We start from the raw sequence: 72,089 nt of genomic DNA, 5'->3' as shown, positions 1-72,089 counted from the left end.
AAAGATTTGTTTGCGATGGTGAGACAGCTTGGTATTCCCACATGGTTTTGCTCCTTTTCCTCTGCCGATTTACGCTGGACGGAACTGATGACGGCAATCTTCAAACAAGATGGTATTGATGCACAAAGCGCCAAGCTACAGTGGTCAGAAAGATGTGCCCTGTTGAAGAATAATCCCGTGACGGCCGCTAGAATGTTTGATCATCGATTTCACTGCTTCCTGAAAGATGTGATCATGTCAGAAGCGCAACCCATCGGCAAAATAGTTGACTACTTCTACAGAGTAGAATTTCAGCAACGGGGATCACCTCACACTCACTGTTTGTTCTGGGTGGAAGATGCACCAAAGGTTGGTAAAGGTGAGGACGACGAAGTAGCAGCTTTCATTGATCGGTATGTGACATGTGAAATGCCCGAGGATGATGATGAAATGCATGAAATCGTATGTAGTGTACAGCAACATAGTAAGAGACACTCGAAAACATGCAAGAAAAAAGGGACAACTTGTAGATTTAATTTCCCACGTCCACCAAGTAACAGGACATTTCTGTCATCACACAAACTTGGAAATGCTGAGACTGATGGAAAACACCTCAAAAAAGAAGTAGCAGCGGCCATCATGAAGAAAGTGAAGCATGCTCTGCTGAACACTGAGGCCAACTATGACTCTGTTGATTCTTTGTTTGATGCAATTCATCTAAATCAAGAAGTATTTGAAGCCGCTTACTCGAGACTAACAAAGAACACTAGCATCGTTCTGAAGAGAAGACCATGTGAAGTCTGGGTGAACCAATATAACAGAGACCTTCTACGATGTTGGAATGCAAACATGGACATTCAGTTTGTGGTTGATGCATATTCATGTATTGTATACATCATCTCCTACATTTCCAAAGCTGAGAGAGAGATGGGACTGCTCCTGGCAAATGCTCAGAAAGAGGCCTCCCAGCAAGGCAACCTTGATGCGAAAGAAGCTCTTCGACGACTCGGCAGTGTGTTTCTGCATAATCGTGAAGTTTCAGCTCAGGAAAGTGTGTATCGTCTGACTAACATGAGGTTGAAAGAGGGATCACGCAAGGTTCAGTTCATCCCAACTGGAGATCATACGGTGAGAATGAGTCTTCCACTACATGTCATACGGAAGAAGGCAGAGTGTGAGGAGGAGGATGAGCAGAACATTTGGATGAACAGTATCACTGACAGATATAAAGGCAGACCAAAAACAGAAGACTTTTCAGAAATGTGCCTGGCGAGATTTGCTTCTGAATACAGAATTTTATCAAAATCTGAGAGCTCGTCTGCTGGCAGTATAGAGTTGGACAGGAAATTAGGATTCGTGAAGAAAAGGACACGCACAGATGCAGCTGTTGTTCGGTATGCTAGGTTTTCGCCCACAAAGGACCTAGAGAAATACCATCAAAGCATTTTGCAGCTGTTCCTACCACATTATTTTGATGGCCAACTAAAACCACCTCCTTTTGGCAGTTACCAGGACTTCTATGAGACTGGCTTTGTGAAGTTTTTCGGTAATGAATTACATTCGGTGAAACGGGTCGTCGACTCAAATATGGCAAGTTTTGAAAAGGAAGCGGATGTGATAGACAAAGCTGAGGAAGATCTACAGTTGCATGGTGTAATGGAAGATGCATGGGCACTGATCTGTCCAGAGACTGAAAGTGAACGGTTGGAGTGCCTCGCCAGCAAATCCAGTGTAACGCCAGAAATGAGCGAAGACCGTGATGAGATACCAGATTTGTTACCGAGACCGAGTCGCCATATGTTCCAGGACAATCCTTGTGGTATGTCAAGGCAGGAAGCGCTGGCTTTGCTTCGCTCACTGAACAAGAAGCAGTCTGAGATCTTTTACAAAATAAGAAGCTGGTGTTTACAGAAGACACGTGGTGAAAATCCAGAACCATTTCATGTATTTATATCTGGACCTGGAGGTGTGGGCAAGTCTGTCTTGATCAAAGCAGTACATTATGAGGCATCTCGTATCTTGTCAAAGTTGTCAGATAACCCGGATGAGAGGCATGTGTTGCTGACTGCTCCGACTGGGGTTAGTGCCTACAACATCAGTGCTGCGACGATACACGCCTGTTTCCACATTGCGACGGATGTGAAGCTGCCTTATCAACCACTTGGAGATGAGAAGATAAATTCATTGAGAGCTGAACTGGGAAACCTGCAGATATTGATTATAGATGAGATTTCAATGGTCGATCACAAACTGCTTTCATATATTCATGGCAGATTGAGACAAATCAAGCAAACTGGAGATTATTCTGCCTTTGGTAACGTCTCAATAGTTGCCGTTGGAGATTTCTACCAGCTTTGTCCCGTGAAAGGGAAACCTTTGTATACTGAGACTAAAGGTGTCAATCTATGGCAGAATCATTTTGCTTTAGTGGAGCTGACGGACATCATGAGACAGAAAGATTTGGATTTTGCACAGTTGCTGAATCGGCTAAGGAAACGCAAAAGGGGTGATGCAATGCTAGAGGAAGACATTGCTATGCTGAAACGACGGGTGACAGACCAAGGACAAGACAGTACTGCCCTTCATATCTATGCGACTAATTATGAAGCAGATCTGCATAACCATCGCATGCTGCAGAAGGTATGCTCAGATCCTGTCATCATTCACGCTCAGGACTTTGAAAGGGTCGCTGCAACTGGCCGACTGCAAAGGAAAGCTGGACATCACGCACAAGTTTACAAGACGTGTCTGTCAGAAACACTTCACGTAGGTGTTCATGCACGGGTAATGCTACTGAAAAACATCGACGTTTCAGACGGCCTGGTAAATGGTGCATTTGGTACGGTAAGTGAGGTGTGCTTTGGTACTGAGGACGATTTCCCATTCGAAATATACGTCACGTTTGACAATGAAGCAGCTGGTAAGTCACTCAGAGCAAAGAAGCCGTGCTTAATCAAAGGTTTGGACAGAGCGACACGAATCAAACCAGAGGAGGAGAGAGTGGGTAACAGCGGTGCAGCACGACGTCAGTTTCCATTGAGATTAGCATGGGCTTGCACAGTACACAAAGTACAAGGTCTGACTGTGGATAAGGCTGTTGTATCACTGAAGAAGATATTTGCAGCTGGACATGCATACGTAGCGTTAAGCCGTGTGACTTCTCTGGAAGGCCTCATAATAGAAGACTTCAAGGAAAGTGTTATATACGCAAAACAGGACATTGAGAGTGCAATGCAAAGCATGCCTGCTTTTATTGAACCTGTCACAGAAGTGCCATCATTATGCAGAATTCTCCTCCACAATGTTCAAGGACTCGCATGTCACCTGGATGACATAAAGCAAGACGGAAGGTATATGAAAGCCGATATCATCTGCTTGACAGAGACGTGGTTAAAGGAAGACACAGAAGAGATACACCTGAATGGATTTTCATTCTATGGGAAACGGAGACATCTCGCGTACGATGGTGATGATTCAATCTTTGCCGAACTGAAGAACCAACAGCATGGTGGTGTGGGTGTGTATTATAAAGAACATACCAACTGTAGCATTGTTGATTTGCAGTGTGTCAACATTGAGTGTCTCCAGTTCAATGTGGGCCTACTGAAAACAACAGTCTCGGTACTATACAGACCGCCCTCGTATACTGTGTCAATCTTTCAGAAGAATCTCATGTGGCTGATCGCTCGCATGGACAGCATGGATGGAGGGAAAATCATCATGGGAGATTTTAATGAAAATCTTTTCACGGGAAGTACAATCACCACTTTTATGGAGGAACATGGGTATGCTCAACTTGTGAAAGACGCGACCACTGGGAACGGCACTTTGATTGATCATGTGTATGCAAAGGACATTGTCAAAAACGGTATCTGTGTTTCTGTAATGCCAACATATTTTAGCCACCATGAATGTGTTGTCCTACATTGTCTGTGAAATTGTATGCAAACTGATAATAAAATTTGTGATGGACTGAGTTTTATGGAGAGGGTTCTACTGGGGCTGGGCCTAAGCTTGGGGTGGCTGGCACAGTGGTGAGGTTAGGGGGCTGGGTCTGGGGGGGCATCGTCATTTGTGTTAATCTTCTAGTGCAGGGGTGTCAAAGTCCAGTCCTGGAGGGCCGAAGCCCTGCACGTTTTTGAGTTTCCTCTCATTTAACACACCTGATTCAACTCCTTGTGCTAATTAACACGTCACTCTTTAACTCATTTCTGGTGGAACAGAAACAACTAAGCTAGACAGAGCTCCAGCCCTCCAGGACAAGAGTTTGACACCCCTCTCATAGTGCGTTCCATTTGCCATCGGACCACTGTTTCTGTGTCATTTTCTGAGGACTGAAGCTGGAAGTGACAACATGCACAACTTATCTGTGGGCTCTGTCACTTCTCAACTTATCTGTGGTCACTACAAAGTTTTATGTGTAAAGCAGCCTGACATTTCCAGTTCCGACCTCCAACATAAATGTAATGTAGCATTCCTCGTCCCCCCGATCCAGCCCCAGCCGCAACCATTTTTGTTCAAACCTTTTTTGTTTACTTGTAGTCTCTCTTCCTACTAATTACCCAAGACTACCAATGTACAATCATCATGTGGCACTCTGAGGATCAAGCTAAGGGACCTTGTGTGCACGTTTGCATACATGTTCCCTACCTATGTCCACCTCTGCCTGCCACCAGCCGTCTGTGTATGCTCCCCACCCTAAGCCAGATCACCCCCTGCACTTGTTATGGCATCAGATTGGGACAGTAATGCATCATACTGCCTGCAACCTGGCCAGAGTATGCTGGGCTGGACATGTGAGTTTGCCTCTTCCGAAGGTTTCTTCCTCTTTGAGGCACTTTTACTTGGCCACTGTTAATATTTGCCTGACATGCAAATTTCTGGTTTTTCTCTTTTTCCAGTGCCTGCTGTTTACATCACTCACCCCATGGCCACCACCTGAAGATTACCTTCACCCCTTGTGCTAATAAGGCAAACCTTGTCTGGAGCCCTCAAGGGCAAACGGCCACAGACATCTATAGGCCACGGTAAGCCCTTATAGTCATCTGTCTGTGTAGTGTCTTACAGAAAAGTTTCAGACTAATGGAAGGAAACATTGGATGTAGGTCTGCTTTTCCTGTATTGTCAAAGTATGTGATGCAGTCTCTAGGCTGGACTTCATTTTGTGTGTGGTTCTGTTCTACTACAGTTGATGATAAAGCTACAAGCAAGTAACATGGAATGCAGTCGTACATATGGATGTGCGAGGAAGAAACTGGAAAAGCTGGGCAGTTTGTCACCAACAATATTGATCTAGACGCAGTGGCTGTGCATGACCATGTGGGCATAGCAAAGGTGCATGATTCACAGTGTCTCCCTTACCGTCATTGTCTTAGATATTCCACCACAGTTCATGGTACAAAACCTGAGACATTAGCCAGCTGAACATTGTCAAAATCATCTGGTATGTCCTGGCGTTCCAGATGTTTAACCTGACGACTTGTATGAATCTCCTCAGGTCACTATTGCAAAATCATCATCTACCACCATGAATATCAACCCAAGGGACCTTTGTATAAATGTCGGTTTCATATCTCCATCTCTGCCTGCTGCCGATCGTCTGTCTATGCAGCCTATAGGCTACTGCATTATCCACTGTTCTTTCTGAGCCAGTTTCACTTCGCGTGCTACTGATGTTGCTGACTCCATGCTCACTACATGAAGTTCCCGTAACACATCGCACTCCCTGCTACCTGACCAGAAGATAGCTTGCCCTTGTGAGTTTTCCTCGTTCCAAGGCTGCTACTTCTCTGAAGTAGTCTGACTTTGCAACTGTCAGTCTCTTGTTCACTGACATGCATGTTTCCTGTTTGTTCCAGTGCCTGCTGTCGATGTCACTGACCCCATGGCCACTGCATCAAGTCTCCCTTCGCCCTTTCTGCCAATAAGCCAAGCCATGTGTGGAGGACTCAGGCCTAGTGTGCAGTGCGCACAAACCTCCTCAATTGAGCACTGATACCCATAGTGAACCCTGCCACACATAATCTCCAAACATTATAGAATGATGCCCAGGCTACCTTGATTATAATGCATCATTGCTCCTGTATGTTTCTTGCTATGGTGTGCCAGTTTTATTTCTTGTGCTTCTATTCTTCTGCCCTTCTGCCTGTGATGTCTTCCCCCTCTGCCCTGCTGCCATACTACTGTTTGCCCCACCATCTGGCACAGCTCCAGCACTTGCCTACCATCAACTGCCTGCCCTCTGCTTGCATCTCAAATGTGAAGACTGGGAAAATGTGAATTATGACTGACTTTCCCTGCCAGCCCCAGGAGCATGGGCTCCGCCTCTGAGTCTGGCTCCTCCTAAGGTTTCTTCCTTCTAGGGAGTTTTTCCTTGCTACTGTTGCCTCTGGCTTGCTCACTGTGGGCTTTGGGCAGGGATGCCGTAAAGCACTTTGAGACTATGAAATATTGCGAGACAATATTACAATTTCAATGTGTATTGTATCATTTGTAGTGTCATTTTTAAAATAATTTATCTATCAATGTTTCATATGTTAATGTTCCATCTATTTTATATCTGTTTCATTGTGTATTCATTTATTTATTTTCACTTTTACTCTGCAATACCAAAGCATTAGTCATGTCTCCTAAGATGTTTCTACTTCGGGACATATTGCAGAATTCCTGTGTTTACTTGCACTAACGTGTAGTAAGGTCGCTTGTATATTCGGAAGTACGTCACCATGTTGCAGAATGGCACAATTGCACTTTATTTGTAAACTGTTCATTTAGTAATGATTTTATCATCATACATGGAATATTATGTCAGCTGTGCTGCATCCACTGTTGTGACTATGATGTACCTCAGGAGACCCCACAAACAATAGCACAAGCATGAATTTGTAAGACTGATGTAGTCTCTTGAAATTTTCAGATGTTTATTATGTGTTATGTGGTTTGCCTTTCATAAAGAATAAGTATGATATTATTGTCATTCTTAAGCATGATGAGTACACCTACAGTATGAAACTGAGAATGCTTTTCAACTAGGGTAGGTCCAGTCTGGTTCCATTTCAACATGCATACATAGTAAGGTGATTCACATATGACAAGTATTTCAATGCTATGATCAACATTAAGAAAAAGACCCACTGGACTATAATGACATTTGATGGTAAGTAGCTGCAACTTATACTAGCCTGCAATATGCTTGCAGTCTGGCGTTTCAGGGTGACTAGTCCCATTAGCAAAAGTAGCCCAAGTATGCAGCAGTAGTCCTATGTTTAAAAATGCTAGCGGACACGGTGATGTAGTGTTAGACTACCAAGAGCCAAAACTATATCATTCAAACAAAATCCCAGGATTAATTGCACTGCCTGTACATCTTGAAGGACTTCATGGAAAAGATGGAACAGAGCACATGCATCTGAGTCACTTGTGATGCATCATGTTAAAAAACAAACCTACATTTATAGTAGAAAAAATCAAAAGGAAAGTCTATGACTATAGAATGGCATTTTTGAAAGCACAAAAAATGGATTGCTGACTACACGTCTGAGCCACTCGCCAATGTATGGAAAAGTCAAACAATACTATGCACTTCTGGGACAGAATGGAGATTAAGTCTAGGCGTATCTAGTCAGGAGATATAGGACCATATGTAGACATCTGTGGTGTCATGCAGTCCAACGGAATGTCTGGTTTGGGTCTGATGCTCTGACTAGTAGGTAGAAAACAGGATGGAGATTGTTGAGTCTTGGTCTAACAGGTCAGTAGAAGGTAGTAGGAAATAATGTAGAACTGTGTGGTGCAGTATCTGAGCCTGACTGAATGTCTGGTTTGGGTGTGATAGTCTGAGGAGTAGGTAGGAATGAGGATGGAGATTGTGTGGTGGAGTACCTGAGCCTAACTGAATGTTTGGTTTGGGTCTGATGGTCTGAGTAGTTGGTAGAAATAGGCGCCTTCATACCTGATGTGGAAAGTTTACTTACAAGTTAAAGTTTGCTTGTACTGACTGTGTGAACATAGGCTGTGTTGCATATTCTTAACAACAGTGCCAAGCTGGGAAACTGCTGCATGCAACAGTAATAATATCATACTTTGTTTTTTTTCTAGGCTGTTCATTTAGACATGAGAAGGCCTGAAAGTACTGAATGGCACTGGTTAATGGAGCACTGACTGCACCTGCTGGCCAATTTATTGAAACATTGAAATTGTTCTAGTCCACACAAGCTAAAGCATCATTGAAGTCTGATAAATTTCTAAGAGTGAAATGGCAGGATAATTACACTAAATTAAAAACCTGGAGGCAGATGTAGAGAAAGATAATTCTTTGAAGGTTTTATGAGAAATAAGGACATTTCAGCTGAATTAGCCAAGGCAGGTCTTAGACATATATAAACAGTGGCCGCAGCGCTCCCGTTTGACCGATTGACACAAAATTCGGATGGTCTCTCTGGGTTACAGCCGTACAATAGAACCACAAATTTGGTAATGATTGGCTGAAGCATGCCTGAGATATAGCTTTCTGATTGAAATGGACGTGGCACCAGTAGGGTCTTGGTGTGGCTTTTGGCTGTACCTTACCGAAAGTTTAAGTTTTTTTCTCTAAATCTTTAAAAGGACTGGCTCCTGATTTGAATGACACTAGATTTAAGTAGTTTAGGCGAAAATCCAATGAAGGTAACAAAATGTCCTTTAGTCAGACAAATATAAATCATGCAAAAACACAAAGATCGATAACCAAGTTATATATATTACTGGATTTGGCACGACAAAGTGAATTGAACTTTAAATAAAATTTAAGTGTAGGACAAGTAGGACAAGAGATATAGACCAAAACGTGTTGTGGGGCGCAACGGCGCCCCCCTTTGACTGACTGGGATGGGTCGGAGAGGCTGAGTAGTGGGTAGCAATAGGAATCTTACTGCCAAATTTGGTCGGCCTAGGACTTACGGTTTAGGCTGGGCATTCAGTTTTAGGGAAGAAAAATAATTACAATCAAACCCTCCAGAGTAGTGCATAAGCCTTTCTTAATGGCTGGGTTAATAACAAAAATAGAAGCTTCATTGACCTTCATGTGGAAAACGCCTTTACATCTCCACAGCTTGCTTTACGGAGAGCATGCTGTGCACATCGGGCTGCCTAGCTCAAGTACCCACCGAAGCTGGGTTCGAACTGGCGACCCTCTGATTACAGGCACACAAGTTTAGCCCACTGAGCCACCCGCTGCTGATGGTAAGATGGGCGAGATCGGTAGACACCCTCCTAACTGATCTGGTAACTCAGTTTAGCTGAATTAGCCTAGGTTGGTCTTAGACATATATAAGCAGTGGCCGCAGCGCTCCCGTTTGACCGATTGACACAAAATTTGGAGCGTCTCTCTGGGTAACAGCCGTACAATAGGACCACAAATTTGGTAATGATTGGTTGAAGCATGCCTGAGATATAGCTTTCTGATTGAAATGGACGTGGCACCAGTAGGGTCTTGGTGTGGCTTTTGGCTGTACCTTACCGAAAGTTTAAGTTTTTTTCTCTAAATCTTTAAAACGACTGTCTCCTGATTTGAATGACACCAGTTTTAAGTAGGTTTGGCGAAAATCCAACGAGGGTAACAAAATGTCCTTTAATCAGACAAATATAAATCATGCAAAAACACAAAGATGGAGAACCAAGCTATATATATTACTGGATTTGGCACGACAAAGTGAATTGAACTTGAAATAAAATTTAAGTGTAGGACAAGTAGGACAAGAGATATAGACCAAAACGTGTTGTGGGGTGTAACGGCGCCCCCCTCTGACTGATTGGGACGGGTCGGAGGGGCTGAGTAGTGGGTAGCCATAGGCATCTTACTGCCAAATTTTGTCAGCCTAGGACTTACAGTTTAGGCTGGGCATTCAGTTTTAGGGAAGAAAAATAATTATAATTGAACCCTCCGGAGGAGTGCCTGAGCCCGTCTGAATGGCAGGTTTAATAATAATAGAAGCTTCATTGACCTTCATGGGGAAAACGCCTTTATGTTTCCCCACTTGCTTTACGGAGAGCATGCTGCGCACATCGGGCTGTCTAGCTCAAGGACCCACCGAAGCAGGGTTCGAACCGGCGACCATCTGATTACAAGCATGCAAGTTTAGCCCACTGAGCCACCTGCTGCTGTTGGTAAAATGGGTGAGATCGCTGGACACCTTCCTTCCTGATCTGGTGACTCATTTTACATCAATTAGCCTAGGTGGGTCTTAGACATATATGGATAGTGGCTATAGCGCTTCTGTTTGACTGATCGATACAAAATTTGTACGGTCTCTCTGTGGTACAGCTGTACAATACTATGCCAAATTTGGTAAAGATTGGCTGAAGCATGCCTGAGATACAGCTTTCTGATTGAAATGGATGTGGCAACAGTACAGTCTTGGTGTGGCTTTTGGCCATACCTTATCAAAAGTTTAAGTTTTTTTCCCTAAATCATTAAAAGGATTGTCTCTAGATTTAAATGACAACAGACTTATGTAGGTGTGGTGAAAATCCTAGGAGATGAATGAAATGACCTGTTTTCAGAGAAATATAAATCATGTAAAAACACAAAGATGGAGAACCAAGTTCTATATGCAGTTAGATTCTTCAGGACATAGTAAATTGGACTGGCAATAAAATTTAAGTGTAGGCTTGGCAGTTCTGCAGAAATAGGCAGAAATGCAGATGGGGGTGCTGTCACGCCCCCATCTGGCCTAATGAGATGTCCTTTACAGGGTGGGCTGAGGGTCAGAGGACAAATGTACCAGCTAAATTTGATTTGGATTGGTCATCATTAAGCAAGTCAAATTGCAGCTTGATTTTGATTGGCCAATGGCGGCCACTGTTTCAGGACTCATGACAGTCATTGTAGGTGACTGACCTCAGGCTGGGACCTAGTACATATCTGCCAAATTTCAGTTGGATTGGCCAAGGCAGTCAGGAGATATTGGCAGTTTTTAGTCATAGCGCCCCCTATGGACGAAATGCGGCCCCCCTTGGACCGTGTCCCCAGAATGATGTCCGGAGGTAGAATTTCAAATTTGGTCGACGTAGGTCAAGGCAAGGGCAAGTCATAGCTGTTAGACCAAAATGGGCCAAATTTGGGAATTCTTTGGGCGTGGCTAATGGCCGTACAATACACAAAATGTCTCAATTTTTTTAGAAATTCTTGATGAGCTCACAGTTCTGATTCGTTTGACACCTCATTTGTCTGATTTGGTAGGACAAGCTAGGACTTTAAGAGATAAGTAGTATTTGCAAAATATGCAAATTAGCAAAAAATCTAAGTAGGCGGAGCTTCATGGTCCCATTGACTTTTCGGTAGGGCATGGCTGTCTGTATCAGCAGAAAAAAGAATTTCGGTTGTAGGACAAACAGGACAGGAGATATTGACTGAAACATGTTGGGGGGCGCTACAGCGCCCCCCTCTGGCTGAGTCGGACGGGTCGGACAACCTGAGTAGTGGGTAGGAATACCAATCATCCTACCAAATTTGGTCGGCCTAGGACTTACGGTTTAGGCTGGGCATTCAGTTTTAGGGAAGAAAAATAATAAAAAAAATAAAAAAAATAAAAAAAACTAGAAACTGCAAGCAGTTACTAAAGGGTCCAAAGCGTAGGACAATCGGACTGGTAGGACAGTAGAGGAATAAGGGCAGAGATCTGGCGGCCATGGTAGTAGAAAGTCAGACAGAATTAGTCAGCCATAAAATGATGGAAATTTTGGCATAGGTCTAATGCGATATGACTATATATGTTCCTGGATTTGGTACAAGATAGTAAATTTGACTGCCAATAAAATTTAAGTGTAGGACAAGTAGGACAGGAGATATCGACCAAAACGTGTTGTGGGGTGCAACGGTGCCCCCCTCTGACTGACTGGGATAGGTCAGAGAGGCTCAGTAGTGGATAGCAATAGGAATCTTACTGCCAAATTTGGACGGCCTAGGACTTACGGTTTAGGCTGGGCATTCAGTTTTAGGGAAGAAAAATAATTATAATCGAACCCGCCGGAGGAGTGCCTAAGCCCGTCTGAATGGCTGGGTTAATAACAAAAATAGAAGCTTCATTGACCATCATGGGGAAAATGCCTATATGTCTCCCCAGCTTGCTTTACAGAGAACATGCTGTGCACATCGGGCTGCCTAGCTCAAGTACCAACTGAAGCTGGGTTCGAACCGGTGACCCTCTGATTACAAGCACACAGGTTTAGCCCACTGAGCCACCCGCTTCTGATGGTAAGATCAGTGAGATCAGTAGGCACTTTCATAACTGATCTGGTAACTCAGTATAGCTGAATTGGCCTAGGTTGGTCTTAGTAAGATATAAACAGTGGCCGTAGCGCTCCCGTTTGACTGATCGACACAAAATTTGGAGGGTCGCTCGGTGGTATAGCACTACATTAGTGAGAGAAATTTGGTAATGATTGGCTGTAGCATGCCTGAGATATAGCTGTCGGATTGAATTGGGCATGGCACCTGTATGGTTTGTGTGTGGCTGGTGACTATACCTCATGCAAAGTTTATGATTTTTTTATGAATTATTTATTATGACTGTCTCCTGATTTAAATGATACCAGATTTGTGTAGGTTTGGTGAAAATCGTAGGAGGTTAACGAAATGTCTTGTTTTCAGACCAATATGAATTATGCAAAAACGCAAAGATGCAGAAGCAAGTTCTACATGTTGTTTGATTTGGCATGTCGTACTGAATTGACCTGGCAATAAATGTCGATTGTAGACTTCACCCTTCTCGAGAAATAGGCAGAAATGCAAAAGTTGTCACTGTAGCGCCCGCATCTGGCCGAGTGAGGTGTCCTTTGCATGGTGGGCTGCGGGTCAGAGGACAAATATACCACAAAAATTTGGTATAGATTGGTCATTTATAAGCCTGTCAAATGCCTGCTTGATTTTGATTGGCCGATGGCGGCCACTATTTAAGGAATGATGACTGTCATTGTATGTGACTGACCACAGGCTGGGTGCTAGTACATATCTGCCAAATTTCAGTTAGATTGGCAAAGGCAGTCAGGAGATATTGCCAGTTTTTAGTTGTAGCGCCCCCTATTGACGAAATGCGGCCCGCTTCGGACCGTGTCCCCAGAATGGTGTAGGGAGGAAGCATTTCAAATTTGGTCAAGGTAGGCCAAGGCACGGCCAAGTTATAGCCATCAGACCAAAATTGGCCAAATTTGGACATTGTTTGGGTGTGGCTAATGGCCATAGGATATAAAAATGTCTGGATTTTGTTGATGATTCTTGATCAGCTGAAAATTCTGATTCGTCTGACACCTCATTTGTCTGATTTGGTAGGACAAGCCAGGACTTTAAGAAAAAAGTATGATTTGCAGATTATGCAAATTAGCAAAAAATCTAAGTAGGCGGAGCTTCATGGTCCCATTGACTTTTTGGTAGGGCATGGCTGTCTGTATCAGGAGAAAAAAGAATTTTGAAGGTAGGACAAACAGGACAGGAGATATCGTCCAAAACGTGTTATGGGGCGCTACGGCGCCCCCCTCTGGCTGATTCGGACGGGTCAGAAAACCTGAGTAGTGGGTAGGAATTCCAATCATCGTACCAAATTTGGTAGGCCTAGGACTTACGGTTTAGGCTGGGCATTCAGTTTTAGGGCAGAAAAATAATAATAATAACTAGAAACTGCAAGCAGTTACGAAAGGGTCCAAAGCGTAGGACGATCGGACTGGTAGGACAGTAGAGGAATAACGGCAGAGAACCGGCGGCCAGGGTAGTAGAAAGTCAGACAAAATTAGACTGCCATAACAGGATGAAGATTTAGCGTAGCTCTAATGCGACAGGAGATGTAGGGCAAACCGTAGAGGAGGGTACTAACAAGTCAGACAGAACAACAGGTCAGCAGATGTCAGACAGAACAGAACTTGTTTTGGTCAGATGGTTTTAGTAGAAGGTAGAAATCAGGATGCAGATTGTTTAGTATCGGTCTAACAGGTCAGGAAATGTAAGACATAATGTAGAACCCTGTGGTGTAGTGCCTGAACCTGATTTAATGCATTGTTTTGGTCAGATGGTCTGAGTAGTAAGTAGAAATCATGATATAGATTAGTTAATATCGGCCTAACAGGTCAGCAAATGTAGGACAGAATGTAGAACCCTGTGGTGGAGTGCCTTAGCCTGACTGAATGCATGGTTTGGGTCAGATGGCCTGACTAGTTGGTAGATTTAGGCACCTTCATACCTGGTCTGGTAAGTCTAGATATTACACAGTTGCTTATTTATACTGCCTGTGTAAACATAGGCTGTGTTGCATATTCTTAACAAAGTGCTGAGTTGCGGCAGTGTGACATGTAACAGCAGTAATATCATGCTGTATCATATTGTAGGTTGTACATTTAGACAGGAGAAAGGCTAAAAGTATTGAAGGCATTATTGAAATGGAGCGCTGACTCCACCTGCTGGCCAATTTATTATAAAATTGTAATTGCTGCAGTGTACACAGCCTGAAGAAAGATTAAAGTTTGAAAGATTTGTAAAAGTCAAATGGCAGGAAAATATATGCAGATTAAAAATATGGACTTAGATGAAGGGAAAGGTGATTAATATTTTAATTTTTAAATAAACAATAAGCAGATTTCAGCTGCATTAACCAAGGTTGGTCTTAGACATATTAGAACAGCGGCTGTAGCACCCCAATTTGACCGATTGCCACCAAACTTGGAAGGTCTGTCTGTAGTACAGTGACACAGAAGCGAGTCAAATTTTGTAAGGATTTGATGAAGCATGCCAGAGATATAGCTGTTTGATTGAAATGGGTATGGAAATGGTGTGGCCAGCAGGTGGAGTCAGCGCTCCATTTTAGAAATTCCATTTAATACTTTCAGGCCTTCTTATGTGTAAATTAAGTCTGATAATGTTCTATGAGGCAAATCGATGAAAAATGAAAGTAAATAAAAAACATGGACTCAGGTGAAGGGAAAGGTAACAATTTTTTCAAGGTTTTATGAGAAATAAGGACATTTCAGCTGAATTTGCTAAGGTGGGTCTTAGACATATATGGACAGTGGCTGTAGCGCCCCCGTTTGACCGATCGGCACCAAAATTGGAGGGTCTGACTGAGGTCCCTTACTACATTAGGTTGTCAAATTTGATGAGGATTGGCTGAAGCACGGCTGAGATTTAGATGGTTGATTGAAATGAGCATGGATATGGTGCAGGTTTGTTGTAGCTGGTGGCCATAGCATACAGGTCAAGATATTTTTATGAATTATCCATAAGGGCAATGTCCTGATTGATGTACTACCAGAATGACCTACTTGGGCTGGACATTGTAGAAGTTACAGTAATATGTTATTTATTAAGTTTTTAAACATCACAAGTGAATGAAAATGACTATCTTTCGTCATTGCATATGTATTGATTTGGCATGACTCATAGAACTGGCAGTACAAAATATTTTAACCAGTAATATGTCACTATAACAGAAATGAGATAAATGTAAGTTGAACTGATTTTCAAGGTTTATACAGACATGTTAAATTGTTGTAACGCCCCCGTTTGACCGATCGGCACCAAAATTGGAGGGTCTGTCTGAGGTCCCTTACTACATTAGACCATCAAATTTGATGAGGATTGGCTGAAGCACGGCTGAGATTTAGATGGTTGATTGAAATGAGCATGGAAATGGTGCAGGTTGGATGTAGCTGGTGGCCGTAGCATACAGGTAGGTCAAGTAGCCACCGAAACTGGGTTTGAACCGGCAACTCTCTGATCACAAGCACGCAGGCTTAGCCCACTGTGCCACATGCTGCATTTGGTAAGATGGGGGAAATCGGTAGACTGCTTCCTACCTGACCTGGTAACTCATTTTAGCTGAATTAGCATAGGTTGGTCTTAGACATATATAAACAGTGGCCGTAGCGCTCCCGTCAGACCGATTGACATGAAATTTGGAACGTGTCTCTGTGGTACAGCCTTACATCAGAGGGAGAAATTTGGTAATGATTAGCCGAAGCATGCCTGAGATATAGCTGTCTGATTGAAATAGGCGAGGCACCAGCACAGTCAGGGTGTCCCTGGTGGCCATACCTTACCGAAAGTTTATGTTTTTTCTCTAAGTCTTTAAAAGGACTGTCTCCTGATTAGAATGACAACAGACTTATGTAGATTGGCCGAAAATCATAGGAGGATAATGAAAAAGCCTGTTTTTAGAAAAATACAAAATTGTGCAATAATGCGAAGATGCATATAATAGCTCTATATGTTGTTTGATTTGGCATGACATAGTGGATTAGAATGGCAAAAAATTTCAACTGTTGGCATGACAGTTCTGAAGATATAGGCAGAAATGTAAATTAGGGCACTGTAGCGCCCCCATGTGGCCGAGTGAGGTGTCCTTTGCATGGTGGGCTGCGGGTCGGAGGACAAATATAGCACCAAAATTTGGTCTAGATTGATCATTGATAAGCCTGTCAAATGGCTGCTTGATTTTGATTGGCTGATGGCGGCCACTCTTTAAGGAATAATGACTGCCATTGTATGTGGCTGATGTAAGGCTGGGCCCTAGAACATATCTGCCAAATTTCAGTAAGATTGGCAAAGGCAGTCAGGAGATATTGCCAGTTTTTAATTGTAGCGCCCCCTATGGGCGAAATGCGGCCCGCCTCGGACCGTGTCCCCAGAATGGTGTAGGGAGGTAGCATTTCAAATTTGGTCAAGGTAGGCCAAGGCACGGCCAAGTTACAGCCGTCAGACCAAAACGGGCCAAATTTGGACATTGTTAGGGCGTGGCTAATGGCCGTAGGATATAAAAATGTCTGAATTTTCTTAATGATTCTTGATCAGCTGAGAATTCTGATTCGTCTGACACCTCATTTGTCTGATTTGGTAGGACAAGCCAGGACTTTAAGGAAAAAGTATGATTTGCAAATTATGCAAATTAGCAAAAAATCTAAGTAGGCGGAGCTTCATGGTCCCATTGACTTTTTGGTAGGGCATGGCTGTCTGTATCAGGAGAAAAAAGAATTTTGAAGGTACAACAAACAGGACAGGAGATATCGTCCAAAACGTGTTATGGGGCGCTACGGCGCCCCCCTCTGGCTGAGTCGGACGGGTCGGAAAACCTGAGTAGTGGGTAGGAATTCCAATCATCCTACCAAATTTGGTAGGCCTAGGACTTACGGTTTAGGCTGGGCATTCAGTTTTAGGGCAGAAAAATAATAATAATAACTAGAAACTGCAAGCAGTTACGAAAGGGTCCAAAGCGTAGGACGATCGGACTGGTAGGACAGTAGAGGAATTAGGGCAGAGATCCGGCGGCCAGGGTAGTAGAAAGTCAGACAGAATTAGACTGCCATAACAGGATGTAGATTTAGCGTAGCTCTAATGCGACAGGAGATGTAGGGCAAACCGTAGAGGAGGATAATAACAAGTCAGGCAGAACTACAGGTCAGCAGATGTCAGACACAACAGAACTTGTTTAGGTCAGATGGTTTGAGTAGAAGGTAGAAATCAGGATGGAGATTGTTGAGTGTCGGTCTAACAGGTCAGGAAATGTAGGACATAATGTAGAACCCTGTGGTGTAGTGCCTGAACCTGACTGAATGCATTGTTTTGGTCAGATGGTCTCAGTAGTAGGTAGAAATCAGGATATAGATTAGTTAGTATCGGTCTAACAGGTCAGCAAATGTAGGACAGAATGTAGAACCGTGTGGTGGAGTGCCTTAGCCTGACTGAATGCATGGTTTGGGTCAGATGGCCTGACTAGTTGGTAGATTTTGGGACCTTCATACCTGGTCTGGTAAGTCTAGATATTACAGAGTTGCTTTTTTATACTGCCTGTGTAAACATAGGCTGTGTTGCATATTCTTAACAAAGTGCTGAGTTGCGTAGTGTGACATGTAACAGCAGTAATATCATGCTGTATTGTACTCTAGGTTGTACATTTAGACAGGAGAAAGGCTAAAAGTATTGAAGGCATTATTGAAATGGAGCGCTGACTCCACCTGCTGGCCAATTTATTATAAAATTGTAATTGCTGCAGTGTACACAGCCTGAAGAAAGATTGAAGTTTGAAAGATTTGTAAAAGTCAAATGGCAGGAAAATATAAGCAGATTAAAAATATGGACTTAGATGAAGGGAAACGTGATTAATATTTAAATTTTTAAATAAACAATAAGCAGATTTCAGCTGCATTAACCAAGGTTGGTCTTAGACATATTAGAACAGCGGCTGTAGCACCCCAATTTGACCGATTGCCACCAAACTTGGAAGGTCTGTCTGTAGTACAGTGACACAGAAGCAAGTCAAATTTTGTAAGGATTTGATGAAGCATGCCAGAGATATAGCTGTTTGATTGAAATGGGTATGGAAATGGTGTGGCCAGCAGGTGGAGTCAGCGCTCCATTTTAGAAATTCCATTTAATACTTTCAGGCCTTCTTATGTGTAAATTAAGTCTGATAATGTTCTATGAGGCAAATCGGTGAAAAATGAAAGTAAATAAAAACATGGACTCAGGTGAAGGGAAAGGTAACAATTTTTTCAAGGTTTTATGAGAAATAAGGACATTTCAGCTGAATTTGCTAAGGTGGGTCTTAGACATATATGGACAGTGGCTGTCGCGCCCCCGTTTGACCGATTGGCACCAAAATTGGAGGGTCTGTCTGAGGTCCCTTACTACATTAGGCCGTCAAATTTGATGAGGATTGGCTGAAGCATGGCTGAGATTTAGATGGTTGATTGAAATGAGCATGGATATGGTGCAGGTTTGTTGTAGCTGGTGGCCATAGCATACAGGTCAAGATATTTTTATGAATTATCCATAAGGGCAATGTCCTGATTGATGTACTACCAGAATGACCTACTTGGGCTGGACATTGTAGAAGTTACAGTAATATGTTATTTATTAAGTTTTTAAACATCACAAGTGAATGAAAATGACTATCATTCGGCATTGCATATGTATTGATTTGGCATGACTCATAGAACTGGCAGTACAAAATATTTTAACCAGTAATATGTCACTATAACAGAAATGAGATGAATGTAAGTTGAACTGATTTTCAAGGTTTATACAGACATGTTAAATTGTTGTAACGCCCCCGTTTGACCGATCGGCACCAAAATTGGAGGGTCTGTCTGAGGTCCCTTACTACATTAGGCCATCAAATTTGATGAGGATTGGCTGAAGCACGGCTGAGATTTAGATGGTTGATTGAAATGAGCATGGAAATGGTGCAGGTTGGATGTAGCTGGTGGCCGTAGCATACAGGTAGGTCAAGTAGCCACCGAAACTGGGTTTGAACCGGCAACTCTCTGATCACAAGCACGCAGGCTTAGCCCACTGTGCCACATGCTGCATTTGGTAAGATGGGGGAAATCGGTAGACTGCTTCCTACCTGACCTGGTAACTCATTTTAGCTGAATTAGCATAGGTTGGTCTTAGACATATATAAACAGTGGCCGTAGCGCTCCCGTCAGACCGATTGACATGAAATTTGGAACGTGTCTCTGTGGTACAGCCCTACATCAGAGAGAGAAATTTGGTAATGATTAGCCGAAGCATGCCTGAGATATAGCTGTCTGATTGAAATAGGCGAGGCACCAGCACAGTCAGGGTGTCCCTGGTGGCCATACCTTACCGAAAGTTTATGTTTTTTCTCTAAGTCTTTAAAAGGACTGTCTCCTGATTAGAATGACAACAGACTTATGTAGATTGGCCGAAAATCATAGGAGGATAATGAAAAAGCCTGTTTTTAGAAAAATACAAAATTGTGCAATAATGCGAAGATGCATATAATAGCTCTATATGTTGTTTGATTTGGCATGACATAGTGGATTAGAATGGCAAAAAATTTCAACTGTAGGCATGACAGTTCTGAAGATATAGGCAGAAATGTAAATTAGGGCACTGTAGCGCCCCCATGTGGCCGAGTGAGGTGTCCTTTGCATGGTGGGCTGCGGGTCGGAGGACAAATATAGCACCAAAATTTGGTCTAGATTGGTCATTGATAAGCCTGTCAAATGGCTGCTTGATTTGGATTGGCTGATGGCGGCCACTCTTTAAGGAATAATGACTGCCATTGTATGTGGCTGATGTAAGGCTGGGCCCTAGAACATATCTGCCAAATTTCAGTAAGATTGGCAAAGGCAGTCAGGAGATATTGCCAGTTTTTAATTGTAGCGCCCCCTATGGGCGAAATGCGGCCCGCCTCGGACCGTGTCCCCAGAATGGTGTAGGGAGGTAGCATTTCAAATTTGGTCAAGGTAGGCCAAGGCACAGCCAAGTTACAGCCGTCAGACCAAAACGGGCCAAATTTGGACATTGTTAGGGCGTGGCTAATGGCCGTAAGATATAAAAATGTCTGAATTTTCTTAATGATTCTTGATCAGCTGAGAATTCTGATTCGTCTGACACCTCATTTGTCTGATTTGGTAGGACAAGCCAGGACTTGAAGGAAAAAGTAGGATTTGCAAATTATGCAAATTAGCAAAAAATCTAAGTAGGCGGAGCTTCATGGTCCCATTGACTTTTTGGTAGGGCATGGCTGTCTGTATCAGGAGAAAAAAGAATTTCGAAGGTAGGACAAACTGGACAGGAGATATCGTCCAAAACGTGTTGGGGGGCGCTACGGCGCCCCCCTCTGGCTGAGTCGGACGCGTCGGACATGCTGAGTAGTGGGTAGGAATTCCAATCATCCTACCAAATTTGGTAGGCCTAGGACTTACGGTTTAGGCTGGGCATTCAGTTTTAGGGCAGAAAAATAATAATAATAATAACTAGAAACTGCAGGCAGTTACTGAAGGGTCCAAAGGGTATGACAAGTAGGACAGGTAGGACAGGTAGGACAAGTAATAGAGCAATAACGGCAGGGGACTGGTGACCAGGAAAGTAGAAAGTCATACAGAATTAGACTGCCATAACAGGATGGAGATTTAACGTAGCTCTAATGTGACAGGAGATGTAGAGCAAACCGTAGAGGAGGGTACTAACAAGTCAGACAGAAATACAGGTCAGCAGATGTCAGACAGAACAGAACTTGTTTGGGTCAGATGGTTTGAGTAGAAGGTAGAAATCAGGATGGAGATTGTTGAGTGTTGGTCTAACAGGTCAAGAAATGTAGGACAGAATGTAGAACCCTGTGGTGTAGTGCCTGAACCTGACTGAATGCATTGTTTTGGTCAGATGGTCTGAGTAGTAGGTAGAAATCAGGATATAGATTAGTTAGTATCGGTCTAACAGGTCAGCAAATGTAGGACAGAATGTAGAACCCTGTGGTGTAGTGCCTGAACCTGACTGAATGCATTGTTTTGGTCAGATGGTCTCGGTAGTAGGTAGAAATCAGGATATAGATTAGTTAGTATCGGTCTAACAGATCAGCAAATGTAGGACATAATGTAGAACCCTGTGGTGGAGTGCCTTAGCCTGACTGAATGCATTGTTTTGGTCAGATGGTCTCGGTAGTAGGTAGAAATCAGGATATAGATTAGTTAGTATCGGTCTAACAGGTCAGCAAATGTAGGACAGAATGTAGAACCCTGTGGTGGAGTGCCTGAACCTGACTGAATGCATTGTTTTGGTCAGATGGTCTCGGTAGTAGGTAGAAATCAGGATATAGATTAGTTAGTATCGGTCTAACAGGTCAGCAAATGTAGGACAGAATGTAGAACCCTGTGGTGGAGTGCCTTAGCCTGACTGAATGCATGGTTTGGGTCAGATGGCCTGACTAGTTGGTAGATTTAGGGACCTTCATACCTGGTCTGGTAAGTCTAGATATTACAGAGTTGCTTTTTTATACTGCCTGTGTAAACATAGGCTGTGTTGCATATTCTTAACAAAGTGCTGAGTTGCGTAGTGTCACATGTAACAGCAGTAATATCATGCTGTATCGTATTCTAGGTTATACATTTAGACAGGAGAAAGGCTAAAAGTATTGAAGGCATTATTGAAATGGAGCGCTGACTCCACCTGCTGGCCAATTTATTATAAAATTGTAATTGCTGCAGTGTACACAGCCTGAAGAAAGATTGAAGTTTGAAAGATTTGTAAAAGTCAAATGGCAGGAAAATATAAGCAGATTAAAAATATGGACTTAGATGAAGGGAAAGGTGATTAATATTTTAATTTTTAAATAAACAATAAGCAGATTTCAGCTGCATTAACAAAGGTTAGTCTTAGACAGATTAAGACAGTGGCTGTAGGGCCCCCGTTTGACCTATTGCCTCCAAACTTGGAAGGTCTTTCTGAAGTCTAGTAACACAGATGTGCGTCAAATTTTGTGAGGATTGGATGAAGCATGCCAGAGATATAGCTATTTGAATGAAATGGGCATGGAAATAGTGTGGCCAGCAGGTGGAGTCAGCGCTCCATTTTAGAAATTATATTGAATACTTTCAGGCCTTCTTATGTGTAAATTAAGTCTGATAATGTTCTATGAGGCAAATGGGTGAAAAATGAAAGTGAATAAAAAATATGGACTAAGGTGAAGGGAAAGGTAAGAATTCTTTCAAGGTTTTATGAGAAATAAGGACATTTCAGCTGAATTTGCTAAGGTGGGTCTTAGACATATATGGACAGTGGCTGTAGCGCCCCCGTTTGACCGATTGGCACCAAAATTGGAGGGTCTGTCTGAGGTCCCTTACTACATTAGCCGGTCAAATTTGATGAGGATTGGATGAAGAATGCCTCAGATTTAGCTGTTTGATTGAAATGAGCATGGAAATGCTGTAGGTTCAGTGTGGCTGGTGGCCATACTGTACAGGCAGGTGAAGTTATCTTTATAAATTATACATAAGGGCAGTGTCCTGATTGATCTACTACCAGAATGACCTACTTCGGCTGGACATTGCAGTAGTGATAGTAATATGTTATTTATTAAGTTTTTAAATATGACAAGGGAATGCAAATGACTATCATGCGACATTGCATATATCTTGATTTGGCATGAATCACTGAAATTGCTGGACAAATGATTTTAACCAGTGAAATGTCACTGGATCAACAATTAGATAAATGTAAGATGAACTGATTTTGCAGGTTTACACAGACATGTTATGTTGCTGTAGCGCCCCTGTTTGACCGATCGGCACAAAATTTGGAGGGCCCTTCCGCAGTAATGTCTTACATTATGGATTTAAGTTTGGTGATGATTTGGTGAGACATGCCTGAGATATAGCTGTCTGATTGAAATGGGCGAGGCACCAGTACAGTCAGGGTGTCCCTGGTGGCCATACCTTACCGAAAGTTTATGTTTTTTCTGTAAATCTTTAAAAGGACTGTCTCCTGATTATAATGACAACAGACTTATGTAGATTGGCCGAAAATCCTAGGAGATGAATGAAAAAGCCTGTTTTTATAAAAATATAAATTGTGCAAAAACGCAAAGATGAAGAGAAAAGCTCTATATGTTGTTTGATTTGTCATGACATAGTGGATTAGACTGGCAATAAATTTCAACTGTAGGCATGACAGTTCTGCAGATATAGGCAGAAATGTAAATCAGGGCACTGTAGCGCCCCCATGTGGCTCAGTGAGGTGTCCTTTGTATAGTGGGCTGCGGGTCGTAGGCCAAATATACCACCAAAAGTTGGTCTTGATTGGTCATTGATAAGCCTGTCAAATGGCTGCTCGATTTTGATTGGCTGATGGCGGCCACTCTTTAAGCAATAATGACTGCCATTGTATGTGACTGACCTCAGGCTGGGCCCTAGTACATATCTGCCAAATTTCAGTTTGATTGGCCAAGGCAGTCAGGAGATATTGCCAGTTTTTAGTTGTAGCGCCCCCTATGGACGAAATGCAGCCCGCCTTGGACCGTGTCCCCAGAATGGTGTAGGGAGGTAGCATTTCAAATTTGGTCAAGGTAGGCCAAGGCACGGCCAAGTTATAGCCGTTAGACCAAAACGGGCCAAATTTGGATATTGTTTGGGCATGGCTAATGGCCGTAGGATATAAAAATGTCTGAATTTTGTTAATGATTCTTGATCAGCTGAGAATTCTGATTCGTCTGACACCTCATTTGTCTGATTTGGTAGGACAAGCTTTGACTGTAAGGAAAAAGTATGATTTGCAAATTATGCAAATTAGCAAAAAATCTAAGTAGGCGGAGCTTCATGGTCCCATTGACTTTTTGGTAGGGCATGGCTGTCTGCATCAGTAGAAAAAAGAATTTCGAACGTAGGACAAACAGGACAGGAGATATCGTCCAAAACGCGTTGGGGGGCGCTACGGCGCCCCCCTTTGGCTGAGTCGGACGGGTCGGACACGCTGAGTAGTGGGTAGGAATTGCAATCATCCTTCCAAATTTGGTCGGCCTAGGACTTACGGTTTAGGCTGGGCATTCAGTTTTACGGCAGAAAAATAATAATAATAATAACTAGAAACTGCAGGCAGTTACGAACGGGTCCAAAGCTCGGACAAGTAGGACAGGTAGGAGAGGTACGACAAGTAATAGAGAAATAACGGCAGAAAACTGGAGGACTGTCACTGGCGGACAGCATAGTACAAAGTCAGACGTAACTATAATATTATAACAGGATGTAGATTAAGTGTAGTTCTAATGAGATTGTAGATGTAAGACAGAGCAGGAATGGTTTTGGTGAAATGGTCGTAGTATTAGGTAGAACTTTTGATGAGATGCTTTTAGTGTAGGTGTAACAGGTCAGTAGATGTTGGATAGAATGTTGAACCCTTTGGTGAAGTGCCTTTGCCTGTCTGAATTATAATAAAGAAGCTTCATTGCCTAAATAAACAGTACAGGCATAATTTGCAGAACATAATGTAAGACCTGGAGGACTGACTGTTACTGGTGACCACTGTAGTAATATGTCAGATAGTAGTAATCAGTGCTTGGACATGATATAGATTTTTCAGTCTAGGCCTAATGTCTGAGGAGATATAGGACAGAATGTAGAAACCTAGCAGCTCCCTCGCTTTGGATGTCTGATTTGGTTGAGATAGTCTGAGTAGCTCAGTAGTACAGTAGGTAGAAATAGTCAGCTTCTTACCTATTCTGGTAGGTGTAGATCATACAGGTTAATCTTTGTTTGTGCTGCTGTGTAAGCTTAGACTTTCTTGCATATTCTGCACAGCATTGCTCTGTTGGGACATGGCCCATATAATAGCAGTATGATCATACTTTGTCCTTTGTACAAACTGTTCATCTAGACATGAGATGGCCTTAAAGTACTTAATGGCATTCATGAAATGTAGCACTGACTCTGTCTGCTAGCCAATTCACTTACAAGTGTTATATGTCCAACATATTAAACAGTCAGACAGTAGTATTCCGAAATTGACAACTTCCTACCTAATTTGGTAGGTGTAGATGTTACAGGTTAAGCTTGATTTATGGTGGCTGTGTAAACTTAGTCATGCAAATTTACAGCAATATTGCTGACCTGGGGCGTTGGTCAATATAACAGAACTACAGTAATGCTTTGTCGTTTTTGTAGGCTCTTCATTTAGATGTGATTTTAGCCTCATATATGCAGTAGTATGTTAGTTGTGCTGCTACCAGTATTGTGACTATGAAATCCTTTATCAGCTGCCTCAGACAGTAACATAAGCATAGTAGCTTGTTTCAGACAACTGTAGTCTATTTTAATTTTACAATGTGTGTAATATGTTTTCCATTATGTCTATAATTAATAATAATACATTTTTATAATCATTAATAAAGTCATCATTCTTAAGCATGTTAAATAAACATGTAAATGTCACAATAAATTTCAATTAAACAGGCAGTAAAGGAAATACACATACAGAAAGTATTACAATGTCCTGAGCAACATTTAAAGAAAAACACACTACACTATAATGACATTATATTGTAAATGGCCATAATGTATAAAATTAGCCTGCTGTATGCATGCAGTCCCTTGTGTGGCAGTTTGACTACTGCCATTTGCAGAAGCAGCCTTAGTACACCAATATAGGATATAATATAGAACCCTTTGGTGAAGTGCCTTAGCCCAAAATAATGTGTGGTTTGTGTCAGATGGTCTAAGTAGTCGGTAGAAATAGGCACCTGCATACCTAATATTTTAAGTCTCAATCATAAAAGTTAAGCTTACTTTATAATACCTCAATAAACACATGCTGTCTTCTATATTTAAAACAACAGTGGCTTACTGCATTTGTAAAGTTTTCATTTAGACATGAGAAGCCCTGAAATAATTAAATGGCATTAATGAAATAGAGGACAAACTCCACCTGCTGGCGAATCCATAAAAAATAATCCAAAAAAGTGCAACATAAATAGAGCACCATCTCCACCTACTGGCCAATTTAATACAAAAATGCGAAAAATCTGCAATATATTCTGCCTGGCTTATAAATGAAATCTGATAAGTTTCTATAAGTCAAATAGCAGAAAAATTAAAGGAAATTAAAAATATGGACTGAGGTGAAGAGAATGTTAAGTCTTTGAAAGTATTATGAAGGATATTTCAGCTGAATTAGCCAAGGTAGGTATTAGACATACTAGGACAATAGCTGAACCACTCCCGTTTGACTGATCGCCACCAAACTTGGAAGGTCTGTCTGAAGTCCAGTGATACCGAAGTGAATCAAATTTTGTATGGATTGGATGAAGCATGCCTGAGATTTAGCTGTTTGAATGAAATGGGAATGGAAATGGTGTGGCCAGCAGGTGGAGTCAGCGCTCCATTTTAGAAATGCTATTAAATGCTTTCAGACCTTCTCATTTGAAATGAAGTCTGATAATGCTGTATAAGGCAAATTGGTGAAAAATTTAAGGAAATTAAAAATATGGACTAAGGTGAAGGGAACGATAACAATTCTTTGAAGGTTTTATGAGGAATAAGGACATTTCAGGTGAATCTGCTAAGGTGGGTCTTAGACATATATGGACAGTGGCTGTCGTGCCCCCAATTGACTGATCGGCACCAAACTTGGATGGTCTGTCTGGGGTCCCCTGCTACATTAGCTGGTCAAATTTGATGAGGATTTGATGAAGAATGCCTAAGAATTAGCTGTTTGATTGAAATGAGCATGGAAATGCTGTAGGTTCAGTGTGGCTGGTGGCCATACTGTACAGGCAGGTGAAGTTATCTTTATAAATTATACATAAGGGCAGTGTCCTGATTGATCTACTACCAGAATGACCTACTTGGGCTGGACATTGCAGTAGTGATAGTAATATGTTATTTATTATGTTTTTAAATATGACAAGGGAATGCAAATGACTATCATGGGACATTGCATACATCTTGATTTGGCATGACTCACACAACTTGCAGGACAAAAGATTTTAACCAGTAATATGTCACTTGATCAAAAATGACAACAATGTAAGTTGAACTGATTTTGCAGGTTTACAAAGACATGTTATATTGCTGTTGCGCCCCCATTTGACCGATCGGCACCAAAGTTGGAGGGTCTGTCTGGGGTCCACTGCTACATTAGCCGGTCAAATTTGATGAGGATTGGATGAAGAATGCCTCAGATTTAGCTGTTTGATTTAAATAAGCATGGAAATGCTGTAGATTCAATGTGGCTGGTGGCCATACTGTACAGGCAGGTGAAGTTATCTTTATAAATTATACATAAGGGCAGTGTCCTGATTGATCTACTACCAGAATGACCTACTTGGGCTGGACATTGCAGTAGTGATAGTAATATGTTACTTATTAAGTTTATAAATATGACAAGGGAATGCAAATGACTATCATGCGACATTGCATATATCTTGATTTGGCATGAATCACTGAAATTGCTGGACAAATGATTTTAACCAGTAATATGTCACTGGATCAACAATTAGATAAATGTAAGATGAACTGATTTTGCAGGTTTACACAGACATGTTATGTTGCTGTAGCGCCCCTGTTTGACCGATCGGCACAAAATTTGGAGGGCCCTTCCGCAGTAATGTCTTACATTATAGATTTAAGTTTGGTGATGATTTGGTGAGACATGCCTGAGATATAGCTGTCTGATTGAAATGGGCGAGGCACCAGCACAGTCAGGGTGTCCCTGGTGGCCATACCTTACCGAAAGTTTATGTTTTTTCTCTAAGTCTTTAAAAGGACTGTCTCCTGATTAGAATGACACCAGACTTATGTAGATTGGCCGAAAATCATAGGAGGATAATGAAAAAGCCTGTTTTTAGAAAAATACAAAATTGTGCAATAATGCAAAGATGCATATAATTGCTCTATATATTGTTTGATTTGGCATGACATAGTGGATTAGAATGGCAAAAAATTTCAACTGTAGGCATGACAGTTCTGAAGATATAGGCAGAAATGTATATTAGGGCACTGTAGCGCCCCCATGTGGCTGAGTGAGGTGTCCTTTGCATGGTGGGCTGCGGGTCGGAGGACAAATATAGCACCCAAATTTGGTCTAGATTGGTCATTGATAAGCCTGTCAAATGGCTGCTTGATTTTGATTGGCTGATGGCGGCCACTCTTTAAGGAATAATGACTGCCATTGTATGTGGCTGATGTAAGGCTGGGCCCTAGAACATATCTGCCAAATTTCAGTAAGGTTGGCAAAGGCAGTCAGGAGATATTGCCAGTTTTTAATTGTAGCGCCCCCTATGGGCGAAATGCGGCCCGCCTCGGACCGTGTCCCCAGAATGGTGTAGGGAGGTAGCATTTCAAATTTGGTCAAGGTAGGCCAAGGCACGGCCAAGTTATAGCCGTCAGACCAAAACGGGCCAAATTTGAACATTGTTTGGGCGTGGCTAATGGCCGTAGGATATAAAAATGTCTTAATTTTCTTAATGATTCTTGATCAGCTGAGAATTCTGATTCGTCTGACACCTCATTTGTCTGATTTGGTAGGACAAGCCAGGACTTGAAGGAAAAAGTAGGATTTGCAAATTATGCAAATTAGCAAAAAATCTAAGTAGGCGGAGCTTCATGGTCCCATTGACTTTTTGGTAGGGCATGGCTGTCTGTATCAGGAGAAAAAAGAATTTTGAAGGTAGGACAAACTGGACAGGAGATATCGTCCAAAACGTGTTGGGGGGCGCTACGGCGCCCCCCTCTGGCTGAGTCGGACGCGTCGGACACGCTGAGTAGTGGGTAGGAATTGCAATCATCCTACCAAATTTGGTCGGCCTAAGACTTACGGTTTAGGCTGGGCATTCAGTTTTACGGCAGAAAAATAATAATAATAATAATAAAAGAGAAAAATCCTAAGAAAAACAATAATGGTCCATAAGGACTTCGTCCTTTGGACCCTTAATAAAAGAGAAAAATCCTAAGAAAAACAATAATGGTCCATAAGGACTTCGTCCTTTGGACCCTTAATAATAATAATAATCCTAAGAAAAACAATAATGGTCCATAAGGACTTCGTCCTTTGGACCCTTAATAATCCTAAGAAAAACAATAAGGTTCCATAGCATTTCATGCTTTGGACCCTTAATAATCCTAAGAAAAACAATAAGGTTCCATAGCATTTCATGCTTTGGACCCTTAATAATAATAATCCTAACAAAAACAATAAGGTTCCATAGCACTACGTGCTTTGGACCCTTAATAAAAAAAATAATAATAATCCTAACAAAAACAATAAGGTTCCATAGCACTACGTGCTTTGGACCCTTAACTAGTAACTGCAGGCAGTGACGGAAGGGTCCAAAGCGTAGGACTATTGGACAGGTAGGACAGGTAGGACAAGTAATAGAGGAAAAATGGCGGAGAACCGGTGGCCAGGGTAGTAGAAAGTCAGACAGAATCAGACTGACATAAGAGGATGGAGATTGAGCGTAGGTCTAACGGGATAGGAGATGTAGGACAGAGCAGGACTGGTTTCGGTGAGATGGTCTGAGTAGCCTAGTAGGTAGAAATTAGGATGGAGATGGTTTTAGTAACTGAGGGAATAATTCTATAAGGCTGAAATAGAGAGAATGATTCTATAAGGCCATACTTAATTAAAACAAGGACTGACTGGGCCGGCAGGGCAGGGTGATTGAAGGCATGGCGGCGGCGCGTGTAGACGCAGTGGCTCGGCGCTCTCGGTACATAAGCAGCGTTCTAGTACTTTCTTGTTTTTTATGTCTTTTTACTCAACATATTCGCGCTTATATAGTCTACGAACATGCAGAACTACTGAAGTTTAACAGATTTCACACGGAACAGGCATATGATGCATCGAACTTCATATTACCAGACACCCCACTGGAGATCCTGCGTTCAACAGGTGAAGTTGGACCCACTATCCCACTAAAGAGGCGGCGCAGGCGGCGCAGGGAGAGGAAGCAAAAGCGGGGAAAGAGAGCAGGCCTACGAGCTAGGCTAACGGCGACCCCCCACAAACCGGACCTTCCAAGTCTCTTTATTTCAAATGCTCGATCATTGATCAACAAGATGGATGATATCAGACTCAGGATTACGTCGCGTAACAGAAACAGCTGTGGGATTATTATTACGGAGTCCTGGTTAGACAGCACAGTTCCCGACGATGCTGTGCAGCTGTCTGGCTACTCTGTCTTTCAAGTGGACAGAACGGCTGAATCGGGTAAGAGGAAGGGCGGGGGTGTGTGCAGTTTTGTTCATAATGCTTATTGTACATCAGTAAAAATCATGGAGAAGCACTATTTGCAAGACGTAGAGTTTCTCATTTTGAAATGCAGACCTTTCTTTTTACCGAGGGAGTTTAAAAGCAGCTTACATTATGTCCAGAAGGAGCTGTTGTTGTGGCTGGCGATTTTAATCATACAGATCTAAGGAAAGTTCTGCCTAAATTTCACAAAAACGTGCACTTTCCCATGAGAGAGAAAAAGACTTTGGACCAGGTGTACACAAATGTTCCAGATGCCTACAAGGCTAAACCAGCCCCACATTTAGGACTTTCAGACCATGTCTCTCTGGTTTTAATACCATCATACAAACCACTTATCGGCAGAACAAAGCCAACTGTTAAGATAGTTCAGGTATGGTTTGAGGAAAGCATATCAAAACTGCAAGACTGTTTTGAAGATACAGACTGGGACATATCTGCTCAGGATACAGATTTAGAGAATTACACCATGTCTGTACTAGACTATATCAATTTCTGCACTGAGTCTGTCCTAGAACAGAAAACAATAAGAGTGTTTCCAAATCAGAAACCACGGATGGATAACAATGTACGTTTACTTTTAAGTGAACGTGACATGGCTTTCAGAGCAGGAGACACACAGGCCTACAGCATTGCACGGAGAAACCTCAAGGCTGGCATTAAAAATGCCAAGCAGAAATACAAACAGTATATTGAGCAGCACTTTAATGGCAACAACTACCGTAGCATGTGGAAAGGCATCAAGACCCTGATGGATTATAAAAATAATATCTCACAGATTAGTGATGACACTACCCTTCCTGATACATTGAACCAGTTCTTCGCCCGCTTTGACGAGCAAAGTAGTGATGCCAGAGCAAGTGTCCTGGTTGAGTTTGAGATAAACCACGAGGCGAATCAGGAGGGAGACCAGATACTGGTTCTACAGTACCACCAGGTGAAATCTACACTGTTCAGGATAAATTCTAAGAAGGCTACAGGACCAGATGGTGTCTCCGGTTGTGTACTTAAAGAATGTGCTGACCAGCTGGCAAAGGTCTTCACAAGTATATTCAACCTTTCATTGCAGCTATCTATTGTCCCCCACTGTCTTAAATCTACCACCATTGTGCTGGTGCCTAAGAAATCAACAGTGAATGAGCTCAATGACTACAGACCGGTAGCCCTTACCCCAGTAGTCATGAAGTGTTTTGAAAGACTCATTCTGTCTCATGTCAAGTCAATCATCCCCCCCAGTCTGGATCAATACCAGTTTGCTTACCGTGCCAACAGGTCGACAGAGGATGTGGTATCGATCGCACTACACACTGCCCTCACACATGTGGACAAACCAAATACATGTCAGGATGTTATTTGTCCATTTCAGCTCGGCATTTAACACAATTGTCCCACATAAACTGGTCTGCAAGCTTGGGAAGTTAGGACTAGGACACTCACTATGTACCTGGATAACAAATTTTTTATCAAACAGACCTCAGAATGTGAAAATAGGACATCTTATTTCCTCTACCGTAACTTTGAACACTGGAGCACCACAGGGCTGTGTTTTAAGCCCAATTCTTTTCACCCTCTTTACCAACGACTGCCAACCAATACACACCACCAATACTATAATTAAATTTGCGGATGATACCACCGTAATTGGACTTATATTGGGAAATGAGGAAACTGCCTACAGGGAGGAGGTGCAACATCTGGTGGAGTGGTGCACAGAAAACAACTTGATCCTGAACACCAATAAAACAAAATAAGTAATTGTTGACTTCAGAAAGACAAAGAAGGCTAACCATCCCGCATTGCTCATCAACGATGAGGAGGTTGGAAATGTGAAGAGCATAAAATTTCTAGAAGTCTACATTACAAAAGATTTGTCCTGGGCTCTTAACACCTCCTACCTAGTGAAAAAAGCTCAACAAAGGCTCTTTTTCCTGAGGAAATTAAAACATGCTCAATTGCCCAACAAACTGTTGATAAACTTTTACCGCTCTACCATAGAGAGTATTCTGTCCTACTGTATTACAGTGTGGTATTCCAGCTGCACTGTAGAGGACCGAAGGGATCTACAGAGAGTGGTGAAGGCAGCTCAACGGGTTATTGGGTCTGAACTTCCAGAGCTGGACTCCATCTATGCTAGTCAGCTGAGACAGAAAGCTAACGGCATTATTGTGGACATGCATCATCCTGGACACAGTCTATTTGTTGCTTTGCCATCAGGCAAACGTTTCAGGACAATTAAAGTGCACACAAACCGACTGAAGAACAGCTTCTTTCCCAGAGCTGTAGTCTCAGTTGTCCCATCACAACCCCACCCCCCCACACTTAGACCATAGTAAACCTGGTTCCATGTAGACTTTTTAATTACTGCTCATACTTTACCATAACTACCTCATTTGCACTACAGCAATTGTTTATTGTTTATCATCCTAACTGTATATGCAATTGAAGGGAAGAACTCACTGTGTTTACACTTTTTGCTCTCTTTTTATTTGATTGGGTATTCCTTTATTGCAATTATTTCTCTACTGTGTAGATTATTATTACTATTATTATTATTACTACAACTTTTAATCACAGTTTTTGCTTTTTTTGTATTTTCTTATATTTATATTGTATATCGCTGCTGCTTAAATGAGAGTTGCCAACTGAATTTCGTTGTTAATTCAAATTACAATGACAATAAAGTGTTTTCTATTCTATTTCTATTGAGACAGATAGAGGGAGCAGACAGAGAACGCAAGCGGCCTTCACTTATCTTTAGCCTTCCAGAAGGATAAGTACTAACCAGTTAACTAGAGCAAATGTCAAACATGTGGTTGACACGTAGTCAGAAGGTACCGAGAGGGGGGGGGGAAGGCCCAAACGAGCTATAAAGGAATCAAGCTGATACATATGGTTGAGCTTCTTACTGTACATGCTGAACGTATGTCAGATGGTCGCTACCTGATTGCAATCTGTCAGAGAATAAACTTGGAACTGCAACTTCTCCACGTCTCGCCTGTGAATCTCTGCCGATCAACGGACCCGGTGGAGACGGCGTACTCCAACATAACACGTCAGTAGATGTCGGACACAATGTAAAATTATCCGGTGCAGTATCTGAGCCCGTCTGAATTAATAATAATTGAAGCTTCATTGATCCTCGTGGGGAAAACGCCTTTACGTCTCCCCCAACTTGCTTTACGAAGAGGGCGCTGTGCACAACTGGATACCTTTCTTAACCCTCTGGAGCCTAGTATGTCATCGACGACATAGAGTACTTTTCGCGTCTGTTTCAGTTTATATCTCGCTGAAATCTTAATGTACAATCATGAAAAAAAACGATGGCTAAATCCGTAATCTGTCTTCTTTTCAAAACGTCCATTGTTGGAAGTATTAAAGCTTTTTAAATTAGGTTAAATCGGCAAAAAAGTAAACCATGTCATCTTACTTTGTTTTACCTGCATTGGGGCGTGTAGTACCGCTCTCACCCGAAGATCGCTATTCACATTCTAAATAGCCGCATTAGCGCGTATTCAGATCGCATTCGCATGGTAATTTGATTAACAGCGCAGCGGTGAAACGTGATCCAGATACGTCCCCATCAGCGCCATAAAAGGAGAAGCCTCTGGCTGCAGCCTGCGGGAGGGCAGGGCCACATCCAACCCAGCCTATCCTACGTCAACCCACGAGCCCGTCAATCATGCTGTTCATTCGTCCTTCGTTTACGCAAATCACGCTGATGTTCTGAAGAAGCATTTTACGGCGCCTGGTTTACGCTTTAAACCAGCAGTTTGTTTTACAGTAACCTTTTTTTCTTTTTAGTAAGTGGAAAGAGTACGCTCTAAAAATATATAAACTACAGTATAGTAAACACATAAACCAGTAACATAACTGTTTATTATCAATTACAGTATTATTACGAATTATGATTTTTTATAATTGTATAGGAGCACCTTCATGTATGCGGTCCGAAACGTCGCTATGCGGCACATGACGGTGCTTCATTCATGGTCATAACGGTCATATGGTGGGCACATCAGGACAGTATTTAAACGTTTTAGGACTATTTACCCTTGTTTATGTCGCTGTAGGATGTCCATAATATAATTTCAATCCAATATCAATCTAATGCTTGTCTGTGTTGATTGGTTAATATATTGATTGGTGTATTAGTATAGCCGGAGAGTAATAAAACCCATTGCAATCAAGTATACAGTGCCTTATAAAAGTATTCAGTTTTTTACTCAATTACAAAGGATAGTTAAACGTTTTCCAAATGAGCATTTTATTGCATTTCCAAAGGCACTGCAAGTTATTTCTGTGCCAACATTAACATTAAATAAACTTATAATTTAATGTCGATATAGATGACAAATTATTCAATAATGATACAGAGAACAAAAAAAATATATTTTATATGATTTATTCAAATTACATTTCAGTCTTTTCTGAATCTAAGGGCAATTCTTAAGGGCATTTCAAGCAAAAATGGAGCACTCATAGTGATAAAATAATGACTTGAATTACACTATGATAATTATCAATATCGTTTGATATGATCATGATAAAAATATTTTGCTATATTGCACAGCCCTAATGCATGCTACCACAGTGGCTTTGCTAACTAGCTAATGACTAGTAACCCATAGGAAGCATGCTGAACAGTCGTTTGAGCAGACAGTAATATCTGATGACGCATAAAGTCTTTAAGTGTTAAATCTTGTTAACTACACGGAAGCTATATTATCAGCAAGAAGGTCTTTACCTAGTTACCATAGTTTTGGTAGTGAGTCGGCTAGATAGTCAGCTAACCGATGGAAACGTTTAACCAGCAGCAAAACAACCACAAACAACCATGCGGGTCCCACAGTAAAATCTTTGTGCAGTAATTGACAGTCAATAGTGTGTCTAGCAGAAACATTAACAAACAAAATAATAAATAATAGATAGCACTGTTATTACACTGGAACACTAAAGATTTTTAACTTAATGACATAACAGGTACTACAACGATTCCGTTCTGCGAGTTCGCTTTGGCTTCCGCTTTAATTAAGACGTGTTGGACGAGGGCGTGGCTTTCGCGGTACGAATGGGCCGGGTTGGATGTGGGCGGGTTTGGCGCTTTGGCTTCTGCTTTAATTAAAATGTATTGGACAAGGGCGTGGCTTTCACGGTACGAATGGGCCGGGTTGGATGTGGGAGGGGTTGGATGTCCAACCCCGCCCTCCTGCAGGCTGCAGCCAGACATACTTGCATAAAAGGGGGATAGGGAGGTGGCCAGGTGAAAATGGCTCATTCAGACACATGAAAGTTGCTACATATTCAACGAAAGGAGCCAGAAATAGTTACATGAGTTAGGTTTTTCTTATTTATTTATCCAAATGAATGTCACAACTACACCATTTAGTCATCTTCATGTAGCTAAGACTTTGCTGATTAGATATCTGGGATCAAAACAAACTGACAGCATTGCTTACTATGTACTTTTATAATGCTTCTGCAAGTGTTCCAAACTGCATTTTGCAATGTCTATACTTTGATGTCAAATTACAAACTTAAGAAAAATCTGACATATTTACAATATACATTAAAATAAACATGAGTGTAATGGCAAAACAAGTATATAAAAAATAATTGATTTGCCATGAATTTAAGTTCATGATATTTGAAGAAATGCGTGATCATGCCCCAGTCAGTGAAAGCATATTTTCTGGGTTCCAGAGGGTTAAGTACCGACCCGAAGCCGGGTTCGAACCAGTGACCCTCTGATTACAGGAACACAGGCTTAGACTACTGAGTCACCCGCTGCTGTGGGTGAAAGGGGTGAGATCGGTAGACACCTTCCTACCTGATGTGGTAACTCAATGATCCTAGGTTGGTCTTAGACACATATAGACAGTGGCCGTCTATATGACACGAAATTTGGAGGGTATCTCTGTGGTTCAGCCCTACATTTGCGAGAGAAATTTGGTAATGATTGGCTGAAGCATGCCTGAGATATAGCTGTCTGATTTAAATGGGCGAGGCACCAGTACAGTCAGGGAGTGGCTGGTGGCCGTACCTTATGGAAAACCTGGAAAAGTTTTCGATTTTTGAAATAATTTTTCCAGGCCCTGGATAAGTTTTGGAATTCTTGGATAGAGAGGAAAAGTGATGGAAAAGTTTTGGAAACTAGCCTTGTTCATTTTTGTTTACCGCTAATAGAAATGTAGGAGTGGAAGTCAATAGTTAAATACCTTGGTAAACATTCGTTTCTGCGCAGATTTCGCGCATTTGAGATCGCTGTTTTTTTGCTCGCTATTCCAGTTTTTATAGTTTTATTTTTTTTGCACGTATTTGAATTTTATTGATCATAGTTTCCCGTTTTTGACTACGTTTTCCTCTACCAATCGTAAGGTACGTCTCATTTTAATATTGCGATTAATTGTCTTAATACTTGAACGCTATTTGTATATTAGGTAAGCAGATTGGCTATTATCGTACCAAAAATTGTAGTATTACTCTATGCGGGACGCTGAGCGGAGACAGACGAGCGGCAGTCAGGAAATCGGGGTACACAGATTTTTTATTAATTTTTTTTAAAGGGCAGGCAAGAAAACACACAGTTATATTACAATGACTGGAATGGGGAAACAAACTGAAACGCTGACTAATTACAGAGGACAAATGACAACAACCAGAAATAGCTGATCACACGGGGATTCCACGCTAGGTTAACGAGGGGGAGTCAAATCTGTGTCAAATAGTTGGACAAGGGGAGGGGAAAGGTGTGTCTGAGGAGTATAAATGTTGGCATGTTTTACGTGTTGTCCTAATTGCTTTTTTTTGTTCGTGATGGAGAGTCCGGCCAAGAAGCAAAAGATCGACACAGACACGGTGACTGGTTATATCCACTCAGTGTCGGCAGTAAAATTTACCAACAAAAACAAAGGATTTTTCAATGCCGTCTTACAGACTGGCCGAGAAAATTTCCACGATATAATTATGTTCAGTACAAGAAAGCGTCAAATGTTCACGCAAGCTGCGGAGTGTGGCACTCCCGTGAGGCTTACCAATATTCGAAAGGCTTTGAGTGAGTATCGCTTTACGGGGTTCAGTTGTATGGGATTTGTTTGTTACTGTGTATGTTGATGTGTTACATTTTTTTGGTAGGTTTTAAAGGTACGTCTGACTTTGACGTTGTCGGTAACCAGTCAACGGAGATGTCCGTCGTTAAAGTGACATTTCCTTTGCGGAAGCCTGCGGCCCCAGCCAGACAGATGCTGCTGGATGTGGCAGCTTTGCCGGCAGGGAGGAAGGTGCGTTCATGAATGTTTTATGATGGTAATGTAGGACTTTTGTAAAACTTCGAAATTTGTGGATGAGCAGTTTGGTAAAGCAATTACTTTTATTTCCTATAGGTTCACTTGGTGAAGGTGAAAGTCCTGGCAGCATCGTTAGAGAAACTTGTACCTGTAAGAGGGACGAAGAAGGAGGTAAAGCGGTACACTGTCTCTGATGGTACTGCGCAAATGACTCTCTGTGTTTGGGAGAGGCAAATCAATGCCGTGGAGGTGGAGTCGTCGTACTCATTTACGGACGTTTCAACGCGGGTGTTTGAGGGAACAGTTGAATTAACGACAACCACCGAGACCACTATAGAGAAAATTTGTGATCTGGACATTGGAGAGGCAGAAGCTGCAGCGGAGGAGTCGGTGTTGACGGTTCAGGCTTCCATCGTCGGCGTTGAAATCAAAGCCGGCATTAAATGTCGGCTTTGTGGTAGCCGACAGGACGGCTGGGACAACAAAACACGGTTTGTCAGATGCCAGGGTTGTAGAATGCTGCAAAAGTCGGGGTTGTTTGGAAAAGCGCTACATGGGACGCTAAGAGTTGTGAATAACGAAGGGACGTATTATACTCTAAATGTTGGGCATTGTGTATTAGTTGACTTCTTAAAATTGCGAAACATACAGACTGATAGATAATGAAGAAGCTGTGGAAGAACATCTTCTTTCCGAGGACGTTCTTGAGTTTGCCTTTGATGATGATTGCAACGTCTGGCATATTAGAGATGTTGGCGATAATGCAGTAGCTAGCTGCAGCAACGCGGCAGGGAGCATGTCTTAGTTTCACCGTTTTTCCCTGTAAAGTTTTTGTTGTTTATTTGACCCTTCATTGTCTGTTATGTGAAGCTAATTTGGATGTTTCTGTTTTGTGTAATAAAAGAGAACCACGACATATTGACTGCATTTTTTTTCTCCAAGTGGTTTGGTTTACAGGCTACCAAGTACACTAACTATGGGAGGTATTTTCTGCAAAAAATAAAATGAAAATAAGTACAATCTACACTTTGCCATTTAGTTTCCAAAGTCTGTGCGCTAAAATTTAAATGAAATAGCACCATTTGCTTTTTGATTTTCCACTTGTGTCATGTGAAATTAATAAAATTAAACCCAATTGGCTATTTTCGATTTCCAATTGGCTATTTTCGATTTCCAATTGGCTATTTTCGATTTCCAATTGGCTATTTTCGATTTCCAATTAGCTATTTTCGATTTCCAATTAGCTATTTTCGATTTCCAATTAGCTATTTTCGATTTCCAATTAGCTATTTTCGATTTCCAATTAGCTATTTTCGATTTCCAAGTCTGTCTCTTGACCATGGTCAACCTTGTCGCCTAAACTAATGGCAAAGTTACACTTAAGTTGGCGACTTATTTGCAACTTCCGATTCGTTTAGCTTTTCATTCGTAGCGTTTTATTTCGGTGCTTAAGTTAGCTTCTTATTCGCAGCACCGCTAGAAGGGAATGTTGCATGATGCAGTTTCCACGACATTTTGGAAATTCAAATTAATGTATTAATAAAAGGTTTGAGCTATAGTACGTACATTTATTTCATATCAAAGTCTTCCTGTATTGAAAATGGTGGAATTACCGGGGCATAATGTGATTTTTCATTTGTAACAGTAAACTGGTTACACATTTGAATAAGAAGCAATATTTCCAAATGGAATGCGAAGGTCTTATTCATTTTGGGTAAGGCAAATATGAAATGCATAGTACACAGCAGGCATGCTACTCTAATGATACTGAAATAAGCCTAAGCCAGATAGCTACCTAGCTGAAAACATGGCAGTCTGACCCAGGCTAATTTCAGTGTTTCCTTACAATGGTATACCTGCCATTATATCGCACTACATATCTTATTACGTATTTTAAAAATGTCTTGGCTAAAAACTGTACAGCATGTGCAGCTGCGAACACTCCCCTATAAAGAAGCTGCAAGTAACTTAAGCCGTGAAATAAGTCGCCACGAATAAGAAGATAAACGAATCGTTAGTTGCAGATAAGTAGCTAACTTAAGACGCGTGTGAATTTGCCATTAGTTTGGGCGACACCATGGCAAGAAGGGGCGCAAAGGATTACTGTAATACTAATTGGTCAGTGTCACAGTAGTAATTCACTACTTTGCATTTTAAGAGTTTGGTTATGTTCTTTGTCAGTGAAATTTGTTTTTGTATATTGAAGGTTTGCTGCTATATGTTTGAAGAGTTAGGTGTGTATAATTTAGCGTAAAGAAATAACTTCATAAAGTGGCAAGCTGATTAAGCATTAATTCAGAATAGCCGTAAAGAGGCGTTGTAGCGGCAGCCATTTTGTTTCTTGGTTTCGCTGAGGTAGGTTGACAAAGAGGCCGGGAGCTGTTTTTACGGTTTTGATTGGCTGACGTACGTGACCACTCCCAGGTCTCAGTCATAGGAAGGCTCCTGCCTTGCATTTCACTTCTGGCCTTGCAACAGGTAAGATGCTACATATGTATAATGGTATGGTTTTATTCGTCTGTTGACGCTTTGCTGTTTTTTTAAATTGTAGGTGGTTTATTTTGGGGTAAGGTTTTTTAAAAAATATTTTTAGTTCAGTTTTGGGCAATAGTGTTTGAGCACTAACGTAAGCGTTTGTTTCTGTGGTGTTAAATGCGCCACGTAGAGCTGTGGCGGCCATTTTAGGTGTCTTGTTTTTGCTAAGCATGTTCACAAATACAGAATAAAAACAGAATGGGATTAAATTAAATAGGTCTTAAAGTAAAATATACTTTTATTCAGCTTAATTTTATTTGTATAGCGCACTGTCAGAATATTAAATTGTCTGAAGGCGCTTTACATTATCCCCGTTCATATAGGCCTATGTAATTTTATAATGCAGCCTATAAGGATTTGGCAGCAGTAAATCACATGCAAGTGGTCAAAATTAATTTTGGTGCAGAAGCGCAGAGTGTATTTTAAACGCTGTGTGTCTGTGGCATATCCTAGTTTTATGTTTTAACATTTATAATTACGGTAGACTTATCTGTTTAAAGTTAGGCGTATATGTAATCCGACGTTATCGGGGTAAGGAAAAAAATAATGTATTTTGAAAGAGGTAGCTGATGCTCGAAATGCTTCTGTTATTAAAATTTGATAAATGTTTTTTATAATCACAAATTTAAAGCATAACTGTGCGCAAGGCATTACTGTTATAGTGGTTAGTCAGTGTCGCAGTAGTAATTTACTAATTTTGTGTCTTAAAGAGTTGGGTTATGTTGTCAGCCAAATCTGCTTTTACCTGTTGATGGTTTGCTGCTGTGTTTGGGGTGAGGGTAAAATGCAGACCGTTTACAAACAGCGGAATTCATGTTTATAAACAGACGTGTCGCAAATGACGCACGCCGCGTACACAGATCACGTGACATAGAAAGAAACCCATCCGACGTTACCTAATCACGGGGTCCGTTCGAGATGTGTCTGCAGCTGACGTGAGGTGGAGCGCGATCAGCCGGCGGCTGCAAGGGTGGAGTATACGCTGAGCTCCTCCAATGCCCCTTTGTTTACGTCCGGCGGAATCCGCATTTTACCCTCACCCGTGTGTTTGTAGAAAGTTTGTAGAATTTAGCGTAAACAACTAACTTCATTAGTTCTAAGGAGAGGGACTGTTTTTACTCGGAAGTGACCACGCCCTGGCCTGTGCACTAGGGAGGCTAATCCTCTGCATTTTACTACTGGTCAAGCCAGTAAGCCTGCGTATGAATATAATGGTCTATCTATTACTAGTTTGTTGGTGGTATTGTGTATTCTGCTTTTAGGTTACTTTGTTGTAAGTTGTTTATCTTTTTGAGTTCGGTGGTAGATTTATAAATGCGATAGTTGCTGAGGTGCGTAGGCGACTACCGTTGGGAAATACCTGTTAGATACGCGTTCTTATTACAAATTGTTTGTTGGTTTGTGACCGACAGTTTTATGTGTATGGTGTATTTTTATTTTAAGAGAAAGCAGTACTGGATGTGGACGTGTCTACATTAGCCTGCTTTGAAATATCTATTTTTATTGAAGTGCATAAAGACTTGCGTATAGACACGAGTGGAAATAGACTGTTTTTCAGACAATGGCAGTTTCATTAACTTCTCGTTCGGCATTTGAGACTAAGGAGAGTTTTGTTTGTTGTTCTGCAATAATGTTTTCCAAAGTCAACATATGTAAAATTTAAGTGTGTGGAACAATGGTCCCTTGTAGATCATAATAGTTAAGTTTGTATGTTTAAGTTTTGTTTGTTATTGGTCATTCCATGTCAGATCATCAGTTTTGGACCTCCTCATCACGGATTTCAATGAAATTTGGCATGCTGGTTTGGTCAGATGAGTGACTCGTGAAATTGAAATTGGGAGTGTCTTGGATCACTATTGAGACGTTTTAAATAGTTTTAACTTTTTTCGGGGGGGGGGGGTGGAGAATGAGTTTGAATGTAAATTTTCCTTAATGTAAGCTACACAGAAATGGTACTCATCGTTTTAAAGCTAATGTCCAGCTCTATAAATTGAGCAAATTTATATGCCATCCCCATATAACTGATTAAAATATTAGGCATTCAATACCAAAAAAGACCTATTTCAAAATTGATGATTTTTTTGACTGCAGTTAGCTCATAATGTCATGAACATCTCCAGAAAATTTGATTTTGAGTTGTTGCTGAGATACGGTTACTTATCTGAAATGTGTATCAAAACCACAATTCCTCACAATGCTGTTAGCTTTTTTTTTGGGGGGGGCAGACGGACACCAACAGGATTCATGGTGTTCATGGACAGCAGTCAATATAACAACTGAACTAATCACCAGAACGTTTATTTTATGAGATGTTTGTCTGCTTTTCAGGTGGTTGATACAACATATTTCCCGATGTGCGCTTTCTGTCCACTGGTGGGAATGTGCTCGCGTATGTGTGCATGCATCGGAGCAGCACTCCACCATGCACGATACAGAGAGCAGAGAGCAAAGTTAAAACTTTAAGTGTGCCTTAATATTAATCCAAGACATGCCCAATTTCAGTTTCATGACTTGATTATCTGACCAAATCACCATGCCAAGTGTCTTGAAATCCATGACGACAAGGTCCAAAAGTGTTATTTGACATGGAATGACCATTATGTTCACTGTGGCTATAAAAAGGTTTAATTGGACATTAAAATGTTCTGTTTGATCTATTTCATCACTCATGTTAACTTGTATATGCAATAAGCTTCCTTAGTTTAATGCTCATGCTTTGTTTAGTACTGATTATGTTATTACCATTATATTTGGGCAAAATCAGCTCAATCTTTTAATAATGGTTAGTCATACCAAAAGAGCTGTTGAACTAATTAGGTTTTTGCCCACTATTGCCCAAAACTGAACTAAAAATATTTTTAAAAAAACCTTACCCCGCAATATACATCGCAGAAAGAATAAATATTGTGTGTGTCCCCCTTCAATATCATGCAACCCTAACCAGCGTGAAACAAATCTGTGTGGCTGCATAACGTCCCAGCCATGTTTGTTCACTGCTCTTTTGTCAATTTGACTGCTGTGGCTAGATGTTAGTGAGAACCTAATTTGTCCTTTTTTAAAACTTTTATTACTAGTTACGCATGTTGATAAAGTTCATACCAACCACACTGCTATGATTGGTACAGTGGAAAATGTTTCTGTATCTGTATGGGAAGTTTATCACACTGCTGCATATACTAATGAAATGCTTGTACAATAAATGCACGTCAGTCATTAACTGATGCATGTTTTCTTTGTAGACTTTGAAGAGCTGTCGCATCAATGGTGAATATTTTTAAGCCGATGTCTTTATCACCAATTATGTTTTAGCTTAGGTCAGTCAGCTTGAATGACCTTAAAAGGCATATCAAGTTTACATGTTTTCAATAAAGATGACTGGTTTGAAATGTTGACGCAAAGAAACTTGCTTGTCTTTTTTCTCTGCAGATTTCTGGTGGACTTACACACTCGAAGACAGTGATAAGAGGTATGCTTTGTGCACTTGAACCCTGCATTGCTTGTTCATGTCATACTATTTTACTGCATATATTTGTTATAGCAGTAGAATCGTAGTATTCCAATGGTAATTATCTTACTGCTTAACATGAAACAGCTGTGCCATTGTGTGTTGCATAGACATTGGATGTGTAGTGACAGAGAAGCTGTCACACAATATGAGAAATGGCCACGATACTAATGTTAAGCAGCCAAAGTGTATTTGTATCGATGGGATTAGCAATCTGTAGGTCTTTCAATAAATTCTATTAGATTGACGGGACAAATTGGTATACATGTGAAACATTTAGGTCACTGGGTGTTGAGGCAAAACTTGCTGATGTGTGTGATATGGATGTTTGGCAGTGTGACTTACCTGTTGTAGTGTTTTCTGTCTCTGTTTTAAAAAAATCAAGTCATGTGAGACAGATGTATTATAGGTTAAGGAGTGTAAACAGGGCAGAACGTTGTTGGTGTACAGTCTCACAGAAGACCACCATTGGAACCACTCCTGACAAAACACATCCATGTATATGCATTTGACATTATGACTGCAAAGTAAAGTTGGAAGGAGGTGTGTCTTGTATTTTTTTTTTCTCCCACCTGTTCATCTGTAGATGCCTCGCACCAAGGCATCCCGCCGTTCAGCAGCAGCGAAGAAGAGGCTAATGGATAGGCGTCTAGCTACTTGTAGCAATGTTGTGGCTGAGACTGTTGACGGGGTATGCCCTTTTCCCCGACCCAAAATGGAGTTGACCGTGACTAATCTGACGAGCCACAACCAACAGCCTGCTGCTGCCATCCATGTCGTGGCTAGGACTGATGACGGGGTTAACCCATTTCCCCCCTACCGGAATACCAAAATGGTGATGACTGCGACTCGGCGGACGAGCCACGACCAACAACCTGACCAGGCCGCACAGTCGCGGCCTGTGTCTGTCATGGCTGTGACTGATGACGGGGTTAACCCATTTCCCCCCTCTCGGAATACCAAAATGGTGATGACTGCGACTTTGCCGACTAGCCATGACCACCGGGTTCCCGCCCTGGGTGCCATTTATACGACAGTTGACGAGTTTTGTAGGTCTTCTCCTTCCCCTGGTGAAGGAAAGGCACCGACGGACGAGGTACCGCAGCCCCCTCACAAAAGAAAGGCTGTTCTTGTGACGGACCCCCTTGATTTGAAACTTGATTTGAAACTTGATTTGAAACTTGATGTGAAACTTGATGTGAAACTTGGTTGCCTACCCAGTTGCCTACCCGGTTGCAAACTTGAGATGAAAAGTACCCCGGCAGGGCCAAACGATTACCCAACCCTGGATCAGCAACAGCATGTGAACCCTGTAACTATCAGTGTATCTCCTCATTTTCCTCAGGCACCTACAGTTAGAGGCTCATTCCATCAAGGAGACCGACGATTTGGAATCAACGGTAACAAACAGTGTGTGGCTAATAGTTTGATGGCTATACTGATGTGTAAAATAAAGAATGTCTTAAGCTGGTCGGTCACAGACCTTGATCAAGTGCTGCTGAACGGAGACGACCTCTACAGTACCATCAGAGACGCTGGGAGAATTCGAGATGCTTCTGGGTATCTGTTTGTCAGAGATCTACCAACAGAGTACACATTGAATGGTGTTACTTTTGAAATAAAGTACCACGATGACATGTTTGTTGGATTGTTTGGTGTGAGTGAGTATGGAGGTATGCGTGATGTTCTTATGTCTGCTGATGAAGCGGTAAGAAGAGTATTCTCACAGTTTGATGCATGTCTTTTTACCATAAAAGTCAATACCTGTGCTCTCATTAAGCAAGGGTCATGGTATGTGGTGATCGACTCGCATTCCCGACGGGAAGATGGCACAAGCGAAGCGTTGGGCAGAAGCATACTGGCTTACCACTGTAGCCTAGACTCTTTGTTGAACCACATTGCTATCCTGGGCCTGTCTTTAGATGCAACGGGGGAGCAGTTTGAGATTACAGCTGTGAGTGTATCCACCGAAAGCATCCTGCAGCAGCATTCAGAAGGTAACTCCTCATCAGTCACCAGACTCGACCAGTTGACCAGCACACCAGAGACTGGATATGGTATGGTAAGGCTGAATGTGACAGATGATGAAGCGCGTGAGGATGATGTGTATGCTGGTAATGAAGGTGATGTGGTCTTTATTGGTGAGCTGCACAGTGAGCAGTTTTCCTTCAGTCCTTTGACGACGCAGCAGCAAAGACGCCTGTCCTGTAAACTAGGTGTGGTGTACGTCGAGCATGGTCATGTAGACGTGACTGCAGAGTTTCCAATGGGTGATCCTTGCAGAACGATGCCTATCACTGGTGATGGTAACTGCTTTTTCAGGTCTTTGGCTTTTGCTATAACTGGAAGCGAGAGAGAACACAGGAAAATCAGGTGTGCTATTGTTGCCCACATACTTAGAAATGAATCCAGGTATGCCGCTTGTCTGAGAGAAGGTCACTCTTCCGTCACTCAGTATGTCGCCACATCACGGATGAAGTACGTTGGTACTTGGGCATCTGAGGTAGAGATTCAAGCTGCCGCCGATCTGCTTGGTGTGCATATTTTCACATACTCTGATGACAGATGGTTAAAGTACTCCACGTGTCTTGGTTGTGGTAGTGGTCAGATGGGTATATACCTGAAACATTGTAATGAGTCACATTATGAGGCTGTAACTTGTGTGAAAAGGCATGATGCTGATGGTTGTGCTGCGACCTGCTCTCAGATTGCCACTTCTGATGTGCCTTCATCGTGTCGTCGGAGACTGGAACGACAGAAAAGACGGTATGAAGTAAGTAAGGTGTACAAGGAGGAACAACTTGAGAGGAGCACAAAGCGCTACCGTGAGAATGAAGTGTACAGAGATCATGTGAAGCAGTCGAGCATCTGTAAGTATGCCACAGACACTGAGCATAGACAATGTGTGAAGCAGTCGAGCATCTGTAGGTATGCCATAGACGCTGAGCATAGACAATGTGTGAGACAGTCGAGTGTCAATAAATATGCTGCAGACATTGAACACCGGGAGTGTGTCAAGCAGTCGAGTGTGAGTAAATATGCCACAGACATTGAACACAGGGAGCGTGTCAAGCAGTCGAGTGTGAGTAAATATGCTGTAGACATTGAACACAGGGAACGTGTCAAGCAGTCGAGTGTGAGTAAATATGCTGTAGACACTGAACACAGGGAACGTGTCAAGCAGTCGAGTGTGAGTAAATATGCTGTAGACATTGAACACAGGGAATGTGTTAAGCAGTCGAGTGTGAGTAAATATGCTGTAGACATTGAACACAGGGAACGTGTCAAGCAGTCGAGTGTTAGTAAATATGCTGTAGACATTGAACACAGGGAACGTGTCAAGAAGTCGAGTGTGAGTAAATATGCTGTAGACATTGAACACAGGGAATGTGTCAAGCAGTCGAGTGTGAGTAAATATGCTGTAGACATTGAACACAGGGAACGTGTCAAGCAGTCGAGTGTGAGTAAATATGCTGTAGACATTGAACACAGGGAACGTGTCAAGCAGTCAAGTATTGATAAATACAAAACGAACACCAATTTTGCTACTGCAGTAAAAAGCAGAAATATTGAAAAACGGGTGAAAGAGAAGGACAAGAGAAAAGATATTGGGTATGTGATTGAACAGTTTAGAGAGAAAATTAATAGAGGACCTGTGCACATTTGTTCAGTGTGTCATCGAATGCTGTTTAAACATCAAGTTGTTATATGCAGGAAAGATGAGTACTTGAGAAAATCAGAAGGGGTTGCTTTAGTGGCCTTACGTTGTATCACAGATACATACTTGCACAAATGTGTAGATGCCTGTTCTGAAAATTGTAGTGATCTGAGGGGCCCTGCAGGTTCATTGTGGATTTGCTACACGTGTCACAGAAAGATTCTTCATGGGAGAATTCCAGCTGAGAGTGTCACAAACAACCTAGCCCTACAACCAGTCCCTACTGAGTTGCAATGTTTAAATTCACTGGAACAGCATCTGATTGGTATGCATATTCCTTTCATGAGGATTGTGTCTTTGCCAAAAGGTGGACAAAATGGTGTTCATGGTCCGGTGACTTGCGTCCCATCTAGCGTTCCAAATGTAGCCCAAGCTTTACCGAGAGTGAACAACGATGATCTTATGATTCGCGTGAAGCTGAAGAGGAAGCTAACTTACAAAGGACACTACAAATATGAATTTGTGCACCCAGAAAAGATAAAGAAGGCCTTGGTGTATCTTAGAGAGCATAACAAATTTTACAGTGATGTACAGTTTAACAATGATTGGATTAATCCACTGCAGAGAACTGAAGAAGTCCCTGCTGATTTAAGTGACATACATGATGAAGAGCCTGCTGAAAATAATGAAGATGAGGACATGGATGAAACTTTGCATGATAGACAACAACATGGCATGTATATGGATACGTGCCTTCAACCTGTTGACATAGCACAAGAGATCCTGGATCAGCACTTTGACGGAATAATGTCTGTGGCACCTGCAGAAGGAAACAATCCAGTGAGGCTTTTAACTGATGAGTCTAATGAGGCTAAATGTTTTCCAGTTCTATTCCCAAAAGGCACAGGCACTTTTCACGAGAGGAGGAATGAGAAACTGACATTGTCTAGATATTTAAATACAAAGATCCTTAATGCAGATGGACGTTTTGCAAAAAACTTGGACTATATTTTTTATGGGCAGTATTTGTCTGAGCTTCAGCAAGTTGTGTCAAATGTGTCCATTGCTGTGAGAAAAGGGTATGATGTCTGGGACAAAAGCACCATCACGTCAGAAACTTTGACAAACGCGGAGTCTCTACGAAGGATGTTGAATTTTGATGAAGGCTACAAATTTCTGAGACCCATCAGAGGCACCCCTGTTTTTTGGCAAAGTGTTCAGAAAGATTTGTTTGCGATGGTGAGACAGCTTGGTATTCCCACATGGTTTTGCTCCTTTTCCTCTGCCGATTTACGCTGGATGGAACTGATGACGGCAATCTTCAAACAAGATGGTATTGATGCACAAAGCGCCGAGCTAGAGTGGTCAGAAAGATGTGCCCTGTTGAAGAATAATCCCGTAACGGCCGCTAGAATGTTTGATCATCGATTTCACTGCTTCCTGAAAGATGTGATCATGTCAGAAGCGCAACCCATCGGCAAAATAGTTGACTACTTCTACAGAGTAGAATTTCAGCAACGGGGATCACCTCACACTCACTGTTTGTTCTGGGTGGAAGATGCACCAAAGGTTGGTAAAGGTGAGGACGACGAAGTAGCAGCTTTCATTGATCGGTATGTGACATGTGAAATGCCCGAGGATGATGATGAAATGCATGAAATCGTATGTAGTGTACAGCAACATAGTAAGAGACACTCGAAAACATGCAAGAAAAAAGGGACAACTTGTAGATTTAATTTCCCACGTCCACCAAGTAACAGGACATTTCTGTCATCACACAAACTTGGAAATGCTGAGTCAGATGGAAAACACCTCAAAAAAGAAGTAGCAGCGGCCATCATGAAGAAAGTGAAGCATGCTCTGCTGAACACTGAGGCCAACTATGACTCTGTTGATTCTTTGTTTGATGCAATTAATCTAAATCAAGAAGTATTTGAAGCTGCTTACTCGAGACTAACAAAGAACACTAGCATCGTTCTGAAGAGAAGACCATGTGAAGTCTGGGTGAACCAATATAACAGAGACCTCCTACGATGTTGGAATGCAAACATGGACATTCAGTTTGTGGTTGATGCATATTCATGTATTGTATACATCATCTCCTACATTTCCAAAGCTGAGAGAGAGATGGGACTGCTCCTGGCAAATGCTCAGAAAGAGGCCTCCCAGCAAGGCAACCTTGATGCGAAAGAAGCTCTTCGACAACTGGGCAGTGTGTTTCTGCATAATCGTGAAGTTTCAGCTCAGGAAAGTGTGTATCGTCTGACTAACATGAGGTTGAAAGAGGGATCACGCAAAGTGCAGTTTATCCCAACTGGAGAGCATACGGTGAGAATGAGTCTTCCACTACATGTCATACGGAAGAAAGCAGAGTGTGAGGAGGAGGATGAGCAGAACATTTGGATGAACAGTATCACTGACAGATATAAAGGCAGACCAAAAACAGAAGACTTTTCAGAAATGTGCCTGGCGAGATTTGCTTCTGAATACAGAATTTTATCAAAATCTGAGAGCTCGTCTGCTGGCAGTATAGAGTTGGACAGGAAATTAGGATTCGTGAAGAAAAGGACACGCACAGATGCAGCTGTTGTTCGGTATGCTAGGTTTTCGCCCACAAAGGACCTAGAGAAATACCATCAAAGCATTTTGCAGCTGTTCCTACCACATTATTTTGATGGCCAACTAAAACCACCTCCTTTTGGCAGTTACCAGGACTTCTACGAGACTGGCTTTGTGAAGTTTTTCGGTAATGAATTACATTCGGTGAAACGGGTCGTCGACTCCAATATGGCAAGTTTTGAAAAGGAAGCGGATGTGATAGACAAAGCTGAGGAAGATCTACAGTTGCATGGTGTAATGGAGGATGCATGGGCACTGATCTGTCCAGAGACTGAACGTGAACGGTTGGAGTGCCTCGCCAGCAAATCCAGTGTAACACCAGAAATGAGCGAAGACCGTGATGAGATACCAGATTTGTTACCGAGACCGGGTCGCCATATGTTCCAGGACAATCCTTGTGGTATGTCAAGGCAGGAAGCTCTGGCTTTGCTTCGCTCACTGAACAAGAAGCAGTCTGAGATCTTTTACAAAATAAGAAGCTGGTGTTTACAGAAGACACGTGGTGAAAATCCAGAACCATTTCATGTATTTATATCTGGACCCGGAGGTGTGGGCAAGTCTGTCTTGATCAAAGCAGTACATTATGAGGCATCTTGTATCTTGTCAAAGTTGTCAGATAACCCGGATGAGAGGCATGTGTTGCTGACTGCTCCGACTGGGGTTAGTGCCTACAACATCAGTGCTGCGACGATACATGCCTGTTTCCACATTGCAACGGATGTGAAATTGCCTTATCAACCACTTGGAGATGAGAAGATAAATTCATTGAGAGCTGAACTGGGAAACCTGCAGATATTGATTATAGATGAGATTTCAATGGTAGATCACAAACTGCTTTCGTATATTCATGGCAGATTGAGGCAAATCAAGCAAACTGGAGATTATTCTGCTTTTGGTAACGTCTCAATAGTTGCCGTTGGAGATTTCTACCAGCTTTGTCCCGTGAAAGGGAAACCTTTGTATGCTGAGACTAAAGGTGTCAATCTATGGCAGAATCATTTTGCTTCAGTGGAGCTGACGGACATCATGAGACAGAAAGATATGGATTTTGCAGAGTTGCTGAATCGGCTAAGGAAACGCAAAAGGGGTGATGCAATGCTAGAGGAAGACATTGCTATGCTGAAACGACGTGTGACAGGCCAAGGAAAAGACAGTACTGCCCTTCATATCTATGCGACTAATAATGAAGCCGATCTGCATAACCATCTCATGCTGCAGAAGGTATGCTCAGACCCTGTCATCATTCACGCTCAGGACTTTGAAAGGGTCGCTGCAACTGGCCGACTGCAAAAGAAAGCTGGACATCACGCACAAGTTTACAAGACGTGTCTGTCAGAAACACTTCACGTAGGTGTTAACGCACGGGTAATGCTGCTGAAAAACATCGATGTTTCAGACGGCCTGGTAAATGGTGCATTTGGTACGGTAAGTGAGGTGTGCTTTGGTACTGAGGACGATTTCCCATCCGAAATATACGTCACGTTTGACAATGAAGCAGCTGGTAAGTCACTAAGAGCAAAGAAGCCGTGCTTAATCGAAGGGTTGGACAGAGCGACACGAATCAAACCAGAGGAGGAGAGAGTGGGTAACAGCGGTGCAGCACGACGTCAGTTTCCATTGAAATTAGCATGGGCTTGCACAGTACACAAAGTACAAGGTCTGACTGTGGATAAGGCTGTTGTATCGCTGAAGAAGATATTTGCAGCTGGACAGGCATACGTAGCGTTAAGCCGTGTGACTTCTCTGGAAGGCCTCATAATAGAAGACTTCAAGGAAAGTGTTATATACGCAAAACAGGACATTGAGAGTGCAATGCAAAGCATGCCTGCTTTTATTGAACCTGTCACTGAAGTGCCATCATTATGCCGAATTCTCCTCCACAATGTTCAAGGACTCGCATGTCACCTGGATGACGTAAAGCAAGACAGAAGGTATATGGAAGCCGATATCATCTGCTTGACAGAGACGTGGTTATATTCAAAGGAAGACACAGAGGAGATACACCTGAATGGATTTTCATTCTATGGGAAACCGAGACATCTCGCGTACGACGGTGACAATTCAATCTTTGCCGAACTGAAGAACCAACAGCATGGTGGTGTGGGCGTGTATTATAAAGAACATACCAACTGTAGCGTTGTTGATTTGCAGTGTGTCAACATTGAGTTTCTCCAGTTCAATGTGGGCCTACTAAAAACAACAGTCTCTGTACTATACAGACCATCCTCGTATACTGTGTCAATCTTTCAGAAGAATCTCATGCAGTTGATCACTCACATGGACAGCATGGAAGGAGGAAAAATCATCATGGGAGATTTTAATGAAAATCTTTTCACGGGAAGTACGATCGCCACTTTTATGGAGGAACATGGCTATGCTCAACTTGTGAAAGACGCGACCACTGGGAATGGCACTTTGATTGATCATGTGTATGCAAAGGACATTGTCAAAAACGGTATATGTGTTTCTGTAATGCCAACATATTTTAGCCACCATGAATGTGTTATCCTATATTGTCTGTAAAATTGTATGCAAACTGATAATAAAATTTGTGATGGACTGAGTCTTCTGGGGAGGGGTCTACTGGGGCTGGGACTAAGCTTGGGGTGGCTGGCACAGGGGTGAGGTTAGGGGGCTGGGTCTGGGGGGACATCATCATCATTTGTGTTAATGTTCTAGTGCAGGGGTGTCAAACTAAAGTCCTGGAGGGCCAAAGCCCTGCACATTTTTGAGTTTCCTCTCATTTAACACACCTGATTCAACTCCTTGTGCTAATTAACACGTCACTCTTGAACTGAATCATCTGTGGTGGAATGGAAGCAACTAAGCTAGACAGAGCTCCGGCCCTCCAGGACTAGAGTTTGACACCCCTGTTGTAGTGCGTTCCATTTGCTGTCAGAACTCTTTCTGAGTCGTTTTCTGAGGACTGAAGCTGGAAGTGACAACATGCACAACTTATCTGTGGTCACTACAAAGTTTTATGTGTAAAGCAGCCTGACATTTTCAGTTCTGACCTCCAACGTAAATAGAATGCTGCATTCCTCCCCCCAGCCCCAGCCGCAACCATTTTTGTTCAAACCATTTTTGTTTATTTGTAGTCTCTCTTCCTACTAATTACCCAAGACTACCAATGTACAATTATCATGTGGCACTCTGAGGATCAAGCTAAGGGACCTTGTGTGCACGTTTGCATGCATGTTCCCTACCTATGTCCACCTCTGCCTGCCACCAGCCGTCTGTGTATGCTCCCCACCCTAAGCCAGATCACCACCTGCAGTTCTTATAGCATCAGATTGGGACAGTAACGCATCATACTGCCTGCAACCTGGCCAGAGTATGCTGGGCTGGATATGTGAGTTTGCCTCTTCCGAAGGTTTCTTCCTCTTTGAGGCACTTTTACTTGGCCACTGTTAATATTTGCCTAACTGTCATGCAAATTTCTGGTTTTTCTCTTTTTCCAATGCCTGCTGTTTACATCACTCACCCCATGGCCACCACCTGAAGATTACCTTCACCCCTTGTGCTAATAAGGCAGACCTTGTCTGGAGCCTTCAAGGGTAAATGACCACAGACATCTGTAGGCCACGGTAAGCCCTTATACTCACATCTGTCTGTGTAGTGTCTTACAGAAAAGTTTCAGGCTATGGAAGGAAACATTGGATGTAGGTCTGCTTTTCCTGTTTTGTCATAAAGTATGTGATGCAATCTCTAGGCTGGACTTCATTTTGTTTGTGTTTCTGTTCTACAGTTGATAAAGCTGCATTCCATGTTACTTGCTTGTAGTCATACATATGGATGAGTGAGGAACATACCTGGAAAAGCTGTGCAGTGTGTTGCCAAGAATATTCATCTAGACGCAGTGGCTGTGCATGACCGTGTGGGCATAGCAAAGGTGCATGATTCAGTGTCTCCCTTACCGTCGTTGTCGTAGTTATTCCACCACAGTTGATGGTACAAAAGCTGAGACATTAGCCAGCTGAACATTGTCAAAATTATCTGCTATATCCTGGTGTTCCAGATCTTTAACCTGACTTTTTGTACGAATCTCCTCAGGTCACCATTGTAAAATCATCATCTACCACCATGAAGATCAACCCAAGGGACCTTTGTATAAATGTCGCTTGCGTATCTCAATCTCTGCTTGCTGCCGCTCATCTGTCTATGCAGCCTGTAGGCTACTGCATTATCCACTGTTCTTTCTGAGCCAGTTTCACGTCGCATGCTACTGTTGTTGCTGACTCCATGCCCACTACATGAAGTTCCCGTAACACATTGCACTCCCTGCTACCTGACCAGAAGATTGCTTGCCCTTGTGAGTTTTCCTCTTTCCAAGGCTGCTACTTCTCTGAGGTAGTTTGACTTGGCAACTGTCAGTCTCTTGTTCACTGACATGCATGTTTCCTGTTTTTTCCAGTGCCTGCTGTCGATGTCACTGACCTCATTGCCACTGCATCAAGTCTCCCTTCGCCCTTTCTGCCAATAAGCCAAGCCATGTGTGGAGGACTCAGGCCTAGTGTGCAGTGCGCACAAACCTCCTCAATTGAGCACTGATACCTGTAGTGAACCCTGCCACACATAATCTTCAAACACTATAGAATGACACCCAGGCTACCTTGATTATAATGTGCCATTGCTCCTATATGTTTCTTGTTATGGTGTGCCAGTTTTATTTCTTGGGGTTCTATTCTTCTGCCCTTCTGCCTGTGATGTCTTCCCCCTCTGCCCTGCTGCCATACTACTGTTTGCCCCGCCATCTGGAACAGCTCCAGCACTTGCCTACCATCAACTGCCTGCTCTCTGCTTGCATCTCAGGTTTCTTCCTTCTAGGGAGTTTTTCCTTGCCACTGTTGCCTCCGGCTTGCTCACTGTGGGCTTTTGGCAGGGATGCTGTAAAGCGCTTTGACACTATGAAATGTCGCGAGACAATATTACAATTTCAATGTGTATTTGTATATGTCATTTTTTAAATAGATAAAAATCATATCAATGTTTTATATGTCAATGTTCCATCTATCGTATATCTATCAGTTTCATTGTGTATTCATTTATTTCTTTTCACTTTTACTCTGCAATACCAAAGCATTAGTCATGTCTCCTAAGATATTTCTACTTGGGGACATATTGCAAAATTTCTGTGTTTACTTGCACTAACGTGTAGTAAGGTCACTTGTATATTTGGAAGAACATCGCCATGTTGCAGAATGGCACAATTGCACTTTATTTGTAGACTGTTCATTTAGTAATGATTTTATCCTCATACATGGAATATTTTATGTCAGCTGTGCTGCATCCACTGTTGTGACTATGACGTACCTCAGGAGACCCCACAAACAATAGCACAAGCATGGATTTGTAAGACCGATGTAGTATCTTGAAATTTTCAGATGTTTATTATGTGTTATGTGGTTTGCCTTTCATAAAGAATAAGTATGATAACCAGTATTATTGTTGTCATTCTTAAGCATGATGAGTACACCTATGAAACTGAGAATGCTTTTCAACTAGGGTAGGTCCAGTCTGGTTCCTCCATTTCAACATGCATGCATAGTAAGATGATTCACATATGACAAGTATTTCAATGCTGTGCTAAACATTAAGAAAAAGACCCACTGGACTATAATGACATTTGACGGTAAGTAGCTGCAACTTATACTAGCCTCCAATATGCTTGCAGTCTGGTGTTTCAGATTGACTAGTCCCATTAGCAAAAGTAGTCCAAGAATGCAGCAGTAGTCCTATGTTTAAAAATGCTAGCAGACACGGCGATGTAGTGTAAGAGTACCAAGAGCCAAAACTATATAATTCACACAAAATCCCAGGATTAATTGCACTGTCTGTACATCATGAAGGACTTCATGGAAAAGATGGAACAGAGCACATCCATGTGATGCATTATGTTAAAAAACAAACCTAAAAAATCAAAAGATAAGTGTATGACTATGGAATGGTGTTTTTAAAAGCACAAAAAATGGATTGCTGACTACACGTCTGAGCCACCCGCCAATGTATGGAAAAGTCAAACAATACTAAGCACTTCTGGGACAGAATGGAGATTGAGAAGTCTAGGCATATCAAGTCAGGAGATATATAGGACCATATGTACACATCTGTGGTGTCATGCAGTCCAATGGAATGTCTGGTTTGGGTCTGATGGTCTGAGTAGTAGGTAGAAAACAGGATGGAGATTGTTGAGTCTTGGTCGAACAGGTCAGTTGAAGGTAGTAAGACAGAATGTAGAACTGTGTGGTGCAGTATCAGCCTGACTGAATGTTTGTTTTGGGTCTGATGGTCTAAGTAGTTGGTAGAAATAGGCGCCTTCCTACCTGATTTGGAAAGTTTAGATCTTACAAGTTAAAGTTTGTTTGTACTGGCTGTGTGAACATAGGTTGTGTTGCATATTCTTAACAACAGTGTCAAGTTGAGAAACTGCTGCATGCAACAGTAGTAATATCATACTTTGTTTTTTTTTTCTAGGCTGTTCATTTAGACATGAGAAGGCCTGAAAGTACTGAATGGCACTGGTTAATGGAGCACTGACTCCACCTGCTGGCCAATGTATTGAAACATTGAAATTGTTCTAGTCCACACAAGCTGAAGCATCATTGAAGTCTGATAAATTTCTAAGAGTGAAATGGCAGGATAATAACAGTCAATTAAAAACCTGGAGGCAGACGAAGAGAAAGGTAATTCTTGGAAAGTTTTATGAGAAATAAGGACATTTCAGCTGAATTAGCCAAGGCGGGTGTTAGACATATATGGACAGTGGCCATAGCGCCCCCATTTGAATGATCACCAGGAAATTTGGAGGGTCTGTCTCTGGTACACTGCTACATTAGTGAGAGAAATTTGGTAATGATTGGCTGAAGCATGCCTGAGATATAGCTGTCTGGTAGGGCATGGCTGTCTATATCAGCAGAAAAAAGAATTTCGATTGTAGGACAAACAGGACAGGAGATATCAACCAAAAAGTGTTGGGGGCGCTACAGCGCCCCCCTCTGGCTGAGTCGGACGGGTTGGACAATCTGAGTAGTGGGTAGGAATAGGCATCTTTGTGCCAATTATAGTCGGCCGAAGACTTACAGTTTAGACTGGGCATTCAGTTCTAGGGAAGAAAAATAATAAAGGTACTTCACTGATCCTCATGGGGAAAATGCCTTTACATCTCTCTGAACTTGCTTTGCGGAGAATACACTGTGCACAAAGGGCAGACAACTGTTGGGAAGCCTAGGTTAAATACCCATCAAAGCTGGTTTCGAACCGGTGACCCTCTGATTACAGACACACAGGCTTAGCCCACTAAGCCACCCACTGCCATGGACAAGATGGGGAGATCGCTGGACACCTTGCTACCAGATCTGGTAACTCGTTTTAGCTTAATGAGCCTAGGTGGGTCTTAGATGTATATAGACAGTGGCGTAGCGCTCCTGATTGACCGATTGACACGAAATTTGGAGAGTCTCTCTGCGGTACAGTCCTACATCAGTCAGCCAAATTTTGTAATGATTGGCTGAAGCATCCCTGAGATATTGCTGTCTGATTGAAATGGGCAAGACATCAGTACAGTCAGGGTGTGGCTGGTGGCTGTATCTTACCGAAAGTTTAAGTTTTTTCTCTAAATCTTTGAAAGGACTGTCTCCTGATTTCAATGACACCAGATTTATGGATGTTAGGCGAAAATCCTAGGAGGTTAACAAAAAAACCTGTTTTCAAAACATCTATAAATCATGCAAAAAAGCAAAGATGGAGAACCAAGTTCTATATGCAGTTGGATTCGTCATGACATAGTGAATTGGAATCGCAATAAATTTCAACTGTAGGCTTGACAGTTCTGTAGATATAGGCATAAATGCAAATCGGGGTGCTGTAGCGCCCCCATCTGATTGACTGTGATGGGTCAATGGGACTGAGTAGTGGGTAGGAATAGGAATCTTGTTGCCAAATTTGGTCAGTCTAGGACTTACTGGTTAGGCTGGGCATTAAGTTTTAGGGAAGAAAAATTATTATTGTTTAACCCTCTGAAGTAGTGCCTTAGCACGTCTAAATTAACAATAATATAAGCTTCACTGATCCTCGTGGGGAAAACGCCTTCACGTCTCCCCAGCTCACTTCATGGAGGGTATGCTGTGCACATCGGGCTGCCTAGCTCGAGTACCCACCGAAGCTGGGTTCGAACCTGCGACCCTCTGATTACAAGCATACAAGTTTAGCCCACTGAGCCACCCGCTGCTGTTGGTAAAACGGGAGAGATCGCTGGACACCTTCCTACCTGATCTGGAAACTCATTTTACCTCAATGAGCCTAGGTGGGTCTTAGATGTATATAGACAGTGGCGTAGCGCTCCTGATTGACCGATTGACATGAAATTTGGAGAGTCTCTCTGCGGTACAGTCCTACATCAGTCAGCCAAATTTTGTAATGATTGGCTGAAGCATCCCTGAGATATTGCTGTCTGATTGAAATGGGCAAGACATCAGTACAGTCAGGGTGTGGCTGGTGGCTGTATCTTACCGAAAGTTTAAGTTTTTTCTCTAAATCTTTGAAAGGACTGTCTCCTGATTTCAATGACACCAGATTTATGGATGTTAGGCGAAAATCCTAGGAGGTTAACAAAAAAACCTGTTTTCAAAACATCTATAAATCATGCAAAAAAGCAAAGATGGAGAACCAAGATCTATATGCAGTTTGATTCGTCAGGACATAGTGAATTGGCCTGGCAATAAATTTCAACTGTATTCTTGACAGGTCTGGAGTTATAGGCAGAAATGCAAATCGGGGTGCTGTAGCGCCCCCATCTGACTGACTGTGATGGGTCAATGGGACTGAGTAGTGGGTAGGAATAGGAATCTTGTTGCCAAATTTGGTCAGCCTAGGACTTACTGGTTAGGCTGGGCATTCAGTTTTAGGGAAGAAAAATAATTATTGTTCAACCCTCTGAAGTAGTGCCTGAGCACGTCTAAATGAACAATAATATAAGCTTCATTGATCATCGTGGGGAAAACGCCTTTACGTCTCCCCAGCTCACCTCACGGAGGGTATGCTGTGCACATCGGGCTGCCTAGCTCAAGTACCCACCGAAGCTGGGTTCGAACCTGCGACCCTCTGATTACAAGCATACAAGTTTAGCCCACTGAGCCACCTGCTGCTGTTGGTAAAACGGGAGAGATCGCTGGACACCTTCCTACCTGATCTGGAAACTCATTTTACCTCAATGAGCCTAGGTGGGTCTTAGATGTATATAGACAGTGGCGTAGCGCTCCTGATTGACCGATTGACATGAAATTTGGAGAGTCTCTCTGCGGTACAGTCCTACATCAGTCAGCCAAATTTTGTAATGATTGGCTGAAGCATCCCTGAGATATTGCTGTCTGATTGAAATGGGCAAGACATCAGTACAGTCAGGGTGTGGCTGGTGGCTGTATCTTACCGAAAGTTTAAGTTTTTTCTCTAAATCTTTGAAAGGACTGTCTCCTGATTTCAATGACACCAGATTTATGGATGTTAGGCGAAAATCCTAAGAGGTTAACAAAAAAACCTGTTTTCAAAACATCTATAAATCATGCAAAAAAGCAAAGATGGAGAACCAAGATCTATATGCAGTTTGATTCGTCAGGACATAGTGAATTGGCCTGGCAATAAATTTCAACTGTATTCTTGACAGGTCTGGAGATATAGGCAGAAATGCAAATCGGGGTGCTGTAGCGCCCCCATCTGACTGACTGTGATGGGTCAATGGGACTGAGTAGTGGGTAGGAATAGGAATCTTGTTGCCAAATTTGGTCAGCCTAGGACTTACTGGTTAGGCTGGGCATTCAGTTTTAGGGAAGAAAAATAATTATTGTTCAACCCTCTGAAGTAGTGCCTGAGCACGTCTAAATGAACAATAATATAAGCTTCATTGATCATCGTGGGGAAAACGCCTTCACGTCTCCCCAGCTCACCTCACGGAGGGTATGCTGTGCACATCGGGCTGCCTAGCTCGAGTACCCACCGAAGCTGGGTTCGAACCTGCGACCCTCTGATTACAAGCATACAAGTTCAGCCCACTGAGCCACCCGCTGCTGTTGGTCAAACTGGAGAGATCGCTGGACACCTTCCTACCTGATCTGGAAACTGATTTTACCTCAATGAGCCTAGGTGGGTCTTAGAAGTATATAGACAGTGGCGTAGCGCTCCTGATTGACCGATTGACACGAAATATGGAGTGTCTCTCTGCGGTACAGTCCTACATCAGTGAGCCAAATTTTGTAATGATTGGCTGAAGCATCCCTGAGATATAGCTGTCTGATTGAAATGGGCAAGACATCAGTACAGTCACGGTGTGGCTGGTGGCTGTATCTTACCGAAAGTTTAAGTTTTTTCTCTAAATCTTTAAAAGGACTGTCTCCTGATTTGAATGACACCAGATTTATGGATGTTAGGCAAAAATCCTAGGAGGTTAACAAAAAAACCTGTTTTAAAAACATCTATAAATCATGCAAGAAGGCAAAGATGTAGAACCAAGATCTATATGCAGTTTGATTAGTCAGGACATAGTGAATTGGACTGGCAATAAATTTCAACTGTAGGCTTGACAGGTCTGGAGATATAGGCAGAAATGCAAATCGGGGTGCTGTTGCGCCCCCATCTGACTGACTGGGACGGGTCAGTGGGACTGAGTAGTGGGTAGTAATAGGAATCTTGTTGCCAAATTTGGTCAGTCTAGGACTTACGGTTTAGGCTGGGCATTCAGTTTTAGGGAAGAAAAATAATTATTGTTCAACCCTCTGGAGTAGTGCCTGAGCACGTCTCAATTAACAATAATATAAGCTTCATTGATCATCGTGGGGAAAACGCCTTCACGTCTCCCAAGCTCACTTCACGGAGGGTATGCTGTGCACATCGGGCTGCCTAGCTCGAGGACCCACCTAAGCTGGGTTCGAACCTGCGACCCTCTGATTACAAGCATACAAGTTTAGCCCACTGAGCCACCCGTTGCTGTGGTTAAAATGGGTGAGATCGGTAGACACCTTCCTACCTGATCTGGTAACTCATTTGAGCTGAATTGGCCTAGGTTGGTCTTAGTAATATAAAAACAGTGGCCATAGCCACTGTTTACAGGGTAGGCTGAGGGTCAGAGGACAAATGTACCAGCTAAATTTGATTTAGATTGGTCATCACTAAGCCAGTCAAATTGCTGCTTGATTTTGATTGGCCGATGGCGGCCACTGTTTCAGGACTCATGACTGCCATTGTACGTGACTGACCTCAGGCTGAGTCCTAGTACATACCTTCCAAATTTCAGTTGGATTGGCCGAGGCAGTCAGAAGATATTGGCAGTTTTTAGTTGTAGCGCCCCCTATGGACGAAATGCGGCCCGCCTTGGACCGTGTCCCCAGAATGGTGTAGCGAGGTAGGATTTCAAATTTGGTCAAGGTAGGCCAAGGCACGGCCAAGTTATAGCAGTCAGACCACAACGAGTCAAATTTGGATTTTGTTTGGGCTTGGCTAATGGCCTTAGGACAAAGAAATGTCTGAAATTTGTGGATGATTCTTGAACAGCTCAGAGTTCTGATTAGTTTGACACCTCATTTGTCTGATTTGGTAGGACAAGCTTTGACTGTAAGGAAAAAGTAGGATTTTCAAATTATGCAAATTAGCGAAAAATCTAAGCAGGCGGAGCTTCATGGTCCCATTGACTTTTTGGTAGGGCATGGCCGTCTGTATCAGCAGAAAAAAGAATTTCAGTTGTAGGACAAACAGGACAGGAGAAATCGACCGAAACATGTTGGGGGGCGCTACGGCGCCCCCCTTTGGCTGAGTCGGACGGGTCGGACAAACTGAGTAGTGGGTAGGAATTCCAATCATCCTACCAAATTTGGTCAGCCTAGGACTTACGGTTTAGGCTGGGCATTCAGTTTTAGGGAAGAAAAATAATAAAAATAATAATAATAATAATAATAATAATCCTAACAAAAACAATAAGGTTCCATAGCACTACGTGCTTTGGACCCTTAACTAGAAACTGCAAGCAGTTACGAAAGGGTCCAAAGCGGAGGACGATCGGACTGGTAGGACAGTAGAGGAATAACAGCAGAGAACTGGTGGCCAGGGTAGTAGAAAGTCAGACAGAATTAGACTGCCATAACAGGATAGGCGATGTAGGACAGAGCTGGACGGTCTCAGTAGTTGGCAGACATTAGGATGTAGATGCTTTTTGTGCAGGTGTAACAGGCCAGTCAACATCAGAGAGTACACTGTGCACATCAGGATACCTAGCTGAAATAGCAACCTAAGCTGGGTTCGAACCGGCGACCCTCTGATTACAGGCACACAGGATTAGCACACTGAGCCATCCGCTCCTGTGGGTAAGATGAGTGAGATCAGTAGGCAACTTCCTACCTGATCTGGTAACTCATTATAGCTGAATTAGACTAGGTGAGTTTTAGACATATATGGACAGTGGCTATAGCGCTCCCGTTTGACCTATTGACACGAAAATTGGAAGGTCTCTCTGCGGTACAGCCTTTCATCCGAGATAGATATTTGGAAATGATTGGCTGAAGAGTGCATGATATATAGCTGTCTGATTGAAATGGACGTGGCACCAGTAGAGTCAGGGTGTGGCTGGTGGCCATACCTTACCAAAAGTTTCATTATTTTCTCTAAATCTTTAAAAGGACTATCTTCTGATTTGAAGGACAACAGATGTATGTAGGTTTGTTGAAAATCAAAGGAGGTTAACAAGAAAAGCTGTTTTCAGACAAATATAATTTATGTAAAAACAGAAAGAGGGAGAACCAAGTTATATATGTTGTTAGATTAGTCATGACATAGTTAATTGTAGTCGCAATAAATATCAACTGTAGGCTTGACAGGTCTGGAGATATAGGCAGAAATGCAAATCGGGGTGCTGTAGCGCCCCCATCTGACTGACTGGGACGGGTCAGTGGGACTGAGTAGTGGGTAGGAATAGGAATCTTGTTGCCAAATTTGGTCAGTCTAGGACTTACGGTATAGGCTGGGCATTAAGTTTTAGGGAAGAAAAATAATTATTGTTCAACGCTCTGTAGTAGTGCCTTAGCACGTCTAAATTAACAATAATATAAGCTTCATTGATCCTCGCGGGGAAAACACCTTCACGTCTCCCCAGCTCACTTCACGGAGGGTATGCTGTGCACATCGGGCTGCCTAGCTCGAGTACCTACCGAAGCTGGGTTCGAACCTGCGACCCTCTGATTACAACAATACAAGTTTAGCCCACTGAGCCACCCGCTTCTGTGAGTAAAATGGGTGGGATCAGTAGACACCTTCCTACCTGATCTGGAAACTGATTTTACCTCAATGAGCCTAGGTGGGTCTTAGATGTATATAGACAGTGGCGTAGCGCTCCTGATTGACCGATTGACACGAAATTTGGACGGTCTCTCTGTGGTACAGTCCTACATCAGTGAGCCAACTGTTGTAATGATTGGCTGAAGCATCCCTAAGATATAGCTGTCTGATTGAAATGGGCAAGACACCAGTACAGTCAGGGTGTGGCTGGTGGCTGTATCTTACCGAAAGTTTAAGATTTTTCTGTAAATCTTTAAAAGGACTGTCTCCTGATTTGAATGACACCAGATTTATGGATGTTAGTCGAAAATCCTAGGAGGTTAACAAAAAAACCTGTTTTCAAAACATCTGTAAATCATGCAAGAAGGCAAAGATGTAGAACCAAGATCTATATGCAGTTTGATTCGTCAGGACATAGTGAATTGGACTGGCAATAAATTTCAACTGTAGGCTTGACAGGTCTGGAGATATAGGCAGAAATGCAAATCGGGGTGCTGTAGCGCCCCCATCTGACTGACTGGGATGGGTCAGTGGGACTGAGTAGTGGGTAGGAATAGGAGTCTTGTTGCCAAATTTGGTCAGTCTAGGACTTACGGTTTAGGCTGGGCATTCAGTTTTAGGGAAGAAAAATAATTATTGTTCAACCCTCTGGAGTAGTGCCTGAGCAGGTCTTAATTAACAATAATATAAGCTTCATTGACCCGCGTGGGGAAAGCGCCTTCACATCTCCCAAGCTCACTTCACGGAGGGTATGCTGTGCACATCGGGCTGCCTAGCTCGAGTACCCACCGAAGCTGGGTTCGAACCTGTGACCCTCTGATTACAAGCATACAAGTTTAGCCCACTGAGCCACCCACTGCTGTTGGTAAAACTGGAGAGATCGCTGGACACCTTCCTACCTGATCTGGAAACTCATTGTACCTCAATGAGCCTAGGTGGGTCTTAGATGTATATAGACAGTGGCGTAGCGCTCCTGATTGACCGATTGACACGAAGTTTGGAGGGTCTCTCTGTGGTACAGTCCTACATCAGTGAGCCAAATTTTGTAATGATTGGCTGAAGCATCCCTGAGATATAGCTGGCTGATTGAAATTGGCAAGACATCAGTACAGTCAGGGTGTGGCTGGTGGCTGTAAATTACCGAAAGTTTAAGTTTTTTCTCTAAATCATTAAAAGTACTGTCTCCTGATTTAAAAGACATCAGATTTATGTATGTTGGGCGAAAATCCTAGGAGGTTAACAAAAAAACCTGTTTTAAAAACAACTAAAAATCATTCAAGAAGGCAAAGATGGAGAACCAAGTTCTTTATGCATTTCGATTCGTCATGACATAGTGAATTGGACTGGCAATAAATATCAACTGTAGGCTTGACAGGTCTGGAGATATAGGCAGAAATGCAAATCGGGGTGCTGTAGTGCCCCCATCTGACTGACTGGGACGGGTCAGTGGGCCTGAGTAGTGGGTAGGAATAGGAATCTTGTTGCCAAATTTGGTCAGTCTAGGACTTACGGTATATGCTGGGCATTAAGTTTTAGGGAAGAAAAATAATTATTGTTCAACCCTCTGAAGTAGTGCCTTAGCACGTCTAAATTAACAATAATATAAGCTTCATTGATACTCGTGGGGGAAAACGCCTTTAGGTCTCCCCAGCTCACTTCACGGAGGGTATGCTGTGCACATCGGGCTGCCTAGCTCGAGTACCCACCAAAGCTGGGTTCGAACCTGCGACCCTCTGATTACAAGCATACAAGTTTAGCCCACTGAGCCACCCGTTGCTGTTGTTAAAACAGGTGAGATCGGTAGACAACTTCTTACCTGATCTGGTAACTCATTTTACCTCAATGAGCCTAGGAGGGTCTTAGATGTATATTGACAGTGGCGTAGCGCTCCTAATTGACCGATCGACACGAAATTTGGAGGGTATCTCTGCGGTACAGCCCTACACGAATGAGAGAAATATGGTAATGATTGGCTGAAGCATCCCTAAGATATAGCTGTCTGATTGAAATGGGAAAGGCAGCAGTACAGTCAGGGTGTGCCTGGTGGCCGTACCTTACCGAAAGTTTATGTTTTTTCCATACATCTTTAAAAGGACTGTCTCCTGATTAGAATGACAACAGATTTATGTAGGGTGGGCAGAAATCCTAGGACGTTTACAAAATAACCTGTTTTCAAACAACTATAAATCATGCAAGAACGCAAAGATGGAGAAGCAAGTTCTATATGCATTTGGATTCGTCAGGACATAGTGAATTGGAATGGCAATAAATTTTAACTGTAGGCTTGGCAGTTCTGGAGAAATAGGCAGAAATGTTGAGGGGGGCGCTATCGTGCCCCCATCTGGCCTAGTGAGGTGTCCTTTACAGGGAGGGCTGAGGGTCAGAGGACAAATATACCACCAAAATTTGATTTAGATTGCTCATCGTTAAGCCTGTCAAATAGCTGCTTGATTTTGATTGGCCGATGGCGGTCACTCTTTAAGGACTAATGACTGCCATTGTACATGACTAACCTCAGGCTGCGTCCTAGTACATACCTGCCAAATTTCAGTTGGATTGGCCTAGGCAGTCAGGAGATATTGGCAGTTTTTAGTTGTAGCGCCCCCTATGGATAAAATGCGGACCCCCTTGGACCGTGTCCCCAGAATGATGTCCGGAGGTAGAATTTCAAATTTGGTAGAGGTAGGCCAAGGCAAGGCCAAGTTATAGCTGTTAGACCAAAATGGGCCAAATTTGGGAATTCTTTGGGCGTGGCTAATGGACATAAAATACATAAATGTCTAAATTTTTTTAGAAATTCTTGATGAGCTCAGAGTTCTGATTAGTTTGACACCTCATTTGTCTGATTTGGTAGGACAAGCTATGACTTTAAGAGATAAGTAGTATTTGCAAAATATGCAAATTAGCAAAAAATCTAAGTAGGCGGAGCTTCATGGTCCCATTGACTTTTTGGTATGGCATGGCCATCTGAATCAGCAGAAAAAAGAATTTCGATTGTAGGACAAACAGGACAGGAGTTATCGACCGAAACGTGTTGGGGGGCGCTACGGCGCCCCCCTCTGGCTGAGTCGGACGGGTCGGACAACCTGAGTAGTGGGTAGGAATTCCAATCATCGTACCAAATTTGGTCAGCCTAGGACTTACGGTTTAGGCTGGGCATTCAGTTTTAGGGAAGAAAAATAATAAAAATAATCCTAACAAAAACAATAAGGTTCCATAGCACTACGTGCTTTGGACCCTTAATAACTAGAAACTGCAAGCAGTTACGAAAGGGTCCAAAGCGTAGGACGATCGGACTGGTAGGACAGTAGAGGAATAACGGCAGAGAACCAGCGGCCAGGGTAGTAGAAAGTCAGACAAAATTAGACTGCCATAACAGGATGAAGATTTAGCGTAGCTCTAATGCGACAGGAGATGTAGGGCAAACCGTAGAGGAGGGTACTAACAAGTCAGACAGAACTACAGGTCAGCAGATGTCAGACAGAACAGAACTTGTTTAGGTCAGATGGTTTTAGTAGAAGGTAGAAATCAGGATGCAGATTGTTTAGTGTCGGTCTAACAGGTCAGCAAATGTAGGACAGAATGTAGAACCCTGTGGTGGAGTGCCTTAGCCTGACTGAATGCATGGTTTGGGTCAGATGGCCTGACTAGTTGGTAGATTTAGGCACCTTCATACCTGGTCTGGTAAGTCTAGATATTACACAGTTGCTTATTTATACTGCCTGTGTAAACATAGGCTGTGTTGCATATTCTTAACAAAGTGCTGAGTTGCGGCAGTGTGACATGTAACAGCAGTAATATCATGCTGTATCATATTGTAGGTTGTACATTTAGACAGGAGAAAGGCTAAAAGTATTGAAGGCATTATTGAAATGGAGCGCTGACTCCACCTGCTGGCCAATTTATTATAAAATTGTAATTGCTGCAGTGTACACAGCCTGAAGAAAGATTAAAGTTTGAAAGATTTGTAAAAGTCAAATGGCAGGAAAATATAAGCAGATTAAAAATATGGACTTAGATGAAGGGAAAGGTGATTAATATTTTAATTTTTAAATAAACAATAAGCAGATTTCAGCTGCATTAACCAAGGTTGGTCTTAGACATATTAGAACAGCGGCTGTAGCACCCCAATTTGACCGATTGCCACCAAACTTGGAAGGTCTGTCTGTAGTACAGTGACACAGAAGCGAGTCAAATTTTGTAAGGATTTGATGAAGCATGCCAGAGATATAGCTGTTTGATTGAAATGGGTATGGAAATGGTGTGGCCAGCAGGTGGAGTCAGCGCTCCATTTTAGAAATTCCATTTAATACTTTCAGGCCTTCTTATGTGTAAATTAAGTCTGATAATGTTCTATGAGGCAAATCGGTGAAAAATGAAAGTAAATAAAAAACATGGACTCAGGTGAAGGGAAAGGTAACAATTTTTTCAAGGTTTTATGAGAAATAAGGACATTTCAGCTGAATTTGCTAAGGTGGGTCTTAGACATATATGGACAGTGGCTGTAGCGCCCCCGTTTGACCGATTGGCACCAAAATTGGAGGGTCTGTCTGAGGTCCCTTACTACATTAGGCCGTCAAATTTGATGAGGATTGGCTGAAGCATGGCTGAGATTTAGATGGTTGATTGAAATGAGCATGGATATGGTGCAGGTTTGTTGTAGCTGGTGGCCATAGCATACAGGTCAAGATATTTTTATGAATTATCCATAAGGGCAATGTCCTGATTGATGTACTACCAGAATGACCTACTTGGGCTGGACATTGTAGAAGTTACAGTAATATGTTATTTATTAAGTTTTTAAACATCACAAGTGAATGAAAATGACTATCATTCGGCATTGCATATGTATTGATTTGGCATGACTCATAGAACTGGCAGTACAAAATATTTTAACCAGTAATATGTCACTATAACAGAAATGAGATAAATGTAAGTTGAACTGATTTTCAAGGTTTATACAGACATGTTAAATTGTTGTAACGCCCCCGTTTGACCGATCGGCACCAAAATTGGAGGGTCTGTCTGAGGTCCCTTACTACATTAGGCTATCAAATTTGATGAGGATTGGCTGAAGCACGGCTGAGATTTAGATGGTTGATTGAAATGAGCATGGAAATGGTGCAGGTTGGATGTAGCTGGTGGCCGTAGCATACAGGTAGGTCAAGTAGCCACCGAAACTGGGTTTGAACCGGCAACTCTCTGATCACAAGCACACAGGCTTAGCCCACTGTGCCACATGCTGCATTTGGTAAGATGGGGGAAATCGGTAGACTGCTTCCTACCTGACCTGGTAACTCATTTTAGCTGAATTAGCATAGGTTGGTCTTAGACATATATAAACAGTGGCCGTAGCGCTCCCGTCAGACCGATTGACATGAAATTTGGAACGTGTCTCTGTGGTACAGCCCTACATCAGAGAGAGAAATTTGGTAATGATTAGCCGAAGCATGCCTGAGATATAGCTGTCTGATTGAAATAGGCGAGGCACCAGCACAGTCAGGGTGTCCCTGGTGGCCATACCTTACCGAAAGTTTATGTTTTTTCTCTAAGTCTTTAAAAGGACTGTCTCCTGATTAGAATGACAACAGACTTATGTAGATTGGCCGAAAATCATAGGAGGATAATGAAAAAGCCTGTTTTTAGAAAAATACAAAATTGTGCAATAATGCGAAGATGCATATAATAGCTCTATATGTTGTTTGATTTGGCATGACATAGTGGATTAGAATGGCAAAAAATTTCAACTGTAGGCATGACAGTTCTGAAGATATAGGCAGAAATGTAAATTAGGGCACTGTAGTGCCCCCATGTGGCCGAGTGAGGTGTCCTTTGCATGGTGGGCTGCGGGTCGGAGGACAAATATAGCACCAAAATTTGGTCTAGATTGGTCATTGATAAGCCTGTCAAATGGCTGCTTGATTTTGATTGGCTGATGGCGGCCACTCTTTAAGGAATAATGACTGCCATTGTATGTGGCTGATGTAAGGCTGGGCCCTAGAACATATCTGCCAAATTTCAGTAAGATTGGCAAAGGCAGTCAGGAGATATTGCCAGTTTTTAATTGTAGCGCCCCCTATGGGCGAAATGCGGCCCGCCTCGGACCGTGTCCCCAGAATGGTGTAGGGAGGTAGCATTTCAAATTTGGTCAAGGTAGGCCAAGGCACGTCCAAGTTACAGCCGTCAGACCAAAATGGGCCAAATTTGGACATTGTTAGGGCGTGGCTAATGGCCGTAGGATATAAAAATGTCTGAATTTTCTTAATGATTCTTGATCAGCTGAGAATTCTGATTCGTCTGACACCTCATTTGTCTGATTTGGTAGGACAAGCCAGGACTTTAAGGAAAAAGTAGGATTGGCAAATTATGCAAATTAGCAAAAAATCTAAGTAGGCGGAGCTTCATGGTCCCATTGACTTTTTGGTAGGGCATGGCTGTCTGCATCAGGAGAAAAAAAAATTTTGATGGTAGGACAAACAGGACAGGAGATATCGTCCAAAACGTGTTGGGGGGCGCTACGGCGCCCCCCTGTGGCTGAGTCGGACGCGTCGGACAGGCTGAGTAGTGGGTAGGAATTCCAATCATCCTACCAAATTTGGTAGGCCTAGGACTTACGGTTTAGGCTGGGCATTCAGTTTTAGGGCAGAAAAATAATAATAACTAGAAACTGCAGGCAGTTACTGAAGGGTCCAAAGGGTATGACAAGTAGGACAGGTAGGACAGGTAGGACAACAGATGGTTTGAGTAGAAGGTAAAAATCAGGATGGAGATTGTTGAGTGTCCGTCTAACAGGTCAGGAAATGTAGGACAGAATGTAGGACCCTGTGGTGTAGTGCCTGAACCTGACTGAATGCAATGTTTTGGTCAGATAGTCTGAGTAGTAGGTAGAAATCAGGATATAGATTAGTTAGTATCGGTCTAACAGGTCAGCAAATGCAGGACAGAATGTAGAACCCTGTGGTGGAGTGCCTTAGCCTGACTTAATACATGTTTTGGGTCAGATGGCCTGACTAGTTGGTAGATTTAGGGACCTTCATACCAGGGGGGTATTCCAGAAAGCTTGGTTAACTTACCATTTGGTAAATCTTAACCTCTGGGTTGATATACCCCAAACCCGCATACCATGAGTATGTCGGTTCCAAAACACCTGAGAAGAGTAAGTTCAATCAACCTCCTATTGCTTACCCAGAGTTAATGCGCGTGCACCGTGCATACATAAAGACGTTTTCAATTGATCGCCGATTTCACGAGTCAGAATGGAAAATCAAAGTGAAAAAAAGAGAGCGGCATACTTCACAGAGGCGGAGTTGGAAGTTTTAATGCACGCATATGGGGAATTCAAGCCAATAATAATGAAAAAAAGCAATACGGCTGCATCGGCTAAAGAAAGAGTTGGCTTGGCAAAAAATAAAGGACAGAATAAATGCGTGTGTATTAAATTGCAAATTTGACATCGCCTCCCCTTTTATTATAATGCAAAATAATTAAACACATAACCCTTCCGCATCCTTTTTACTGTTAAATCACTATGAAAGCATTTACTTTTCCTGCCATTCATTTCTTTAGGTTAAAATAACAATGTGTCTCGACTAGGAATATATGGTTTCTTATTTAATAAGGTGTAATCCTTCTGGAGACAGAAGAACTTTGAGCCAAGTCAAAATGAAACACAAAAACATTCTGCAAAAAGGTTATTGATTACACGATCACTTAACTATTTATTAAACATGATTTAGTATATTCTTTCTGTCATGTAGCTAATAGAAAAAAGGCTGAAGCCCGTCTAACTGGCGGGAGCCCACCACCACCTCCCCTCACCCCATCTGAGGGCAACCAGTGGTAACCAGCATTGTACTGTCCTGTAATGATTACCTATAGTTAGTGGAAAAAAGTAATGAGTTTGATGATTTTAACAAGGCACAAAATTAAGGATACAAAATCAAGTTACCTGCACATTGATACTATGAATAGATTTCCTCCGCTATCTCGCTGTACTTGTATAGTGACAATAAAGACATCTATCTATCTATCTATCTATCTATCTATCTATCTAACATAGTCTCCCTCATTTATTAAAGGAGCTTTAATAGGAATGTAGGTGCCATCAATGCACCCAATTATGAATGAATGAATGAATGCCTTTTATTGTCACTATACATGTATTACATGTATTCCAAATTACATTTGGAAACCCTGAAATAGAAAGTCATATAGGGAAGTATCAAGTGTGTGTGTGTGCAGGATGAATACATGTAGGCTATAGATATAAATAGTATGACTATATATTAAATATGCATCATAGATTTTACTACAAAGGACAAACCTACCACTCTGTGGAATTCCTCTTTAATAACACGCAGAGCTTTATGGACAGGGAACTGTATAAACGTGTGTAAGAAGCGTTAAGTACCAGACATACTGTGCGAACGGCTCTACACACAGTTGCCTTTCCTATATGCTCTGCGTCGCCCATATTGTACAAAAAATGCCCTGACGCAAAAAACCGAAGCGCTATGTACAGAATGTCTTCTGTGCTAAGCGCAGACCCGCGGTTTGGGTTTGTGACATTTGCAATATGCGGTTTCAAGAGATGTTAAGTAAATGAACGATTCTTTTGAAAACTGATAACGCTTTTTCAAATAATCATTAGGAAATGACAAGACATCAATACGCGGTCTTATAACTCTCTCCCGG

General features: G+C 42.3%; 2 protein-coding genes and 1 long non-coding RNA gene across 4 annotated transcripts; all 3 read left to right on the top strand.

The window, feature by feature from the left end:
* The first annotated feature begins 44,586 nt into the window (after nt 1–44,586).
* LOC140586979 (uncharacterized) lies at nt 44,587–46,170 on the top strand. The gene is made up of 2 exons (XM_072708535.1): nt 44,587–45,864; nt 46,130–46,170. The coding sequence occupies exons 1-2, from the start codon at nt 44,640–44,642 to the stop codon at nt 46,147–46,149; spliced, it is 1,245 nt and encodes a 414-aa protein (XP_072564636.1). The 5' UTR covers nt 44,587–44,639; the 3' UTR covers nt 46,150–46,170.
* A 245-nt stretch (nt 46,171–46,415) lies between these two features.
* Nucleotides 46,416–52,607, top strand: LOC140586977 (uncharacterized). Its single transcript, XM_072708534.1, has one exon. The coding sequence runs from the start codon at nt 46,416–46,418 to the stop codon at nt 52,605–52,607; it is 6,192 nt and encodes a 2,063-aa protein (XP_072564635.1).
* A 600-nt stretch (nt 52,608–53,207) lies between these two features.
* On the top strand, nt 53,208–54,273 carry LOC140586978 (uncharacterized). Of its 2 annotated transcripts, XR_011988745.1 has the most exons (4): nt 53,208–53,436; nt 53,589–53,671; nt 53,868–53,976; nt 54,138–54,273. It is a non-coding gene; the product is annotated as an uncharacterized lncRNA (long non-coding RNA). The 2 variants fall into 2 exon arrangements; XR_011988746.1 differs by lacking the exon at nt 53,208–53,436 and having other exon boundaries at nt 53,564–53,671.
* Nucleotides 54,274–72,089: the final 17,816 nt, after the last annotated feature.

This window comes from Paramormyrops kingsleyae, unplaced genomic scaffold (genome assembly GCF_048594095.1).
Source record: "Paramormyrops kingsleyae isolate MSU_618 unplaced genomic scaffold, PKINGS_0.4 ups112, whole genome shotgun sequence".
NCBI lineage: Eukaryota > Metazoa > Chordata > Actinopteri > Osteoglossiformes > Mormyridae > Paramormyrops > Paramormyrops kingsleyae.
The sequence above is the reverse complement of the archived record's forward strand: the minus strand, read 5'-3'. Positions and strand labels throughout refer to the sequence as shown.

Excerpts from the sequence above, each read along its gene's own strand:
- LOC140586979 (XM_072708535.1), top strand. The coding sequence starts at position 44,640 with ATGGTGATGACTGCGACTCGGCGGACGAGCCACGACCAACAACCTGAC. Across the intron at positions 45,865-46,129 it reads CACACCAGAGACTGGATATG|GTCTTTGGCTTTTGCTATAA; the intron begins GTATGGTAAGGC and ends CTGCTTTTTCAG.
- LOC140586977 (XM_072708534.1), top strand. The coding sequence starts at position 46,416 with ATGGGTATATACCTGAAACATTGTAATGAGTCACATTATGAGGCTGTA.